Raw genomic sequence first — 71941 nt, forward strand, 5'->3', positions numbered from 1 at the left:
AACAACACAACTAGTCTGTTACAAGATCTTTTGATAAACATAGAAGAGTCGGTTGCACTATGCTTGAACCCAAACTGAATTAGTGCAGTGCTGAGTTTGCCGTACCAAGCTCTAGGAGATTGTTTAAGACCATAAATGGCCCTTTTTAAAAGACAGACTTTGTTATTTTGGGTGTGGTATCCTGGAGGCGGATCCATGTATACTTCTTCTTCAAGATCTCCTTGCAGAAAATGCATTTTTTACGTCCATTTGAAATAAAGGTCATTCATAATTAGCAGCAATAGATAGTATTACTTCAACAGTATTCATTTTCACTACCGGGGCAAAGGTTTCTTTGTAGTCAATCCCGTAGGTCTGGGTAAAACCTTTTGCAACTAATCTAGCGTTGTGTCTTTCTATTGACCCATCACTGTTATATTTGGTTTTATAAATCCATTTGCACCCTACCGTTTGTTTTCCTTTTGGTAAAGGAACTAACTGCCATGTTTGGTTACGATCAAGATCATCTATTTCTTCTTGCATAGCTTTGACCCAGATTTCATGCTTGCAAGCCTCTTCATATTTGGATGGTTCAGTTACTTTATCAATAGTAGATAAAAAATAGTGATATTTTGGTGCAACTATGTATAGGATGTCTAGTAGAATAGAAAGTTACAAAATCATTTAGGTATGCAGGAGTTCTGGTGACTCGAATTAATCTTTTAGGAAGCCTTTCTTCTCAACCAGTAGGCTCTGTCTGGTTTGGTTCGTCAGCTTCACTGGGTTGGTTTTCCTCACTGGGCCCATTGACTTCGCTAAGCTCCTCAGACCTATCAAGCTCACTCGAATTGTAGACTGGTATTTGGCATGCGTCTGGTACTTGACCCGTGTCACTGGAGATTGGGCCTTGGTCTGTTTGATCTGCAAGATTTTCTTCACTGTAGTTAGGGAATGATACAGCCCAATCACTATAGTAATCTTTCTCCCCCTGAAAACTATAAAACATCAGATTTTCGTTAAATACAACATCTCTTGAAATGTACAAACGTCAGGTGTTTGGATCGAAGCATTTATACCCTTTTTTGTGGTTGAGTACCCGATAAATATACATTTTCAAGCATGAGTGTCTAATTTTCCACTATTTTGTATATGCGCATAGCAGACACATCCAAATACATGTAGATGAGATAAACTGAATTTTCAACCATACAAAATTTCCATTGGGCTTTTATTATTCAAAATTATACAAGGTAAACGATTAATCAGATAGCAACTTGTGAGAATTGCATCGGCCCAAAAAATCTTTTGCAAATTGGCCGAAATAAGGAGAGCTCTAGTGACATCTAGTAAATGTCTGTTTTTTCGTTAATACACACCGTTTTGCTGAGGGGTACCGACACACGAAGTTTGGTGAGTAATGCCTAAATTATTTAGTAGCTCTTGGAAGTTGATTTGTATACTCTGTTCCATTGTCAGTTCGCAAAATTTTAACTGTGGTATTAAAGAGATTTTTCACCATATTACAAAAAATTCGAAAATAATCACAAACTTCTCATTTAGATTTTAAGAGATAGACCCAAGTAGCACGGGATTTATCTTCAATAAAAGTGACAAAATATTTAAAACCTTCTCTTGAATCAACTGGGGCATATCCCCACACATCGGAATGCACCAAATCAAATAAATTAACTGATTTATTAAAGTGTTCTGGAAAGGGAAGCCTATGTTGCTTAGCAAAATGACAAGTATCACAATTATTAGAGTTGTGAGTAAATGATAAATCTAAAGCTTGTAACACCCTATCAGATGGATGTCCCATGCATAAATACCACAGAGAAGCCAGTTTATTGGCAGCTGTAAGTGCAACCTTATTCAACTCTAGAGTATACAACCCGTCTCTCAATTTTCCTTCACCAATCATCTTCTTGGTGATCCTGTCCTGAAACATCACCTTATCAAGAGTAAAGATAATGTCACAATTTCATTCCTTCACACACTTACTCACATATAACAAATTGGTCTTTTAGTCAGGTACAACTAGAACATCGATTTTTTGGGGGAAAAAGGTTTACTGATCATGTTCCCATAGTTGGAATTTTAACTCTATTTGCTACTGTCACGGTTTGGCAATCAAGTCCAGGTTGAATGTCACTTAGTACTTGGGAAGAGCTACACATGTGGTCAGTAGCTCCCGAATCAACTATAATGCTGGAATTGGAAATGCTAGAGAGTGCTAGTACATTACCGAATTTCACCAAATTACCAATTTTCGTCATAGTTCCTCTGGTTTTTTGTTGTTCTGGCCCTGATCTCTGTGTCTCAAGCAGTTTATGTACTTGCTGTGTAAGTTGATTCAGCTGAGATTGGATGTCGGTGTGGCTGTCAGAAACTACAACATGAGCTTCGGTTGATCTGACCCTTGCTGGCCGAAGGTGTGGGTGAAGAATGTAGCACTGTTCTCTTGAATGCCCCTCCCTTTTGCAGTGGTCACAAAAGAGCTTTGATTTTTTTCATCTTCCCTTTGACCTAGCGATTATCTCCCGACTTGTTACCAGGAGCAGCATAGTGAGCACTATTTTCGACAGAGGTAGTGTTTCTGAAATTGGTATTCATGACATGCTTCCTCGTCTCTTCGCCTTCAATTATAGAGCATATCGCATTGAGAGAAGGCAACTCGGCTCTGAGTAATATGTCTCTCTTAGTTTCTTCGAATGCAGGAGATAGATTTGCCAGCAGCTGAAAAATTCGATCATGTTCTTCCCGTTGAAGGTATTCATCGACAATAGATGCGACAAGTCGTAACTGCCGTAATTCTTCCCATTGTCTTTTCATGACTCCAAAATATTCAGTGAAGGACTAGTTGGCTCTTTGCTTTGAATTGGTGATACTCTGTTGAAGTTCGAAGATACGAGAAGCATTATTGGCTTGTCCATACATCTGGGACAATGAATCCCAGAGTTCTTTTGCCGTATTGGCATAAGCAAAGAGCCCATAGATATGAGGTTCCATGCAATTCAGTATTCCAGAATAATAGTAAGGTTACTGTCACGCCATTTGTTGAATTCAGATGTCTTGGCTTCTGCTATAGGGTCATCGGTTATGTGAGTTAATTTTTATGTCCCTCCAAGTGTGATGGAAATAGCATGTGACCATGGAAGGTAATTATCTCCGTTGAGTAGGAGATTGATCAGTTTGTTGGTGTTTGAGTCAAAAGTCATGGTGGTAAGTTATGTAGACTGTTTGTGTGGGTAAGGTAGGAGAAGAAGGGAGGTACGGCAGGAAGAGGTTTTGGTAGGATAATGCTCTGATACCATGAAGAAATTAAGAATAATTAGAGAATTGACACAGCACTCCCGGAAAGCTCCCTCCCACCAATTATATTTTATATATTTTGTTGTTATATTTTACAAGAGAGATGATAGCCTAATTTATAGACATAGTGATAAGGTCCTTATTTCTAGCAACAGATATTCAGATATTGATATTCTAGCAACAAATATTCAGAGATTGATAATTAGGTAATACAAGGAAGAAAATAAATTAGGATGCATTTGGCTGTCATGTTTCTCATAATAGGTTACAGCTAATGCATATCAAATCTTCAAAATTGCATCTATCAAATCTTCAAATCTTCAACAATTTTCAATATTCCAACTATTAATTTGAACAGTATATAGAGGAGGGATCGGATGACACCATTTTTTGGTGACATCGGATAACATTGTGCATTTTCAAAGTTTTCAAAGTCCAAACAGTCGATTCAAACCGTTCAACATAATGGATAAGTTAAAATGTGCTTGCAGATCAAATTTTACATTTTTTTAGAATTTTGTTTACTATTTATTAAGTATTTAACAAAATCGCTATATTCAGAACGTTGAATTTTTGTACCCATCTTAATAATAGTAAAAAAATTCAGAAAAATATAAAATTTGATCTGCAAGCACATTTTAATATATGCATCAAGTTGAACGGTTTGGATCGACTGTTTAGACTTTGAAAATGCACGGTGTCATCCGATGTCACCAAAAAAGGGTATCATCCGAATATAATGAACTATTAACGAAAAAAAAAAGTATTCCCATTTTCTAAATAAGAAACATAAACTTTCCCATTTGTCCGTATCATCATATATTAAACATTTTAATTCAAACATGGAAGACATGGTTCTCATTGAAGCTTTAATAATTTAATGGACCACTTTGGTGTGATAGGTACATCAAACGCCTTAAACGCTTGGTTAAAGAAAGCGACACACACAATCTGTGGCTACACAAATTTTGGAAATTTCTAAATTCCCACGAGCAATAAAGAACAGGGGACACGTGGCCATGGCATCTCTGTCATTGCTCCTTGCTTGCTTTAATTTGCCACTTGGTTCGCTATAAACGGTTCATCACAAAAAAAAAAAAAAAAAGTGGTTTGCTTGAAAAGGACAAAAAAGAAAAGGTGGTGTCTTTTTATTTAGAATTTTGTATATATGCCCCCTGTAAAATTTAGTTATGGAGGGAGAAGGGGCTATAGTTATGATAGAAATTTAGAATGCGTTTCGAACTTTTGAATAATTAAAGAAATGGTATAATAATTTTATTTTCAATTAGTATGTGAGAACAAAATAAAAAGAGTATTAATTTTGTTTTTTAAATAATATAAATATTACTTTAATTGTATACTTCAGAAGTACTAATTAGTAATTTCTATCAAATACTGGGTTGTTGTTATAATGCCAGAGACGAATACAGTAGAAAGTTATGGGGTCAATTGACCTACATTTATTTTCAAAAAAATTATAATTATGCATAAATTTTTGTATATTTTTGGAGTAAAATGCGACAGAACTATAAAAATTGATCCTCATTTAAAGTACAAAAAATTATATAGTTGACCCCTATTCAAATTTGACTCCCATATCTTCAAAGTCTGGCTCTGTCCCTGAATTAACGTTGATTTAATACTATTACGAGGGGAGAAAAAGGTATTTCAATTACTTTCAAACATCAATATAGACATTATATTCACATTAGTATTATTCTCATACATTCAAATATTCTTAGTTTATGGTGTTTGAAATAATTCATCGAAAGCTTCAAGGTGATGATTTAGATAAGTACAATTAGCAAGAAATTTATTTATAATGTAAATGATATGTTTGAATATTAATATTTATAAAATAAACAAACAAAAACTACTTGTAAATATTTTTATTAATACAACATAAATGTGATAGTCCCAAGTATTTTATCATATATGATTTATATTTTTTTTATTTACGTGAGCTCTCTTAGTGTCTGAATAAATTTTATATTATTCAAGTATGAATTTGTTGAAATTGAAAGAGATAAAACAAATTTATAAACAATTGAGTCACAAAAGTACAACTAATTGATTTTATAAAAGTTGTTTTTTTTTATCATTCTATTGAATTGTCGAAGGACTGAAAGACCTATATACATTTTTTTTAAGCTTACAAATTGTTGGTAGAAATATTAGATTTGAAATTCCTCCAATATTTTCTGTTAAAAACAAAAGGTTGAAAAGTTCATGAGAGAGACATCATAGAGTAGTTGTGGTCGCTTAGGCTAAATATCTCTCTATTGTTATTCACGTGATATGAAAATAGTTTACTTTAGCAAAGAACAATTGATGATTAAAATTGTAATATTACAAAAATGAATTATTAGTGTATTAAATAATAGTTCACAAATAATCAAATTAGTTGCTTAATCATTTGTTTAACGTTGAAATTAAATAAATTGCGAAAAATTGTAAATTCTAGTAATATGCTTACAAATTAGATATAAAAGACACTATTCCATTTATATCTCCATCGCTAGTATTAGTTGAATTGTTTAAAAAATCCAAATAGCAATTGTTATTTTGATGACTTCTGTTTATGTTCTAAATTAATTACTTCATCATTTTAAGAAAATATATACAAGTTTTATGTTTACCTAAACAATCCTAACTTTAGTGCAGAATGCATCTACAGTCGTTAAAAGATCCTAACAGTTACTTCAGAAAGAAAAAAAAAAGTACAAACCTTCTAGAAAAGAATCAACTCGCAAATTGAAAGATCCAAGGTCTGTCCTGTAAATTGTAACAAACACTATCTTAAAATTACACAAAATTCATTGGGCATATCTGCAAAATCATTTTTGTATTATTTCAATTTTTCTTTCTCTTTTGGCCTCTTCGTAGTGGCCCTAGTGGGACCCCACTTCTACAAGATCTCATCCAACGCGTTAAATAGTCACTCAGCTACGTGGCATCCACCAACCAACTCAACCTAAAGTTACCCAACTTTTGAGTTTAGATGTTCACCGTTCAATCAGAATCCGGACCCTTTAATATGCGTGTTAGAGCAGATCGGATGGCCTGGATCTAAACTCAAAATTTGGGTTACTTTATGGGATCCGAAATCCCATCCAACGGTCAAAGCAAACCCATCGCACTTTCGTGCAAGTTTCGCATCTCGCCCCCCCCCCCCCCCCCCCCCCCCCCCCCTCCAAGAATTCTTCCTCTATAAATCCCCTTCGATTCGACCCAGTTTCTCCATCAAAACACTCGAAGCGCAAGTCTTTTCTTCTATCCTAGTCTATCCAATTTTAATTTCAAGGCAGAAGGTTCGAAGATTGCAATTCAGAGATGGCGAGAGGAAACGGATTCCAGTTTGAGATGGAGGTGGCGCCACCAAAGCTGATGGTAGTTGCGAGAGAGAAAGTGAAGAGGCAGCTGGACACGATCCCCGAGGAGGATGACGTGGAGCTTGTTCTCCAAGCTGCCACGCCGTTGGATTTGGATTTGGATGGCGATGAGAGATCGAAGAGATGGAGGCAATTAGATTTGGTCAGGGGTTGAGTATGGGATTAGAGATCTACTTGAGTCGGGCTCTTGATGCATTTTATGTAGATTTTTCCTTTTTATTTTTTTGAGGAAATCGAGCCGCTTGAGATGTTCGTTTGTTTGAATGGGAGAATCTGATTCTCTCTCTCTAGATCTCTTTTTGTTTTACTTGTTTGGTTCCTGAAGAAGTGTTTTGTAAAACAGGCAGCTAGTCACAGTCTTAATTAATGTAAATATGAGAGGTTACTTCTCTTTCGAATTTTAATTGCAAAATTAATGTTTGTTTATGTGAAGTGGCGAGAGACATGCTACAAGTCCTGAATTAACGCACAGAGGTTCAATACAAAAGAAAGATATACAGCAATCAAAGATATCAAACCGACCCCTGAATTAACTCAAATTTTGAGTTTGGATCCGGACCGTCTGGAATTCGTATCCTCTGCATTAACTCAAAAAAAAAAAAAAAGGAATTTTTGAGTAAAGAATCTTCACCAATTGCAAATTAAGCAACCTATCGATTTTGTATTGTAAATTAAGAATCAGGATTATTATAGTGTTAGAAATTATAATGTACGTACTTCAATTTTATCTGCCGAATATTTCTTGTTTGGATTCTCAATGAAAATATTTGTTCCAGAGGCGCCATCTTACATATTAGAAAAATCAAAAGAATTCCCCCTATTTTATCCGAATGCAATATTTTAGTTGTGACGAAATTAATATTATCAGGGATTAAAGTAAAAATAGTTTGGTTCCATCGGCAAATTGATCTCTTGTATACAACAATTCTGAGCATCATTCCTTCTAGATGATATATATATATATATATATATATATATATATATATATATATATATATATATATATATATAGAGGAGGGATCAACTTACAACACTTGAAAGTTACAACAAAGTTACAACATCTATTTTTTTCATTTTCAAAGTCCAAATCGTCGATCCAAACCGTTAGATATTCAATCTATATTAAAATGTGCTTGGAGACCAAATTTTACATTTTTTGAAATTTTTTTGCTATTTATTAAGATGGGTACAAAATCACTTTTTTTAATGGTGCAGAATTTTAATAAAAACAGCGATTTTGTACCCATCTTAATAAATAGCAAAAAAATTTCAAAAAATGTAAAATTTGGTCTCCAAGCACATTTTAATATAGATTGAATATCTAACGGTTTGGATCGACGATTTGGACTTTGAAAATGAAAAAAATAGATGTTGTAACTTTGTTGTAACTTGATCCCTCGTCATATATATATATATATATATATATATATAGAGTTAGGCTGGGGTGCTATGGATAGCATAGTGGCCTCTATGCTACGGCTCAATATTCGAGTTTTCAAAATCCAAACGGTCGATCCGAACCGTTCATCTTATTCTCCATATTAATATCTGCTTGGAGACCAAATTTTATAATTTTCTGAATTTTTTTACTATTTATTAAGCCACTTTGAAAATCGCTAATCCAACGGTTTTACTGTTTTGTGCAGCCACCGTTGGATCAACAATTTTGTAAAATACTTAATAAATAGTAAAAAAATTCAGAAAAATGTAAAATTTGGTCTCCAAGCATATATTAATATGGAGAATAAGATGAACGGTTCGGATCGACCGTTTGGATTTTGAAAACTAGAATATTGAGCCGTAGCATAGAGGCCACTATGCTATCCATAGCACCCCATCCTAACTCTATATATATATATATATATCAACATGCCTTCTGGACAAACAATGTACTACTATACCATGCCATGCATGTATTTGGTACTTCTAAAATGATGCTTCACATATATAATATAGGTTTTAATATAGGATAGACAGAGGTCCAACCAAACTTTCAAGTTAATTATGAAATCAATCATAAATGATGATCAATTATATTAAATTTTCTTATTATGAATGGAATTAATTTTACATTATTTATATTATTTGACTCTAAACTATATATAAAATAAGATACAAGTACAACATTTTTGAAAAAACAAATGAAGGTCAATTGATCAACCCTCTTAAGTGGCTCCGTAGAATAAAAGTTCAAAAAATCTAGATTGTCACTTGTCCGTTATATATGAATTTCAAAACTAACAAGTCTACATATAAAGCAATGACCGATCCACGTAATTAAAGTCAGAGAGAACACTTGCCTCTTCCTCACTAATTTTTTTTTTCAAAAACATGCTTCTATTTTTATATGTTTCTCAAAAAGAATTATAAAAATATATATTGTTTACTAGAAGATACAAGTACAACATTCTTTAATTTAATGTGATTGGAAATATTTGTTTACTAGAAGATACATGTTTCTATACCACAAACTATTGACTCCAAAAGTTATTTTTTGGCCAATATTGAAGCCATAGATTAATGATGGTGATATATTTTATTATAATAGAAATTTATAAATTAAATCATTATAGGATTATGATTACAACGTTAATTTGGAGAAGTATGCAAGTGAAGTGTGCGCCTGCATATTATATATTTTGTACAATAACAAATGATATTTTATATGTTATGTTCAGTAAAATCGATATCTAATTGAAAATAAATTACAATTATCATAAGAAGAATAATTATTCGTACTTTTTTATATAAGGGGCTATTTGAAAAGATTCGTCTCTTTTCTAATCGTATATATCTTCATAGGGAGGTCTATTAATTTTTCTTTCCTTATTTTATTATTATTGTTGTTTGCAAATTTAATTTATTTTGTTGATTGTTTGTTATTAGATCCGGTTGTGGTGAGCTGAACTTACGAGATTTGATTTAGTGTTGATAAAGTCGTTAATGTTTGTTGATATAAAATGATGGATACATTTTTTATTTTTATATTCAGATTTGACGGCAGCCGCTAGCTAAGGTTTTAGAAGAATAAAAAAAACAAGAATGAGCAATAATTGAAGGTGCAATGAACCAAGCAAGATATATATTCAAGTCAAATTAGACGTATTAAACAATTAATCTTTGAAGAAATTGTCTTGGATTTTCTTAAGCGCCGTTTGATGCTTAAATAATTAATTCAAAGCTATTTTAATTTTTAAATGCTGTGACGACATCACAAATGGGTTCATTAGAAAATGATTACTTAGCCATGAGGGATCCTAAAACCTAGCTTATATATTATGTCACATCACATAAGAAGCTTCCGTTGAATCATCTTCAAACAAATACTTTAATTATAAATTTTTGAAAAAAATAAATATTCTTGTATAAGAGCATCTAGAACAATTCTATTATTTTCCCCAACTGCCATATTTACATAATCATTATTAGCTTACTAAAATTCCAAGAAGAAGTATATTAAAAAGGATTGGGGACCCACTTATGAAGAGGCTATAACTTACTGAATAATTGGATATTTGAATGCAACAAAGAATAATTGTGTACTAGTAGAGCAATCAATATCACTTATCTTAGCTCAAAAAACTTCTTCAAAAAAAAAAAAGCTCAAAAAAATATAGACAAGAAAATTCTAGAAAGCAAGTTCTATGTATACAGTTTCTAGAAAGCAAGAAAATTGTAGAAAGCAAGCTTCTAAATAGCGTTTATAGCGGTGTAGCGGGGAGACAAAAAAAAAAAGCTTTAGCGAATAGCGGAGCTATAGCGAAAGCTATTATAAATAGCGCTTTTTTATTTCAAAAATTATATTTTATATTTCTACTACTAGTAAAAAGAGTGATGCTTCTATGGACATAAGGGCCTATTTGTAAAATGAATATATTTTTATTTTCAAAGTTCAAACTGCCGATCCGAACCGTTCATCTTGTTCTCCATATTAATATATCTTTGGAGACCAAATTTTACATTTTTCTGAATTTATTTACTATTTATTAAGATGGGTATAAAAAATATCAAATTCAGACCATTGAATTTTGTACCCATCTTAATAAATAGTAAAAAAAATCAGAAAAATGTAAAATTTGGTCTCCAAGCACATATTAATATGGAGAACAAGATGAACGGTTCGGATCGACTGTTTGAACTTTAAAAATAAAAATATGTTTATTTTACAAATAGGTCCTTATGTCCATAGAAGGCTTTGCCTAGTAAAAATGTCTCATCAAGAAAAAAAATATCAAATTAATTAAGAAGTTCTAATATTCATATTAAACCAATACAAAGTTCAAATTGTCATTCAAAATATCCCTAATTCAAAAACTATCGATATATTTTATATTCAAAATATACCACTACCATATATTAATGCATGATACAAAATTTAATTGATATAGCGGTATAGCCCGCACATGTTCCATTGTATTGATATAGCATTATAGCTTAATAAAGTAAAAAAAAAAAAAACCAATCTAGATATTAAGGCCCATTAAAATTGCAAAATCATAACCCATGTAGCATAGCGGACCGCTATTACCGCTATAGCGGTCGTAGCTTGATTAGCGCAGTTTTAGCCCGTAGCTTAGCTTTCTGGGTCCAAAACCGCTATAGCTAGCTATTTAGAAGCTTGGTAGAAAGTGATTGCAGCGGATTTAAAGGGGATGGCTCTTATATTTCAAAAAGTAAATTTTCTGTGTAATTTTTGTAACTTTTAATAAAATTTTATAATTTGCTATTCTTCTATTAATAAAACATTTTATTAATTAAAATAGTAAAAATGTCTTATTGTAAAATATACATTATTAAATATATTCCTGTTGTAGTAAATTTCTGATTCTCTCTTTGAAGAGCGAGTTATTAGGTAATAAAAATATCTTTGAAAATTTGAATAATATTTACATACAAGATTTTGGAAGATTCCTAAAATAATTATTGAAAAAATGTCATTTTTGCTACAGTGCCAACACGTGGTTTTCAGAATGTCCTTATTAAAATAGTAATTCCCATAAAAAAAAATATAAAAATGAAGACAAAAAAAGAGAAATTAATTTACCTTTCTTTTGGAAAAAAAAGGAAACTTAATTTGCGTTCATGAATGGCAAGTTGTATGTAATTTCTCATTGGACAGAATTTATTTTGTCTAGTAGCCACAGAAAGGGACCTCAAAGTAAATGGCAACATTTTTGGGACCATGCTAATTATTTTATTTAATCTACTCGTTTTTGCACTTGCGCCTCACGTCAAGTCAAGAAAACAAACAAACAAACTGCACAATGACAGGCAGCTTCCATTACAGTTCCTTCAAACTGCCACGTGTCAGTTCACCCAATCTCCTTTAATTTCCGTGTGTACTGTAACTAGCACCTGGGAACATGCATGTAGTCTTTTGCTTTTACCCGAACGGGTATGACCCGTTTTACCCGACCCGTACCCGTTACCCGAGGTACCCGTGCCCGGGTATAGGCGGGTAAACGGGTACACGGGTACGGGTTTGAGACGGACCGGACTCATTGATTCGGGAAAAAAATCCGCCTAACCCGTACCCGAAACCCGTCTACCCGCACCCGTTTTACCCGTACCCGCACCCGTTTACCCGACCAACTTTACCCTTTTACCCTTTACCCGTTTACCCGTTTACCCATTACCCTTTACCCATTACCCGTTTCATTTGAAATTCGAATTTTTTTGCCGCCGGTTCAGACAAACCAAAACAAAAAGGAAAAACAAAACAGAAAAAAAAAATTAAAATAAAAGAAAAAAAAAATAAAAAAAAATAAAAATACCCGTACCCTACCTGCCCTACCCGACTACCCGTACCCGAGGTACCCGTACCCGTTACCTGAGACGGACACGGGTTTGAAACGGGTAGGGTACACTCTTTTAAAAACCTACCCAAACTACCCGTACCCATCTACCCGACTACCCGTCCTACCCGTACCCGCCCTACCCGACTACCCGACCCGGGTATACCCGGGGTACCCGTACCCTACCCGTTAGCAAACCCCTACATGCATGCATTTGGTTACAATTACAAATTTACAATGCTGGTTCTTAGTTTGATTTATTTTATTTTTTAATAAAGAGAAATAGATATATATATTTTTTATTGAACTTGTACAACTTTAGGTCAGAATTCTATTTTTAATTGGAGGAAATCAATTATTAGCTGCAAATATATTTAAATCATCTATTTTATATTATAAAGTTAATTAAAATAATAATTAAATAATCTCTACTTGTTTAGATACAAAACTTACGAAACCTGCAATAAATAACTAGTATTTGTTTTTAGTTATTTTATTAACCAGTAAAAATTAAATAGAAGATCTAAAAATGTTTTTTTAAGTACACTTATAATTTTTTTTTCTTTTTAAGTAGAAACGTAGTAGTCATGCTCTTAGATTCCATTAATCAAAGATACAAGATATGTCAAAAGTCTATACATGATATCAAAATAAAGAGAATAAAATAAAAGAAAAATAAAACGAAAGATAAAAGAAATCACACAAATAGTAAGGTTCTATTTGTAAATGAAAAAATGGAGTCCAGCCTTGAAAGCAATAAGCTTAAGCACTTCTTCATTTGATCATTCTATTTCAGTTGCGTACCATAAACTATATTCTGTTAGTATTTTCCTTGCAATAAGCACCGTTCATTGTTAAGTTATAATTATTGTCTTTATTATTAAAAACCTAAAATCATAAAACCAAAAAAGTAAATTTAAGTCAATTTCCAACTAAATTTGACATTACAATTTATTATGTTCTAGAAGACTTGTGCTATTAGCTGAATCAGATACTAAAAACGACTATCTAGCTATTTTGAGAGCAATGACCACGACTTGAATAAATCCTAAAAAAAGAATACTTACACACAGTAGGCCACATAGTTAAGAAAAACAAAAGATCTGACCGATCCTTACCTTCCTGGCATCAACCTCCTCCACGCGACCACGCGTACTTGTCACCTTCTCACGTGTTATCTGTTATTTTACAGAGAAAATGGCATCTACGGTTGATTAAATTCTCTCGTGCGGCACTTCTGTTCTGTTCTGTTCTGTATGGAGCGGGCCCCACGATCCAACGGCCCGAGATCTCTCTTCCACAAAAAGCTCTTTTTTCTAAAAATAATGAGACTCGCACAAAAATATCTTTTTTTCTCCGTCTATATAAAGCTCTCCGCTCTGAGTTTGTTTCCCACAACAGATCAGGTCGAATTGGTTTCTTTACATATTTGCTCTCCATCTTCTCTTTATTTGATCAGAGTTAAACAAATGGCAAGAGATTTTGATCCCCGGTTCGAGATGGAGGTGGCGCCTCCTGAGATCGTACAAGTGGCGAGGCTTAAGGCGACTCCGATCCTGGACTCAATACCCGAGGAGGATGACGTGGACCTAATCCAAGACGTCCAAATGGAATCGTCCGACAGCCCTTCTTTGTCGTCTGATTGGTCGCACGGCGATCGGGAATTAATGAGGGCCTTTTTGCAAAAGATTTCCCAGGAAGAGGATATTTAATTTAATAGAGATGTAATACTAATAGGGTTTGCTTGTTTGTTTGTTTTATGATAAGGGAATTGTTTTGTTGTTACTTGTTAGGAGAAAATACAAGGGCCGAGGCGCAAAGTCTGGACTAAGCAATGTAATATAATGTTTTCTTTTATAATTTGGTAATGAACAGAGTGCTTTAATGAAATTATCATGTTTTGCTGGTACTGGTAGATCAGTTGTGTAAATTTCAAATTTTAGGTATAAATGACTAAATGAGGCTATTAAGTGCGCTTTGATCAAAATTTAGTTCTGACATCAGTACTGTAGTTGACTGGAACGGTACCAGAACTAAGGAGTTTGGTTCTCATTCGCGTTAAACGTTGTGGGGAATGATTTTATTCTTTTATGTAAAATTCTGTACCTGATTATTTATGAAGATGCTTAAAAAAATCAGCTTTATCTGTGCGCTTATGAAATAACGACTACTCTTAATATCGTTTCAGAAAAAATTAAATTAAAAATAAGTAATTTTAAGCTTTGCATTATTTACGCCCTTAACTGTACCACAATTGAACTGAAACTTCATGTGGTTAAAGGGAGAAAAAAAAAATGTAACAAAAAAGGCAGTGCCGAAGATACTGTTACTATAATCAAAATTTACACCAAAAGAGCACAGAAGCAGCTGCTATCACCAAATCAAGCCAAGTATGACAAAGGATCTACTGCTATATAATTAACAAACATTTGGTCAATAATTTAAGCCATTTGGCACAGTAGAACCCACACACAGCATACGCAAATAAAAAGCAAATACTGAAAGAGATGAAAATCAACTGTCATGTTAGCTCAGTAGAACCTCCCAGATTCTCATCAGGATGCAAGAATTCACACTTGGCTCTCTCCTTTGCTGGAGATTTCTCTCGATTGGTTTCACATTGAGTTTTGGCACCCACAGAATGCATTTGTGCTTCACTATTAGATCTGGCACAAAAAATATATATACGGTCATATTAACATTCTAGTTATAGCAAAATCTAAAATGCTCAAGAGAGTGCATCAGGATCTGCTAGGATTGTGACTTGCTTTTATCATTGTATTTCTCTTTGCCTTTTTCTATTTAATGAGTCCATTGCACGATTATATATTTCTTTCTAAATGAACAAAATGTGCTATACATACATCAAGATATTATATTAATTATTAAAAGTTTATATTTCTAAAGCTCACCAATTTCTGGTGTCCTTGTTGGTCAAGTAATTGACGGCATTGTTCAAGGCATGTAGAGCCATCTTTTTTACCTGAAAACAACAAACCAACCTCATTATTAGAAGCCACAAGAATCAAATGACTTGACAAAATTACAATTACCCAAAATAAAAGGTTTATTTATGGTAACCCCAGCAAAACCTTGTGTTCGTTCATTTCAAAAGGAAAATATCCAAATATAATACTTTTTACATTCAAATAAGGCCTAGATAATATGTATGTTTCGAGGGGTATAAAAAAGATATTTTCAGGATTTGAATGAATAGTAAAGTCTTCATGTAAGTACCTCAAGCTTATCTTCTTTTGCTTTGTGCCCGGATGGAAGCAGCCGGAACTCATCGGTCAACCTAATGCACTCTCTAACATTCTCAGGTGACACAAAATCAACTGCCACCTTAATGCATGACTGCTCAAAATATACATTATGTAATATTGCAATTTAATTGCACACAAAATCAACTTAATGCTTACCTCCCAAAATGTTAGTCCATTGGTTCTCAAAATTAGTTACTAGTCAAAAACTAGAACTTGTGCTTTCACAAAATGACATCTATAAACACTTCCAGCATGATCCAACAGTAAATTTGGACAAAGATATTTTTACCAATAGATACAAAACAAATTTGGAAACTTTATTTGAGCACAAGATCCTGTATAAAATTTTTATTATATAGATACATGTGGTGAATCAAACAAGGAAAGAGAAATCAAGGAGAGATTAACTTGTTAGTCGTAATGAGGAGATTTGAGGGAAGTAAATTTACATTCCAATGTCCAATGAAAACTAGCTATTTCATGAGATGTGTATGGTATATACCACAAACTATGTTACTGTTAACATTGTTCTTAAATCTTAATTATTTATAATACTGGCTGATTAAACCTATTGTTGATGACTATCAGTTCATATAAGTACAGTAGAGTTCAAATTTTGAATGAGGCTCGGGTATTTCAAAATGATGACATTGCCAAAATGCCTCAACCAGATCATAATTTAACCTAAATATTCCTCAACTAACAACTGTATTAAGTTTGGTTCAATTTACCTCTAGTAGTGCGAACTACATAGAAAAAAAAACCTAGTACATAGATTTGGTACAGTAATCCTTTGATCATTACCTTTAGGTTTCTGACCTGATGGGGGCAACCAGCAGGAATGAAAACTGCCTCACCAAGCTTTTGCTCAAAGGTCCATGGCTCAATTCCTATAAAATTGTACCAATTTAAGAAAAAAGAACAAGAGAAATTTTCAATGGAAAAGGAGAAGTTGCACCAACTAATAGTCCTGGTTGCAAATCAAGACTTTGTCAGGTTTATTTATGTGCATAACAGGAGGATATACAAGGTTTATGAAGGGTTTGCAAGGCAAATGTAGATTGAATTAACTAACCATAATCTTCCTTGAGCTTTCTCTTGTGTTCCACAGTCAAATAGAATGACTGGTCATGGACCGGGTGAAAAACCTGATGTATATATAAACTTTGTTCAGGAAAAGGAAAAGATAACTAAAATACAACAGGGCCCTTAGTCATTAGACCAGAGGCAGGGATGGATCTTAATGCAACCCAAAAGGTGCTCAACCACCCCTATGATTTAATTTTTTTTAATTATATATATTGAAATTTAACTTTGTGACTCCGATTGGGTTTCATTTCTAGCATACCCCAACTTGTTTGAGATTAAAGGCTTTGTTGTTGTTGTTGATTGAAGTTTTCATATAGTTCAGCCCGCTCATGAAATATCAAGTGTGTGCTTGTAGCCTAGTGGTTAGAATTCCACACTGTGGTTGTGGAGACTTGGGTTCAAATCCACCACCTACCATACATTAAATATTTTTGCATTTTATGTTTCAGCGCCCCCAATCTAAATTTTCTAGTTCCACCCCTGATCAGAGGATCTCTATACCATAATCATGATGGTCAAAATTACAGGTAATGATATTAGGGTTTTGAACAAATTGCTGCTTCTTCAACTGATGACAGTAAAAGTTGGCGGTACAGAAACCATTGGTCGTATCATAGGACACCTGTTTGACGGGGTTGCAATGGATGTGTCTAAACTCTCCCGAGTGCTTGGTCAGAAATTCTCTTAGCTTGGGCACATCTTCCCTTCTGAAAATGTCCCACAGTGCTCCCCCATATTCTAAGACTTCCTTTTCTTCATCTGACATCTCCAATTTGTGACAGGGTTCACCAGCTGTACTTTGGGACCCATTTTCTACGTAACTAGTCCCTTTCGTCTCTACCTTTCTATTTTCTGTGTCGGATGAGTCCTACAAATTTAATTGTATTTTATTAAAAAAAAAAGAAAGGAAAACAACAAATTATCTCCAAGTATTTCCAAGTCGGAAGTTTCAAATAAATGGACAATTCATTAGTGGCAGTGCATATAATATCTGGCAACAATTATGGTGCTCTTAAATCAGATATAATTTGGTTCAGAATTGAGAAGATATGTGATTCTTTAATTGATGTAGATCAATTTGCTTACAAATCACCGCAATAAACCAGCTAAAGGTGAGCAATAGATATAACTAGACATGATATCCAAAGCATCTGATCTAATAACATATAGGAACACATACATCATCAGACATGTCGTCATCCTTGTTTCCATAAACCTCCTCATTGTGCCCAGATGTGGTAGCTGCCCCACAACATGATAATTCAGCTAAGTCCTGCTCCCTCATTTTACTTTTTATCTTCTTTATTTCTGCTTTATTGTCCTCACCAGGGTATACCTCAGTAGTATGTGTCAATATGTTAACCTGATGAAAAAACAGAAAAACTGTCAAAAATGCAAAAAATATTGAGAGTAATTTACAGGACATAAGAAGATATAATGGAATAAAGGCAACACAATTAAAGAGAAAATGAAACATTTATGGAAGCCAAATGATGTAATGATAGCCTAAATAAAAAGTGAAGCAACAGCATCACTGCACCAGCACATACCATAAAGGTCTACTAAGTACCTTCAGATATTACTTATAAATTAACCTATTATCTGCAATTACAACACAAACACAAACTAGGTACTGAAATACTCCTTGGTTTTGTATCTATTTTTTTCTTCCAAAAAATGAATAAAAAAGGGAGTGCATATCTGTTTCCAAGTCGCCATTGCCAAATATATTAAGAACATACCGCGTCAGACATGTCGCAGTGAAGTTTTGTGACAGAATCACCCCTGCCGAGCTCTTCTCTAAACCCATAAGCAATGTATGTCTTTGGGCCAAGATCAGGCTTTGTGACATCTGTTGGGAGTATGGTAGCAAGGTTGAGTGGGCCATAGCGGGGGTCGGTGTACTCAGGGAAGGGCAAGGCCATAATAAACTCGGCGAAGTGACGTGGCAATCTCTCACTGAACCAGTTGCCTGGGGGCCAGTCCTTCAGCTTAAGCATCTCAGGCCAACCATTTGAGTGGCATCTGCCATTCTCATACCCTTTAAAGAACACATTGATGTTTATCTCCACCTGGACAAAAGAGAAATCAATAATACTTTCATTGTGGTTCATGTTTCACTCATTTTGAGGAAGTTGAGTAATGGCCCATTCATCATATACTATTCGTTGATTGCAAATATCAAAAGGACGGTGCTTGTAATAACAGTGGTAAGTGGTAACAATAAAACCTTAAAAGGAAGGAAATATGAAAGGAAATCCTAAAACTACAAATTCTGAAACTGTACAAACAAAACCACAAAACCTGACCTCCGTAAATCCTGAAATCCATAACCCCAGTATATATTATTAACCTTAGCCCCAGCGACATACCATGTCATATCCAGTATATCTCTTCAACTAACCTCACACCAATCAAGACAATCGACAGCTGTCACGGCTGGTTCGGATCTCTCCCTTAGGGCACGCCACATCACCATGGGCTCCCAGCTGAGCCCAGATGTTTCATCCAGAACATCCCGCACAATTACTGGTTCACCCTTCACCCAGTGCTTTTGAAAATGGTACAGCCCCTCCTGCCTGGCATCTGCACTTGTTGGACAGTATATATAATTATCCCCAGACCCCTCTCTATTTGCTGCTCTTCTCAAACTTTCACTTTTGGTATTTATGTTGCCAGAGCAACTACATGGGCTTGAAGAAAAAAGAAATCCCGGAAATTCTTTATGTTGCATGATTTTCTCAGCCTTGAACTGGAGCTCAGGAAGAAAGTTCTCGGGATGCATGCATTTCAGTTGTAGAATTGATCTGCCACAGCCACCTAGCCCCTTTGGTGCACATGGAATACTGCCGTCTTCATAAGCTTTCCAATCAAGACAAGCATTTTTTTCCTCCTTTTCATTACTGATTTTCGATGATGATTTTTTGGAAAAATCTTGCGATGCGCTAGTGCCTTTTTTGGAAGGTCTGTTATTGTGACTTTGACTGTTATGTTGCATTTGACCAAATATGTACTTCTTGCCATGGTCTTTACAGGGCTCGACCTTGACTTCTTTGCCACCAGGGACAAGACCAGCACGGAGTTCAATGCAGCACCTTAGGCAGAGATCATAGGAGCATTTGGGGCAGCTCCTATGAAAATCTATAATTGATGTCATGCAGTTGTTACTGTTAAGAAGAAAAAAGAGAGAAAAAGAAGCAGAGAATTAGTCTAACTGCTTTCATTGCAGATGTATCCTTGCAAAACTCAGCAATTAAATTCAAATTTTATTAGCCACAAATGTCAAAAAATATCACAACATCAGTTCATCTTAGTTTGGTAACGATTTGCTGTCTCAATTTCTTTAGAACCAAGTTTTTACATTGATCTTGAACATGTGCATTTTCATTTCAGTATCTACTTCTTCTTTTTTCTCTTCTTTTGTGGCATTAACATAAAATTATGAAATTTGACATACCAGTACACGCGGTCATCTTTGTCGAATTCAGCCATTTCAAGGTCTATCTCACTCCCAGCAACGCCTACAAGGAAAAGAGAAAAGGGTAATTTTGAATTAAAACATTTTCTGATATTTTCTGCTAAAAGTGGAATAGAGACAACATGGAAATCAAATTAGTACCTCGTATAGCAGCTTCTATTGCCTTCTCAGCATTCTGTTCTAGTTGGAACTCTTTAAGCCAAGGAAGTAAAGAGTCCAGTGCATAGCAAGAGTATCTGTACTTCTCTAGCTCCGAAATGTCCTTCTTGGATGGCTGCGTGGACCGATTAAAGAGATGATACTAAGCAATTAAATAAAATTTCCAAGTTAAAAGTACTTTGTCAAGTGATCCAGATTACAAGTAATGAAATTAAAGATTGCGCAGAGGCAAACTTATCTAAAAATGTGTAGAAGTTTGTGATGTTTCTGAAAAATGTATGCTGAACACAGCTAATATGCACATGTTCATGAAACATAGTATTATTATAATTAGCATAGAAAATTTAACTGAAACATACCTCTACAAGGCCTTTCATGCGCAGACATTGCTTGCAATTGCAGTTGTTTCGGCAAACTGGGCACTTAGTTGCGAGTCCCTTCTTTGATATTTGAGGATACCTACATACCAACAAATTATAGATAGCAAGAAAGTGTGGCGATGATAAGTTTCATGGGCTTCCTTTGAGCAGAAGGTTTTACTATCTACAACTTTTAAGTCTTAATAACTGTGTACTTTTTTCTGAAAATTTTCTATAATGTAATTGCACAAAAAGGGGAAGAATAACTTTGGCTTATTAATTTAAACTAACTAGATAGCAATCAAGCAGCTGCCTGATCATAAATTTGGGTTTAGTACCAAAGGCTTGATTGGGTTAAAAGGGTTAGAATACAACAGAAAATTAAATTCACAAAAAGGTAAATTGATAATATCAAATATTAAACAGACCAGCGAGCTACACATTGAATACAAAAGCGCCTCTTATGACAGAGCTTGCAACGGATGACTTTCCTTTTGTTTGCTTGACACTGATGACAGTGCAGTGCATATTTTCCTACCAGTGACTTCTTTCTCTTCTATATAAAACCCCAAGAAACACAAAATTATTCAAATATTCCCACATAAAGGCGAGTTAAGAAGAATGAAATGGAGAGAGCACAATTGATTACCACAGTTTTATCCTTCATGATATCAATTAGACCATCCCTTTTTACACTTTTTACCCGATTTTTCCTAAAATTTGAATCCCAAACCTCTTTTCCTGATTCCTTGTCTTCCTATTTAACAAAACAGATAAATACATAAATAAACATGTCTTTAATAGTTATAATACAAAAATTAGTAGTAAAACTCATACGATTTCTTGTAGGACTTGCAAAGTTATAAACTTTACTCTTTCAGATGCAAGTTACTGAAATTGCTATGTGATCAGCAAAACAAAAATCAAAAATCAAAATAGCATAGAAATATCAACAAAAAGAACCAAGAAATTGTAACTTTCTCCATACCGATTCTGTATCGCTTATTATATGCACAACGACTGCTTCCTTAGCTGCCTTTCTCTGTCTTCTCTCATGCATTTGTCGATCATCACTTGTCTTTCTCTTCTTTCCCTCTCTTTCCTTCAATGGCTTTCGACCCCTCTTCTGGCACGATCCTTCATCTCTCTTCCTCAAATCATCATTGCCATGAATTTTGTCTTTCTTCTTCGGCAACATCTTTCTCTTTCTCTTTCTCATCTCCAATTTGTTCGTATCACTTTTGTCACCCCTTTCCCTATCAATCCTATCTCTATCATCAGCACTGTCAGAAACACTTACCTCTCCTTTCTCCATTCCAGTTTTCCGTCTGATAACCGACGATCCTTCCCCGCTACTCTTAGGACCATTCTTCTCTTTTCTTCCTCTTTCGTCCCCATTGCCACGCGAGCCATTATGGTAAGGATCACGCGCCATTCTCTTCTCAGATGCACGCTCATACTTCTTCAAGTGAGTGTCGCAGTAGCTCCGACCTTCCACTTTCGGGTTCTTACAGCGCCCTTCGCCGGAGCTAAGGATGCACCGTTTTCCGTCCCGCGGTGTACGGTAGGCTTCCGCCATTGCCGGAGATGGGTAATGGGTTATGACTTTTAAGAGATGATTTTGGGTTTAACCTCTGGTTGGTCACTTGGTTGGTTGTTGTTGTTTCATGTCATGTCGACTCGTTTCGCAAGCTCTGCCTCTGAATAGTGGAGCAAGAGTCAGAGATGGACAAAGGTTTGGAAGGAAGCCGGACAGGAAAAGCAGAATCCATATCAACCCAGCTACCTGACTGAGTAGAATTGAATCGGACGGTCAGAAAATGGATTGGCACGCATCTCAAAGCACAAATAATCCTGCCCCTCTCTCATCCCGAATCCTAACCGGCTCATAGTAAATCTAAGCCGTCTGTTTCAATTGTGTTGAGTCAGGTACCTGGGAGGATACTGATCCCAGCTATCTGTGGTACAAGTGATAAATCCGGACCGTTCATTTATCGCAGGTATCTATATATAATTTCAATAGATGAAATTAATCGGAGCCGTTCGATTTTTAAATTGCACCTCAAGTACCTGAGGGCCATTGACCTTTTATTGTTTTTTTTAGGAGAGAGGGAAAAGCGAAAGGACAGTTATTTCAGGACAAAAATTTATTGAGGCCCTTTTGTCTAGAATGTATCTATTTAGAATTCTCTGCAATCTAAATTTTTCTGGTTGTGACTCGTAAGAAGTAAGAACTAAGAAATACTAATTTATATAGAATCTAGACAAATTTAAGAATACTCATTTTGATCAATTTATACAAATAAATAATAACTTGAAGGTTATTGTGTTGTGAGCTTGGAAATTCTTTGAGTAACATTCAGGTGAATTTTGTTTATGAAAATTAAATTTTTAATACATAAATAATAAGGTAATGTTTTTTTTGTCATAACAATTCCTAGATGAAAATAAGTTATCTTTCAATTACAATATAATTTTTTATTCCATCTTTTCATGGGGAATTGTATATTGAATAGATGTCTTATTATTTGTTTTCAGATTTTGCTATTTGTTATTTACTTTTGAAGAGAAGTTAGGTACATTAAAAGTATAATTCTTCATATTTATAAGATTGTTGATTTTTATATCAATCAGAATAAAGTATCACTTCTATCATGGTAATCATTGTAATAGTTATTGGCAAATATAATTTGTTGAGAATTTTTCTCTCTTGAGGTTAATTTTATGCTTAAGAATAAATGAATTTTATAAATAGTAATATAAATGTATCTAATTAAATGAGGTTAATTTTATGCTTCAGAATATATGAATTTTATAAATAGTAATATAAATGTATCTAATTAAATTTGGATTCCACAAATTCCAGATCATTCTAGAAGATAAAAAATTGTTATCCATTCTAGAGGAACAAAGATTTAGACCGCTGTAGGACAAGCTTTTGCATCAGTGTGGAGGTCACTAAACCCTCAGAATTCGTATCCTCTGCATTATCTCAAAAGGGAATCTTTTGAGTTAATATTTATGGACCGTCAGATCATCTTTAAGATTCATGCAGATTAAATCCGCACCAATATTAAGGACACCTACATTATAGGCCGGAGCAGATGGGCTCCATTTATAATCAGACGGCCCCAATACATTAACTCAAAAGATTCTCTTTTGTGTTAATGCAGACGATGTGGGCTCCTGGAGAAGCCCGGATTTTACTCAAAAAGTTAAAATTATAAGTAACAATTTTTTTTAGGAGAGAAGTTACTTAAAAAGTTAAAATTGCCAGTCTGTTTGGTGCTGGATAACCTGTGAAAGTTAAAAAGAAACATGTTTAAAAGTAGAATAAAGCGAAAAAATAAATAGAACAATTCCTATCACTTTATTCACTTTTAAATTTGCTCTTTGTTTGTCATGTTTATATAAAACTTGGGTTTATTTGGTAAGAGATAACTTAAGATAGAATGTAACTTCTGGCTATGTTTGTAAGTGGAATGTAATGCAGAGATGAGTTATAATCTTATTCACTTTTAGGTTAAATTTTTGAAGAGAGGTTATGGTATTACTATTATGCATATTCCATATTAGTCTTTACTAATAAATTGATACTTTTATTTTCAAAGTTAAATATGAATGTTCTTTGTATGAAAATAAAATTACTAACTAAAATTTACAATTTTAAATTATCTTTACTATTTTTTAGATTAATATAAAATCAATACTTTAAATAGTTTAAAATATTTAGATCACATGATTTTTTTATTGGTCTAAGTATATTTATATTGAATGATGATCAAATGTCTATCTAAACTTGATAAAATAAAATATTAATGTGTAACACAAACTGATATTATAAATAATAAAAGTTCGATGGCATGTCACTATAATAGAGTGGTAAATGAGATGAGTTTGAGCGAGTTATCTCCAACTCTCAGCTCATTTAGTAAATAAACGAGTCAATTCGAGTTGGGATGTTAATAACGAACTGTAAAGCCAATTCAAGTTTAGCTCATTACCAACTCGAGTTGGTTCACAACTTGTTTATAACTTGTTTGACTAGTTAATTTTTTTAGTTATAATTATATACTAATAATAATTTATCTAAATAAAAACAATTCAAAGGATTTATTTAGAGTTTATCTAAACACAAACAATTCAAACATAATTAATAAGACAAGTAACAAAATAAAAGATTCAAACAATAACTTAGGAGTTATTTAGAAGGGTATGGAATTTACTGTGACGAATTTTCTGTAACTCGAGTTGTTAATGAGCGAGTTGGAGTATATTCAAACTCAGCTTATTTATTAAATGAGTCAGCAAATTCAAGTTGGAATTGCTTCGAATTGTAAATAAATGAGTTAAAACGAACAATTAGCGACCGAGTTACGAATTTGAGCAATTATGTACAATGTATAAAATATAATAGTCTCACTCTAAATTTTTGTAGATAAATGGATCTCTTATGGTGTTTTCTAAGTTTGTTCCTTGAAACTAGACGGTCAAGTGGGACAGCTAGACAGATTCCAGTTGCAAATAGCGATTCGAAACCTGGCTCGAATCAAAGAAGTCTGGTTTGAACTTCTAAGTCCGATTCAGGAGAGGAGAGCTGAAGCAGAGCTTGAGATCGTCTGAGGCGGTGGCTTAGCTGTAGATGGTGTGGCACTTCCCTCCAAAGCAGCTCGCGACGAGCGGTTGCCTCTTTCTCATCGGTGCCACGCTGATAGTGACGGGGGCCCACATGTCATACGAAAACATGGATCGACAGAAAGCTCGTGTGGCCGCACGCCGGGAGTTCGTCAAGGAATACTTCCGAAAGAAATTCGATTTGCCATAAATCAGAGTTTGGGGAATGTCTCTCTCTCTCATTTGTATCATCTTTTACGAGCAAAGCTTGTGTCTTTTGTTGAGGAAAGTTTCTTGATTGAATTTTGGGTATTTACATAATTACAGTTGCTGCTACTTGTTTCTTTCTCCTGGATTTTGTTCAAATAGAATTTTTGTTTTCTCAGCCTCTCAGGTGCCCAACATGCATACTGATACCAGTTTGTGATGCTTTGCATTGGGAAGTTATAATGCTACCTTTGAAGAGCATTCATACCAGTATCAGTATAAGTACACATACCAGTATTATACTGTTAGAACAAGTTTGGTTGATATTTCTAGCTCTGAATAAAATGTAATTGTTATGCAGTCTATGCAAATGTCATTTATCCTTCTAATATGAAATTATCAACACATGACATAATGGGATGAAATTAATTGATGGATTTGAAGTTAAAATCTGAAACCTTTTATCAGTCAATCATAAGGTTAAATCGTACCATAAACATCACCCTAATTTATTATTTCAATCTCGTAATCAGTTCGTGTTAATTTCAAAATTGTACCTTTAAAATTTTGAAGACTTAAACATTGTCATCAGCATGTTCACTGGATGGCTTCCAAAGCAGTGGAGCTTCATTTTCTACAATCTTTGTATTTGACGGTGAACATATCTCAAGATGAGGCTGTGGTTACCTAAAGGTCAAGAGTTCGAGCTCCGCTTACGACTTCGTAGCCTCTGCGAAGATTTATAAAAAAGACAGCAAACATATCTCCTTAGCAAAAGAACAGCAATTGGTCGCAGTATTAACTGGTATACTGAAATGTTCTTACAGTAACCGAATTTGATTGCATAGAGCTTCCAAATTATGAGATGAGAGGTAACTGTTTAGTAAAAATGTATTGGGTTAAAGGAATAATTTTACCTGTACCATTTATTTAATGCATGGATACAACTTAAAGATGCTTGTAGGAAGAAAACTACATATACTAGCTAAATAGAGTAAGGCTACGGTATTTTGTAAAGTGCGGATCAATTGATGCTATTGATCTGAACAATTCAAGATGATATCCATGTAAAAATGTACTTGGAGACCAAATTTATATTTTTCATACTTTTTAGATAGGTATAAAATCACATGATCTAAAGATTTTTGAACCATACAAAAATAATAATTTTTTTTTATCTTTTTAAAATATAGTAAAAAAATTTCGAACAAAAATGTAAAATTGAGTCTCCAGTTCAACTACTACATATGGAGATCAAGTTGAGCTGTTTTATAACAAATATTTGGTCCATAAAAACAGAAATATGAATTAAATTCCAAGCTTTAGTTTGGCCCGCTAAAATGTTGGATCTTAGATGGGCTGATCGAACCTATATTACTTAAGGAACTCTATTTTCTGGATAAACATGTCTGCAGCCCAATTGAAATTTCAATCAAGTCAGATGATACAAAACAAGTAAATTATTGGAAGGATGTTTTATTTTGTAGTAGGGTTGGGTTGTATTGCATCAAAATTTTATACGACAAGTACTTTTCTAGCCAGGATTTTTTTTTTTCGGAACTTCATCTTGAAAATACAAATTCGTATTGATAAAAAAATAAATTAATCTTTATGGATTTTTTTTTATATTTCTATATTTCTATAGATTTAATCTTAAAAAAATAAATATTATAGGAGTGATCGTAAAATTTATTAAAATAGGACTTGATTTGATTGTAAAGACGGGAGGAAAATTTTGAAAATATGCTTAACTTGATTTAAAACTTGAAAGTGAGGATATATATATTCAAAATATTAGAATCATATTATATTACAATTTTTTACATGATCAATATGCAAATGCATTGAATAAATTATAACAATCAAGAGCTTTGCTTTCCGTACAGAATCAAACGACATAATGAAATAGTAGGGAAGAAATGTTGAAAAAGCTTAATTTTCAACTACGTACTTTTATGAAGTATAGATTTATAACTGCAATTATAGAAGGGCTTTGTACTGTACAACCAAATTAAATACATGAAATAATTACAAATAAGTTATTTGTAATTATTTGAAATAACCCTTTTCTTTAAGTTATTTCTAATTATTTGACGATTTTGTATAAAAAAAATTAACTAAAATGAATTAACACGAATGAATCATTTTGAAATACCATGGGCTTTTGCCAAGCAATATTAAAATGGTTTAATCTATAAAACCATGATGCATGAACCAAGTACTATAATTTTCTTTTTTCCAAAAGAAAGATGCAATATGGTGGTTTTTTCTATGATATTATGAATTCTCAAAAATCAAAATGAAGTACTCTTTTAATTGGGAATTATTTGTAATGCCACGGGCATTGTAACAAGTAAATTCTGGTGTTCTTTTTTTTTTTTAATGTAAAATCATGATTTATGAACCACATACAACAATAACTTTTGTTTTCCAAAAGAAAGAGCGCAATAAATTGTGATGAATATTGGTGGTTTTATAAACCATAAAGTAGAAACCATCAACACAACACAAGCGGATCATTTTGTAATACCATGGGCTTTTAATAACTAAAGATATTGCCTACAGGCTTGTTTACCAAAAAAAAAAAAATGTAAAATAAAATAAAATAAAGATACAGCGAGTTTACAATAAACCATGAAAATCTTAAAAGATATCATTCTAGTTTGGTAGTAAACACCCGTTATTATTTTTTTGGCAGTAAACCACTGTATTTAATTAAATACAGTGATTTGGAAAAAATAATCCACTATTTTCTTTTTGGTAGTAAATTTTATGTTAAGTTTTTTTTTGTTTCTTGCTCCTCTATATATCCTTAATATTCTATGATATATATTTTTGTTGATCCGTAAATTGAACGTTTAATACCGATAAAAATAAAATTTATAATAAAATCATAATTTTCCAAAGCGACATGACGCTTATCGGCTTATGGCCTTTTGCATACCTGAAAATTGCTGATTTTTAGTGAAATTGTTTGGTGGTGGTTTCTAGAAGTGTTTCAAATGGTCATATTCAAATTACCAGATGTAGTATTATCCTTGCTAGTTTCAGCAAAATCATCCCATTAGAAATAATGACAAAATAATGATATAGTTAGAAAGGAATCATCCAAAATTTATTAATTCCGTGGAAATGGGAATCTTAAAAAGAAAGAAACATATCGAGCATTAACGTGTTGGGCCTGATGGGCTTTTTAGTATCATAATGAGTTCATACCCGGTGGGCTTTTAAAGAAATCGGAACCCGACATTTCCTCCTCTTTCTTTCGATTAATCTTTTGTTTGTTTATTGCTTCATTTCATTCCTTTTCTTTTCTTTTCTTTTCTTTTCTGGCGATTCGGATAAATAATTTCTCCCTTTGATCTCGCCTCGTCGGATTCACTGACGACTCTCGATTGCCACCGTCGGAGACCAACGGCTTCGCGGTGTAGCGCTTCCTTCTCTTTTCTTCTTCGAAAGGTGGTTGTGGTCCTCTGGATTAACATTTCAAGGTGTCTTTTCGTTTTCTTTTCTTTATTTATAGTCCTTCTTAGGGGATTTGAGAGATGGAGAAGGTTTAGGGTTTTTGCACGCCCTTTTGAAGGGAATCAAAGTGCCATAGGGTTTTTAAAAAGAGGTAGGTATTTATGTAATTGAAGGGATTTTAGGGACATTTTTGCTCAAGTTGTTGTTGATCATTAATCAATTAAGTGAGATGGTCATTCTCTGTCGAAAATGCCACTTTAAGATTTTTCACCGACATTTTGGACAGAACTTGTATCAAGATTGAACTTGAGGGTACCAATTAAGGTATTGAATTAGGTATTGAAATTGGTTACATCCTTTGTGGGATATGTACCAATTGGGGTCTATGCAAATTACTTGTGCCAGAGACAAAATTGATGTAAAATCTAATCAGGTATGAATGGCATAATATTGTAAAGTAACCTCTCTTTTGCTGACCCTGGTACTATGCTACCATTATTTGACATTTGCATGCAGAAATTTTATTAAGGGGCATATTTGTTCTTCATTCTAGGTTAATAAATGGACACTCACATAAAGGCACTTCTTATATGCACTACTAAAACTGTTATAAGAACTTGTATAATCATATTGCAATTTTTCTTTCTAGATTTGAAAAATGGAGACTCAAATAAAAGACATCTCGCAACTGCTAAACTTGAAGTTTGACACCCGCAACGAACTGCTATATGCAGTGCGGCGATTTTATGCGGCAAAGGGCTATGTGCTCTCCATACGTGGCTCCCGTCCTGACAAGTATGTGAACCTACGCTGCGAGAGAAGTGGGTGTTACAGGGACACTCGGCAGGTACCGGCCGAGCAGAGAAAGCGAAAGCGAACAAGTCGTCTTATTGGATGCCCATTTGAGATCCGAGGGAAGAAGCAAGAGGAGGGGTTTTGGATGGTTGAGATTAGAGAACCAAAGCACAATCATGGTATTGATGTTGAAGTGGAGGGAGAAGGAATGGAGGTAATGTTGCTTTGGTTGAGGCTTTTAGTACCATATGGTGTTATTTTGGTGGGTATACTGACGGCAATACCCGTACCATAAATTTGGTGTTTTTGGTTCACTGTGTCGGGAACTTAAAATTATACACATATCTTTACTGTACCGTGCTGGTTCCAATACAATGCAATACATGTACTGCTAGAGCTAAAGTAGATATATTTTGTTGAGTTGCAAGCTTGGTAATGTCTCTGTGTTTTGTTGAGGACTACCATTCTGGTCTCAGTGCAATACTACTGTACTGTACTGCACTGTACCTGCATACAAGTTCGTGTTATACCTTACCGTACTGTACCTTTTACCAGAAAATTGTGTCAGGTCTGTTTAGTGTGTATAATTGTTCTATGGTATAATTACAACACCTTACTGGTACCATGACAAAATTTTAAAAAGTCCTGCATGGATTTATGGTTTGCTGGCTAAAGTTCCAATGTTTGTAACCTAAATAGTTAAATGCTACAATTTTGTATTTTTAACTTATCTTGTAGGTTGAACATGCCGAAACTCAGCTAAACACAAATTCAGAAAATTTCGTCATAGATGAAAATATTGCATTAGAAGAAAATGTTGTAGAAGAAGAAAATGTTTTAGAAGAAGAAAATGAAGCAGAGGAACAACAAGAACAAAAACAGGAGCCCACAAGCACCGATCTGGTACCAGTGCATGAAGAGAATGCTTATTACCAACTTTTAAATTCAGAATTCAGAACACGCACAGAGTTGATGCAAGCAGTTCGAGGATTTTATCAGGCAAGGGGCTACATGTTATCTACACGTGGTTCACGGGTTGACAAGTATGTGGTCTTGGGATGTGACAGAGGTGGGTCCTACCGAAATACACATAAAGTTCCAAATGTTGAGCGACAGAGATCAAAGAAATCCAGGCTAATTGGTTGCCCGTTCAAAATGCGGGGGAAAAAACAAAAAAATGGCTTTTGGGTGGTGGAAGAAAAAAATCCCACACACAATCATGAACCGGCCAATGATATTTCTGAGCTCTCCTTGTCTCGGCGATTAACAAGAGATGACATGGCAAATATAGAGGAAATGACAAAATCAGGTCTGACACCACGTCAGATTTTGAGGGCGCTTAAAAAGAGGAACCCAGATCTCAAAGCTATCACTAAAACCATTTACAATGCAAAGGCAAAGATTATGAAGGATAAATTGGCTGGCAGGAGTACAATCCAAGCATTATTTGATGAGCTAGTCAAAGCCGGTTTTAACTGTAATTTCTTACAGAATCAGGAGGGGCACCTCACGCATCTTTTCGCAGCACATCCTCTATCAGTAGTGTTAACAAAGTGTTTTTCGAATGTTTTTGTGATTGATTCTACACAAAAAACCAATGGGTATAAGATGCCGATGCTGTCTATTGCTGGTCTTTCGAGTTTTAATACTGCATTTTATTCGTGCTTTGTGTTTCTCGAAAGGGAAGATGGGGAGAGCTATGTCTGGGCTTTAAAATCATTTAGTAATATTCTCGGACGGGATAAAGAGAATCAGCCTATTGTATTTGTATCAGACCGGGAGTCTGCATTGACACATGCCATAAATGTTGTTTTTCCAACAGCCACTAATATTTTTGGCTTATGGCATGTTGAGAAAAGTGTGAGAGATAATTGCAAAAGATGTTTTGAAACAAGAGAGGAATGGGATGCATTTTTGTCTAATTGGAAGAAGGTCGTCTCCTCCCCAACTGAAGCTGATTTTTTCCAATCTTGGAATGAGTTTGAGTATTTTCACTCTGAGAAGGCATATGCCATAGAATTTCTAAAACAGGAATGGTTGCCATGGAAAGAAAAATTTATCAATGCATGGTCTGACAAGTGCTTGCATTTTGGCAACTATGCTTCTTCACGTGCAGAGGAGGCACTTGAGAAGTTGAGGAAGGATCTGCATGTGCCAGCCGGTGACCTCCGAGAGGTGAAGAATAAGTTCTGTTCAACTGTTGAAAAGCAGTATAAAGAGATGATAACTCAGCTTGAGAGTGAGAAAATTAGGGTTCTTTATCATTGTTCCAAGGTTTCTCTTTTCGAGAATATTTTGTGCCGTGTGTCAGAGCATGCGTTGGTGGAGTTGTACAAGCAGTACGAGAAGGTTAAGAAAAGCACAGTAGATCCTGTTTGCACTGGAAGGTTTACGGCTACTATGGGTCTCCCATGTGCCCACACAATGGTCAATTCTGAGGCATTGAATCTGGATCTGGTGCATCAACAATGGAGGATTGACACAAGATTGTTACCGAGGCGAAACCCTTTGATAGGATTGAAGGCAAGAAAGGATTTATGCCCTTTCGCTGATCTTAATGGCCCCCCGGCTAACCAGTTGCTCATTACATGAAGTTATTAAGTACCATCTTTTGCAACCCATGTTATATAGATAATATTTGTGTTTATTTTCTGTTGTTTATTTATGGATGCTGTTGGTTTCCTCTTTTCAGATTGTTAGATTAAAATGATAGATGAGCATGTTGCATGAATATGCAGAACAATTTGTTTTATCCAGGAGTTACTTGTTAGTAGGGTTTTGGTATACCGAGTAGTACTAGATCTTGATGCTGTTTGATGTACTTTCGATGCTTCAAGTCAAGTATCCTGAAATTGTATCATCATATAAAATATCATCGTCTGGAATGTTTTTATTAAATCAGGTAAAGAGAAAGTGAAAGGAATTCCCTTCTTTAAATATTAGACAGAAGTTGCAACTCCAATAGCTTGTGTCATTTCTGTGATTGTAGAGATGTGAGAATGTACTGAGCGTCCTCTCTCTCTCTCTCTCTCTCTCTCTGTTTCTATTTTAAAGCTTTGCAGGGAACGACGAGAACGTTGTAAAGACAAAAAAATAACATTAATCGATCACGCATTAATCAAAATTAAAAGAAAATACATAACCACTCTGATCACATATCATTCAAAATTAGAAAAAAATTACATAACCACTCTAATCGAACTGATATGAGCAGAAATCATTACAGCTATGGGGGTCAAATCATATAAACATTTCATGCCGAGTATGGGATGTCAATTTTATTATTCATACTATTTTACTTACTTTAAACTATATATATATATATATATATATATATATTAAAAAATTATGTATAATAAGCATAGAAATTTTGAAAATAAATGGGGTTAATCCATTCACTCCATGTAAATCTGCGCCAACACCCCCTTGACACCAACCCACAGTAGAGCTAGCAGTATTTGCGCCAACACCCCCTTGAAACTCTCAGAACCTCTTAACCTGATTAGGAGGCATCAGTTCACCTGCAACTGCAAAAATGTGTCCATTTCGTAGCATCCACAGCATCAAGCAGGTGCAACTGAAAGTAGAAATCATGGTTCAGGTCCTAAACTTTGCTGGCTCCGGAGATCTGATCCTGTCCTATGATTTGGTTGATACCAGTTGAACTGAGACAATTGGTACGAGGAAAGTTACCAACTGAAAGGCCCTTAAATTTCTGTGAATTTTCAATTTTATTTTAAAAAAACTTAAGATTCTTCTTATTTAACACCAATAGATGAAAATTTTGGCTCCACCACTGGTGACAAGGGGTACCCTAAAAATGGTCAAGGAGAAAACAAAGGCATTGTAGACACAGGAAAATAAAATATATTCAGCTACAAGTAAACTGTAAAACGTAAGCTAAGTTGCAAATAACAGAAATATGAATTCAAAATTATAACTAACACACAGGTAATATTTCAAAACCAGAACTTGTTTCGCAAATCTCAATAAAATCAATAAGGACCCAATCCTTATTTTTCCTCAAAATAAAAAAATTCTAACAAACATAATAAACTAATAACAAAAGTGGTGTATGTATATAAGTTGTAATGGGATATTACCACCATTTTATATCAGTATGGTACTATTATCATGCCTCAGCAACAAATACAGTATATGAAACCCTTATGTATATTACAATGCTACATTGTACCACATATCAGTAAATCTATGGTCGTGTGCCTTGTGATTAACTAAGCCAACGTGATTTTTTTCTCAAAACCGGGGGTAAATTTAATATTGATAAACACATGCATTTTTCATGATGCGGTGAGAGTCAAGTGAATTGAATGTTCAAGATAAAATTTTATATTGATGAGAAAACACCAAATATAACATTAACTTTCAAAGCAATGTTCATCATTAGATATGCTCGTAACATTATAATGCAATTTTTTTTCTTTTCACTGAATCTGAGTATATCGAAGTTGGGAGAAAAACGACAAATAAGGATTCACAAATCTACCTTTAATGATAAAATAAAAAACTATACAAGTTTAATTTCAGTTAGGTATATGTGTGAACAAATCAATGATATAGTCGTTTTTAAAGTACTGCAAATGTAGTATATCTTGTGCGTTAAATACGATCGATGGTTCTATAAATAACCGCGTCTGACGGTAGGAGTCACATAACAAACTCTATTATTTCAATACATACCAAGTTTACCAAGTACTCTGATAGTTCTTATTTCTTCCTGGTATTCCCTACTTCTATTTCTATTTCTGTGTACTTTGTTATACTTTTGTATTCTTCATTCAAAACAATTTGTTTTCTTTTGCATAGATATTACTGGTATATACACATACATTTCTCATGTTGTCTTTTTTAAGGATTCATGGCCTTAAAAACTGATCCATTCTTTGGAATTTAAGTTTGCTGAATATTACATTCCCAAAGCAACCATTAAAAAATAAAGCAGAATTATTTAAGATATTTGTTTAATTAGCAGCTGTTTTTCTCCTTAATTTTTCTTTATTTGTTCTGAAACATCCATCACAAGTTTTGAGATCACTATATCAACACAAAAAGTTCAATGCATTGTCCCTTATACTATAAACTGAATTAGTAGTAATCTTATATATTCATAATTAGTTTATTGCATTTCACAACAATATTTTTTTCCCATAAGAAAATTTAGAAAATTACTTTTGCTTATTTTCTTTTCATACAGTTGAAATAAATTTATAACCACACTAATTAAATATTCAGACCTGATGGCAACTGCTCAAGTTGTGAAAGTATTGATTGTCGATGATGATTCTGTGATTCGAGGGGTGCACAAGATGTTACTTGCCCGCTTTGCAGGTTTTCAAATTACCGAAGCAGAAAACGGGAAAGTTGCTGTGGATCATTTCAATGATGGAAATGAATTTGATTTGGTGTTAATGGATAAGGAAATGCCTGAGATGGATGGTGTGAAGGTAGTTATTTTAGTATTCGTAATGTTCAATCATATTATGGTACCAATAAATTGTTTTAAACAATTATAGAAATTTTTAGATCAATATGATACTTTTTTCATATGCATGTACCGATAACTAGAAATTAACTTCTCAAAGATTAAGTTTAATTCCATAAGAATCTCTACAAACTCTACTTTTAAAGATGTTAAATGTTTATGTTAGATATTAATCTTGATTTTGCTTTTGGTAGGCAACTAGGACCTTAAAGGAAAAGGGAGTCCACACAAAAGTTGTGGCGATTACCGGTGATGAAAGTGCTAGTGGAGCGTTTCTCGAGGCTGGGGCCGATGCTTTTCTCGTAAAGCCTACCAAGCTGTCTGAACTCGTCAACTTACTGAAGAATTTCAACCTCCTCAATTGAAGTATTGTGCTTGTGTGCTTCTTGTTGGGTGTTTGCAGTGTTTTTATGTGAGACTTGCTTATTTAATATTATATAAAATAAAGGACATGGCCTTCTCATGCCTATCATACTTCGTGTGTGAGAATGATAGATTGTCTTGCGTGCTTATTTGAGTTGAGTGTGTTTAGTATATGGTGTGTGCTTAATAAAATTATTTTAGATTGAAATAATGAGTTTGCCTTTATGTGTATTTTTTTTTTAAATCATTGACAGTGGTTGTCAAAGTTCAAGAGAAAATAAAAATCTGTTACAGTTCAGCCCATCATCTTAGCAAAAATTATACCACAACCATCTTTCCTGCAAGATCTACCTCTGCTCTCAACTGCTTCCCATTGAACACCATATCATTTCTTTGACGCCAAAGCCACCAGCACACACATATCATCATGTTGAGCCACTCATCCTTCCCCAATGATGTTTGCTGCTTAACCTCTAGCCATGAATTCTCCCAAATAGCCAGTACCGACTGGTCCTGTACCAGTGATCGTACCAGTATGCGTTTTCTTCTGATTACAATAAACTTGCCACAGAAAATATTAACAAATTAAGGCCTTGAAATTAAGAAAAGGGTGTCAACGCAAAAATTGTGGTAATTGCTGGATTAGCAAAACGCTCCATTAGCACTTTCATGATCAGTAATTGCCACAAATTTTGCGTGAACTCCCTTTCCCTGTTCTTTTTTATTCTTCAGCTGAGCAGGGTTACAGTTTAAATAGCCTTCAATTAGGGTTTAGGAGGTTGCCAACAGCTGGCATTAATTATCTCCTTTCTTAATCACATCAAACGGTTCAATTTGATTAAAATTTCAAAGAGGCCACTGCCACATAGTTTTTTTTGGCATGTTCTTCAATTTTAATCTTAGTGCTACATGTGTGTGAGCAATCTGCAAGAATTAATTTCTTCATGGTGCCATCATCGTTAAATCTTCTTCTGTGCAGTCCTTTCGTGCTTTAATTTAATTGGTATAAATTTCCGCTCTCATTCTTCACCTTTCCCCACACCAACTTAATTATCCTAGCTCGACCCATAGCCAGAATTTGCTGACATGGAACTCTTTATTTTCGCTTGAGCTTCCTCTTATATTTTGGTATTGTAATATTTATCAATTTTTCAATATATTATACCTATGGGCTATGGGTTTCACATAAAAAAAAAATGACGTTTCAGTTAAAGCTGGAGTGACGAGGGATATTGCACTTAAAGCTCCTACTGAGGTTGGAAATTCCCCGATCCTATATATATATTGAAGGCAAAGGATGAAGTTTATGTACAACTTAAGGAATTATTTAAATCTTTTTTTTGTCTCTTCCGACTTTTTAAAAGGATGGCATAATATATCTAATTTCAAAATTTTAACAGTATTATGTTTAAAACGAAATATATATTGCTGTATTTTTCAGTTGTGCATTTATAGTTAATTTGGAGAATTTTTTTCATGCGCTTAGGTCAGTTTCTTTCATTTAATATTAAGTTTTCTTTTTTGTTTCTTATTTTGAATGCATATATATGTTGTCGAGATAGACTATCATGTTTTGGGAAGTAAAGATAGTGTTTAATTATTTTTCGTTTATATTTTCATTTTTAAGTTCAAACAATTGATCTCAACTTCTCAACATTATCTTCATATTCATATGTGTTTGAAGACCAAATTATACTTTTTTGGGAATTTAATTTTTAATATTTTTTTAGAATTTTTGAAAATCACAGCTTTTCATTAAATAAAAAAAAATAATAAAAATTCAGAAAAAACACTAATTTTTAAAAATTCTACAAAAATAGCAAATATTTTCCAAAAAAAGTAAAATTTGGTCTCCAAGCACACTACATTATAAAGATCATATTGAGAAGTTCAGATCGACTATTTGAACTTTGAAAATAAATATATGAGCGGAAAGTAAAACACCCTCCTTACTTCCCAAAGCATCGTAGCATCACTCATGTGTTGTCAAATACGTTCATAAATTACAAATTGTGTTGTCAAAATTATTATTATTATTATTTTTAATGAAACCTAATTACTTTTCAAAGCATCGTAGCATCACTCATGTTTACATGGTTGATATATTTTTCTTTTCTAGCCACTAACCGACCAACACAAAGCTGTACGGTACCATATCACTTTTGGAAGATGGTAAAATTAGGGGTGATTAATTGTTTTCCTGAATTGGCATACTTTCAATTTTCTTTGAGAGGAATTAATTAATTAATTAAAGGTGAACTAATTTTATATCCAGGAGGTATCTTCCTAAGAAAAATAATTTAAATTCTCAAATTGTAAGTATTTGTCATCAATGTGCCTACAATATATGTATTCGTGCTGGAATTTTTTTTATTTTGCTCCTCCTGTTTGTTTAGAAACAAGCTTAATTTTACAAAAAATACATTTAATGACATTTAACTGTGGGTCATTTAACGGTTTAATTAGTTCAATTACTATTTTCCATCATTTAAGAATTTTAGAGAATTTTAACCGTAGGGGACTAGGAGGTACAAGAATGGGAGAGTATCCGCGAGGATAAAATTGACTATCAACGAGGGTATACCGACAAAAATGTGATTTTTTTTATTAACGACGATAGTATTCACGAGGGTATACTAATAGTATCGGTCGCGGATTCTCCAAGATTAAACGTTGGATCAACACAAGTTTAATCGTATTTTTTAAAAATTTAGAAATGAAGACAAATTGTAGCACATCTAGCTAGCTTGGTTAATTTATGACAATAACAATCCTTGAGCTCTAATCTTGTCTCATTATATTATGAATTGAATATCATGGATTTCGCTTATCCTTTCAGGACTGGAGATGAAAATACGGTTGCTGTACCACATCATTTTTGTTGTTTTCACGAAGTAGTACAAGTTGGGCTATAATTAATTTGATGATGAATTATATTTTATGCATCTTTGTTTAAATCGATGACGAGATCGATGTATTAATTATTTATACCTTTTAGTGTATCAAGTTATATATAATTTAAGAATGGTTATGTAAATTCATGACAGAGATTGATCCAAATAAACAACACACTACTCAAGATGGGTTGCTAACGAGCAAATTTACTTTATGGTGTATTTTTTTTTAGTTCGTTCAAAAGGAGCACATTTTTACTTGAAGAAGAAATATGAAAATAGAGAGCATATAATACATATTAACATATCTAGCTTTCCAAAGTATATATGCTTGGCATATATGTATAATGCTGAAACATTAACATGACACGTTAACACATATACTAGTAAATAAACTAGTCAGAGGCAATTGTACAGAAGAAATTTGCCTCTACGATTCTATCACAAATATATATAATATTTGAAATGTCTTTTCAAAATGTTAAAGAAAGGTGAAGTTTTCAGCAACAGATATAAGCTAGATGACATGATAAATTAATATAACCACATTTGGATCCCAGGTATGTACTTGTAAACAATTTGATGAAAAAGGGAAAGCAAGAGGTACTGTGGAACATTAATTTCTAATGTTTTATCTGGCACTGGGCTGGCACTGGGCAAACAACTTAGAGCTGGCTATGCGAGAATTTGCAAGGGCTTTTTCAAAGTGCATTGGACAAGGCCAAGGAAGTTACCTTTGGTTTTCAGACCAGTCTCAACAACTCCTGTGTATACTAAAATATATTATACTTTGTATTGCATATTAGTAAATCTGTGGTCATCCGCTCGCTCGTTAATTAACACCGAGGATTTTTGTCAATACCAGGGTAAATTTTATGTTGACAGAGGCATGCAATTTTGTAGATGCAGTGAGAGTTAAGTGAATCAAGTGTTGAAGATACAATATCTATAATAAATGGGACAAACACCACATACAAAATTAAAATAAATTAATCTGGAATTTGCACTGTGGTTCTTTAGATATGCTCATAAACGATATAATGCAATTCTTTCTTTTTCTTTATATTGAACTATATCAAAATTGACAGAAACCGACAAAAACCACCAAATCTATGATATAGATTGCTTTTTCTAGTACAACTACATATTTAACAGGTAGTATATCTAGTGCGTTAAATGCAATCAGTATTTCTTCTATAAAACATATCTATAATAAATGAAAAAACACCAAATACGACATTAAATAAACCAATCCTATTATATATATGGCCTGGATAATTCAATGTACTCCTAAATGATATAGTGAAATTTTCTTAATTCTTTTTTCTGAATCTAACTGTATCGAACTTGAGAGAAACCAACAAGACTATGGACAAGTGTTGAAAATGTAAGACGTAGTATATCTAGCGCGTTAAACGTGATCGGTAGTTCTATAAATAACTTCCTCTGATACTAGTAGTTGCTTCATATCAAAATTTGCCAAGGGTTTCCAATCAATCCTATTCTTTCCGGTACTACATATCTATGTTTGTTTTAGTTTGTTTATTTTTGCTTTCTATAGATTTCAATATTGTAATCTGTTGTTTTTTGCTTGTTTATTTTTGGTGCATGACATACAAGAATTTCTTGTGCTATAGTATATAAGGATTCATGGTCATGAGATTCATCGATTTTTTGGAAGTTAGGTTTCAAGAATATATAGGAAGAATGCATCTATTCCACAAACTAATTATATTCCAAAAATAGTCATATCAAAAAGAAATAAGCACAAGTTAGACTTTTGGTTCATTATTAGTAGATTTTTTTGCTTATCTATTCTTCATTTGTTTGAACCATTAATTGCAAGTTTTTGATCTCTATATCTACATCAAGTAAAATTAGTTTTTGAAATTAAATAGATATTTAATGCATTGTCTTCCCAATTTCACATTGATGTGAAAAACAAAATAGAGAGAATTTAGTTTTATAGGTTATATAATCTTGCAAAGGAACTTCCAAATTAAGTAGCAACTCAGTGGTACACATCAATTAGAAAATGACGAGTTCAAACTTTTATAATACAAAAATTAATGGTCAATTAATCACTACGGTATTCGTTATCTTATATAGGCATATTTTTTCAGTGCATGTCACAAAAACCTTTATCCATATGAACATTTATAAAATTCCATTTTACTGATTATTCTTTGTAAATAGAAATGTGTCATTAATATATCATACTATTTTTTTTTACAGACTAGACTGGAATATGGCAAGCAGTCAAGTTGTGAAAGTACTTGTCGTCGATGACGAATCATGGATTCGGGGGTTATATAAAAGGTTGCTTTCTCCCTTTGGTTTTGAGATCACTGAAGCAGAAGATGGAGCAGCTGCAGTGAACCATTTCCTTAATGGAAATGAATATGATCTGATATTGATGGACAAGCAAATGCCTAAGATGAATGGTGTGGAGGTAACAATTTTAGTACTCATAATGTTCAATTAATCCTAATATTGTACTCAATTAGTTTCAAAAATCAAAGAAAAATTTAGTCCCCTAACTGAAATCGGTCCAGAAAAGAACTTGTTGGAGATTAATCAGCTCAATACTTGAATTTTGAGGCCTAATATTCTGAGCTTAATGTGTTTTTTGATAGGCAACTAGGGCCCTGAAGAGTATGGGGGCCACAGGAAAGATTGTGGCAATAACTGCAGACGAGAGCTCCATGGAAGCGTTCATGGATGCAGGTGCTGATAAATTTATGACCAAGCCTATTGGGCGTTCTGAGCTTGGTGACATACTGAAGACTTTCAACCTCCTCAATTGAAGTGGTGCTTCTATGTTTCCAACTGGGTGTTGTACTTAGCAGTATTGTTATGTTTGTGTTTAAGTAATATTTAGTAAGAAAATAAAACGACATGTCCTTCTCAAGCCAAATCAGGCATTGTGTGTCAGAATGATAGATCTGTCTTGTTTGCTTATTTGAGTATATATGGTTGTGATGTTGTGTGCTGGTAATAATAAATTTCTTTGAATTGAAGTATTAAGTTGTCTTGGTGCATCAAGTATTAATGTATCGTTCTTATGTGATTATTTCGCTGGGTTACATCAGGTTAGAGTATGTAACCTTTTGGTGTTCTGGTACAGGTATGGCCATGGAGCGAGATGTGGATTAAGCTATTAGAGTAATTATGAGTGTATATAAGTAGAATTACAAGAGTATTTCTAGTAAAATAGTAGATCTAGAAATTTAGAGGGTGATTAAGGGTGGTTAGAATAATTTTGAGTAATTTAGAGAATTTCGTGAGAATAAAGAAGTAGATCTAGGAATTAGAGTCATTTGACTCATTGTAAATATGTTTTTTTATTAATAAAATCGTTGTAGATACGAGAGTTGGCCTTTTATATGTGACAAGCTTACAAGAAAAATTAATGAAGAATCTATTATATTCAACTCAATTATATCACAATGTGACACATCAGCGCTACGTAAGCTATTCTAAGCTGAGATGGACAAACGATCTTCAACAATCTGTTCTTGTTACTCTCCATTTGCTTGCAAACTGAACTCTCAAGTTCTGCAGATTGCGGCCCACTGATCAAAGGTTCCTGAGTGTAACTGATATGGTCAGCTTTTAATTCACTAGGTCCCTGTGTCAGCTTTTAATATTCTGCCCATTTCACTGCATTTGTTGCCCTTTTCTTTTCCTTCCTGATCACCGAGCCCTTTGACTAAGTCAAAATTCATTTCTTTTTCGTCCAATTTAATCTGTGCTCGCGACACAAGGTAATTTGATGGCAGTTCTTTGTTGTTTGGAAGTCATGGATGCTTCTTCTTTCCCATAGAATCTCCATTAAAACCACACCAAAGCTAAATACATCAACCTTGTTAATTATCATTGCAGTAAAAAATGCACAAATTGAAAGAAAATAAAGACACATCCAGACTTTGATAATGGAGTTCTGAGAAGATATTTAGGATGGCCATCTAGTTAAAATTAAGTTTGTGATCGTGACACAAATATCTGCGTATATGTCCTTAGAAATTTGCATCTTAGTGTGCGCTTTTCACTATTTCAAGAAGAAATGATCTTATAACTTCAAATTGATGCCCATTATACAAAGTAAATAACTAAATATGTTATAATCAACATTAAGAAAGATACATCTCATAACTGAAGTATAAAAGATATTAATTCTCAAACAATTACTCAGTTCACGGCTAATCAACTTGCAGGTATATATGAATATGATGAATTTGAATCTCAATTTCGTACCTTGATTTTGCAAAGAAAAGTTCAGGGCCTTTTCACAAAGAGAGATGCTCAAGGGAGTGTATTTTGATTAATTAGTTGTCTAGTATTTATAGAACAAAAAAGAGCAAAATCTGCCAAAACAGCATATTATAAATTGAACTTATTATTGATTTTACAAAAATTCAACAATCACAATCCATTCTTAATCAGCTAGAAATCCAATTCAACTAACATCAAACAACTACAACCTAGTTCCAAAACCAAAGCAGTCCTATACTGACAGAATTAAATTGATCAATAAGATTAGACCATGAAGTCACCAATTTAATTATTAAACCTGTACCAGAACAGCAAAAATAACTTCAAACCTGATGTAACTCAGCAAAATAATCACATAAAAACAATACATTAATTGATTCACCAAGACAACTTAATACTTCAATTCAAGAGAAACTTATTATTACCACCACACAACATCACAAGTTCACAACCACATTAACCATCTTAATTATACTCAAATAAGCGAATAAGACAAATCTATCATTCTCACACACAATGCCTGATTTGGCATGAGAAGGCCATGTCCTTTTATTTTTTAAACTAAATTAATATTACTTAAAAACAAGCAAGTCACACATAACAATACTGCAAACACCCAGGAGAAAACATAGCAATACTGGCTCAATTGAGGAGGTTGAAAGTCCTCAGTATGTCACCAATTTCAAGACGCCCGACAGGCTTGGTCATGAATGCATCAACACCTGCATCCATAAATGCCATCATGGAGCTCTCATCAGCCGTTATTGCCACAATTTTTGATGTGCACCCCATATTTCTTAGGGCCCTAGTTGCCTATTAAAAAGCATATCAGGGTTAATATCTACACAAATATATGAATTTTTTAAACAAATAGAGTATGAAAAATGTTTGTATGGAAGAAGATCAGGCCTCAGAATCCCAAGTATATATTGAACTGAAGTAGGTGACTAAACTTTTCTATAGATTATGAAAGCAATTGAATACCATAGACGATTGAACATTGTGAGTATTAAAAAAATTACCACCACACCATTCATCTTAGGCATTTTCTTGTCCATCAATATCAGATCATATTCATTTCCATTAAGGAAATAGTTCACCGCAGCTTCTCCATCTTCTGCTTCAGTGATCTCAAAACCAAAGGCAGAAAGCATCCTTATATAAAACCCTCGAATCCATGATTCGTCATCAGCGACAAGTACTTTCACAACTTGAGGGCTCGCCATATTACAGTCTAGTCTGATAAAAAAAAATGTATGATTAAAGATACATATCTCTTTACAAAGAATAATCAGGAAGCAGTAATTTTATAAATGTTCATATGGATAAAGAGTTTTTTTGACATCCAATGAAAAAATTATGCATATATAAATTAAAAAACTGCAGTGATTAGCCATTCATTTTCGTAAAATAAAAGTTTGAACTCGTTGCTTTTTGATTGATATGGATAACAACTTAGATGCTACTTCATTAATTTGGAAGTTTCTTTGCAAGGTTATAGGTAGAACTTATTAATTTCTCTCCATATCGCTTTCACTTCAATGTAAAACTGAGGGGACAATATGCACTAAATATCTTTCTAATTTTGAAAAACTAAATTTCCATGGTGTACGTGGATATAATAATAAAAAAAAACTGGCAATTTATGGTTCAAACAAATAAAGAATAATCAAGAAAAAAGAAACTACTAATGAAATAAAACTCCAACTTGTGCTGATTTCTTTTTGGTATGTCTATTATAGGAACATAATTGGTTTGCAAAATACATATCTTCTTCCCATATATTCTTCAAACCTAACTTACAAACAATCGATGAAATCTCATGACCTTGAATCCTTACATACTATAGGACAAGAAATATATGCATATTATAGACCAGTAATAAACAAGCAAAACAACAGATTACAGTTTGAAGACTATAGAAAGCATAAACAAACTAAAACAAACATAGAAATGTAAAAAGAGAGTACCGGTAAGAACAGGGTTGATTGGGATTCCTTGGCAAATTTTGTAGATAATCAAATATAGTTTGATGTGGCACAAATGGTATCATACGCAGTTATTTATATAACTACCGATTGCATTTTAACGCACTAGATATACTACGTCACACATTTTCAACAGTTGTCCAAAGTTTTGTCGGTATATCTCAATTTTCGATATAGTTAGATTCGGAAAAAAAAAAATCACTATATCATTTTAGAGTACATCGAATTATCGAGGCCATGGTAGGATTATTTTATTTAATGTCGTATTTGGTGTTTTTTCAATTGATTAAGATATTTTTATAGAAGAAATACTGATCGCATTTAACACACTAGATATACTACCTGTTAAATTTGCTCTACTAGAAAAGCTCGCACTCCATATCATTGATTTGGTGGTTTCTATCAATTTCGATATAGTTCGATGTGAAGAAAAAGAAAAAATAATTGCATTATATTGTTTGTTAGCATATATATCTAAAGATCCACCGTGCAAATGGCAGACTAATTTATTTTAATATTGTATATGGTGTTTGTCCCATTTATTATAGATATTTTTATCTTCAACACTCGATTCACTTAACCCTCACTGCATCTGCCAAATTGCATCCTCCGTCAACATTAAATTTACCCTGGTTTTGACAAAAATCCTTTAACTGTCTTAATTAACCAACAAGCGGAAAACCCAGATTTACTAATATACAATACAAAGTAAAATATATTATAGTATACATAGCAGTTGCTGTAACGTATCGTTGTTGAGACTGGTACAGTATTACACTGAATTCATTACCCTTTTGGTCTTTTTGCAATTAATGCCTATTCATAAATTAATGGGTGATTTTCAATTCAGCTTAAAATTAAGTAATTTTCCTTGATATCTTCCCTTGTGTCTACAATGTCTTAATTCCCGTTTTAACTAAATTGTTTGATAGTTTCTCAGGTCACACTCACACTAGCAACTTATCAGTGCATAGGAGTAACTTTGAGGTCATTCTCTGTTCCTTCTGGCAGGAAACTGAAGCTCCTAACAAACCTTTACAGGCACCAATTAGGCCCCAATTAAGCATTCATTCCATTATAATATTAATATAGCCAGCAGAACAAACAAAAATATAATATCAGTCACAAAAATTCAGACTGGGGTAGACCAACAGTAGATATTAGATAAAAAAAAATATGGCAAGTGAAAATTTAAGATCTTTTGTCTCATCACCAAATGTGCATGACCTATTAAAGCAGCACCCTCACGCCTCACGCCTCACCCTGTAATATTATATAACAGGTGATGAGCTATTAATTGTCGGAAAAGGGTGTATGTAATGTAACTAACTGGGTTGAAATGTAGGCAAAAAATAAAAAATAAATAAAAACAATTCGGCCCAATTCCAGACTTTATTTTATTTGGGGTTTATGGAATTATTTTAGGCTGTAAGCCCAATTTGGCATATCAATGGCAAGTATCTTTGCTCTCGATAAGACCTTTATACCTTTAATGTGGTGACCCGTGCGCTATCCCGAATAGACACCGGACACGTAGGTCACGCAAATTATGAGATATCTCAGAGGATACGCACTCGGAGAAAATCACATCTCCTCACATTTCTAGTAAGAGGAATTCAGATCCTCCCAGTCCCAGGTACTGGAAATTGGAATAGGCACCGGACACGTGTGCACATGACATGATTGGCGGGCGCGACCCTTTCAATTGTTCGCACGAATCTTAATTTCGATCGGACGGCTTCGACCGAACATGGATTTCCCCGGCTCCCCGCTATTGAAATCTGATTCCTGCATCCCTTGCTTGTTCGGGTTCAGCCTCAGCCAGAAAAGCTCTTTCGCACTAGCAACAAAATGGTGAAGAAAACCAAAAACTCAACCCAGCCACACGACCCAGAGGCGGACCAAAAGAAGCGCCTCCGATCTCTCGCACTATCAAAGAGGCTTCTTCGGCGGGGCGCTCCGGCGGAAACGGAAGCGCCGCTCCGTCCGGCGAAGTCGGTGGTCAAGCTTGACGGACGGGATGTGGTCAAGCGTGGCCAGAGGAAGAGCCGCTTCCTCTTCTCCTTTCCCGGCCTCCTAGCGCCTCTCTCCGGTGGCCGCATTGGGGAGCTGGCGTGTCTCGCCTCAAAGAATCCAATTCTCTACCTGGAATTTCCCCAGGTTGGTTTTTTCTTTCCTGACATACTCTACTACTATGGTTGTTGGAGGTTTTTTTAAAGGGTTTTCTAAGGTTTATGAAACGACCTGTCTGAAATGGGGCATATAGATATAGGCAGCATTTTCCCTTCTTAGAAACCCCATTTTATGTCTTTACTGTGAAATGAGAACTAACCTACCTGGTTTCAGTGCTGTTTAATTGTACTCTACCAATGGTAATTGTTTGGTTAGAACTGCTTCATCCCATTGTACTGAGTTTGGCTCTCTTGGTTAAAAATTGCATGCATGAAGGAAAATTGGGATAGATTGGGGGTCAATTGCGGGATTGTTTCTTTGTTATAGAGGCAAAGTCGTGCCTTGGTGAAGCTTAACCAGGCTTAATTAGCTTATATAGAATTGCAGATGCCTTGTGCAGTTACATGCGTGCAAGTTACATTAACCAAAGATTTTTTCATTGGGATAGGTTATATTAGAGACAACTTTGTTTGACAACCTTGACTACCAACTCAATAGTTATCATAATAAAAGAAATACTAAAATTGTATCTATGTTCTCTGTAATTTAGATAGGTAATGTGTCACTGTAAACTTTGTTTCAATTTGAAACTATTAATCATTCATCGAGTGATTTCAAAACTAAGCGATTTTGTTTTGTTGACATTTGATCAGTGGTCAAATGATTCTTGAATTGTGCCAAGTTTGATACACAGGCTATCTAATCATACAGAACTTACAAAAAAAATTATTCTGATAAACGGTGAGTCAAATGGGTTAGATAAAGCTTCTGTTCATATATCCCTTCCCTCTTTTATCATTCAGTTCTAAGTATCATCCCTTTGTGTAACCAGGGACGAATGAAGCTGTTTGGAACACATGTTTACCCAAAGAACAAATATTTGACACTACAGCTGACACGATCATCAAAAGGTGTCATGTGCGAAGATATTTTTGAAAGTTTGGTTAGTCTTGTGAACTTCATTTCTATATCAATTTTTTGTCCTTGTTTATATGGTTATGTTGGCCCCTTTTGCCAAAATTTAGTTATGTTTAGCAGTGATCGCTTAACAGGGGATTCTGGTTATGTGATACTTTACTTATACTGCACCAATCCGGTCAAAGTACCACATTTATGCACAGCTACTGGTCCACTACCATCTATTAGTTGCCTATATCTGACCTAACTAGTTCCCGACTGCAATGCTGAGTGGTAACTCTTCGGTTTAAACTTAGATATGAGCTCATTTAAAAAAAAATACTGAAACTAGAAAATGAGAACAATTTATTCCTGGCAGATAGTGTTTTCTGAGGCTTGGTGGATTGGTACAAAAGAAGAGAATCCAGACGAGCTCCGACTTGAGTTCCCCCAAAACCTACAAGATGTAATTCTTATATATATTTTTTTTCTTGTAGACATAAGCATACCTGTCTTTTAGAGCTTTCTACAATTTCCATTTTGACCAATCATTTGATACTTGGATTAATGCTTTTTATCATAAATATAAACTTTTTAAGGCTTAATATGCACCAAATATGGTTCACACATTGGAATATCTTACTGTTGACCATACTCTAGAGAGGATATAATATATAGAAAGAAACACGAAAGAAAAAGATATGGTTAAAGAAAGCTTTCATATAAGAAGGGGGGATCACTTGACAATCTTTAAAATTAAAGCTTCAATTTAAAAATCCAACATTATAGACATGATCTATATTATCCACATTTTGTGCGTATAAGATGTGATGAAATTTCATGTATGTTTCACGATACATCAAGTAACGTGAAATTTCAACGTTCCGAAATGAATGGTCCTTGATGCATTAACAAAAAATATTTAAATTCCATGAAATTAATTGTTAACTACCTATATTTCCAATAACACACCTATACATTTACTTTTGTTTTTAATTTTATTTGAATTATTTATAAAATTCATTGTCAAGTGATCCCTGTTCTTTATAAATACCTTTTACCCCATAGTAAGCTTTTCAGTGTGTTATGCACTATTTTATGCCATTGTTTGTATGTAAGGTGTAGAGAATCAAATGAAGGGTATAGATCATTACTGTTAAGATTCAACTATGGACCAAAACAAGAATCTCATGAAACTTGAGGGATAATATGTTATCTGTTTTTGATGTTTTTAAGGGAAAACAAGAAATTGAGTGCGATTTTAAAGGAGGGGCAGGTGCCAGTGAAGAAGCTACCAACGATAACAAGCTTGGAAAAGATCATGTTGAACCTATTTCCCCTGACCTGGACATAGACAAAGACAATAATGATATTGCCGAGGGTACAGAACGTAAAATTGAGACAGACAGGAAGAGTGCTACAACAGAGACTCCAGTTCGACAATCTTCTAGAGTTTCTAGGAAAAGCTTGATGTAAGAAATTTGCAATACTTGCATTATACTTTTAATTTTCTTACAATTTTAGGTTGAAACTTACATCCCTATGCAACCAAGCCTCATCTTTGCAATTAGGCCTTAACTGAGCTCTCTTAATGATCAAGTTGATCAGATACCGCCTCAATTAAACTTTCACTTTGCAATTAGATACCGCATATGGCCAACTTATCATCAAATCTAGCATCGAAATGATAATTCACATAATTGTACATTCATCATCCAGTTATGCAGAGTCATCTCCTAGTGATGCTTCGGCTGATACTGATGATGAGGATAAACAGACACTTGCCGAGGTTTTGGGATCCAAAAATGTAAATGCACCTTCCAGCTCCAACCTAAGAAATATCCTTCTTCAGTATATTTTTCTGTTTATGGAACACATTTTCATTCATTTACGTCAGCAGCATAATTGTCATTTAACCCAACTTTGTCTAAATTTAATTTGACTGTACAATTAAGCCAGAAGTTTGTTAGTTTGGTCTCAATGAACTTCCATGCAAGGAGAAAAATAAAATAAAATAAAAACAGAGGCCAACAAAGTAGTTCAACCAAAGATGACCTTCATCCTTTTTGTTACAAGGACAGTTCTGGTGCCAGAAGTTACCACAGCAGTGGTCTTGTTTTTCATGAAATGTGTAGATTTTTGCAATGCAAAATCTTGCGAGATCAATTCTTCTCTTATGTGCCCTATTTTTTTCTAAAGCAGTCTGTGGCAACTTGTCCATAACAGTCCGTTATATGTGAGCATTGTACCTAGTATGAATAAGTAAATATTTTCTGTTGTTATCCTTAACTATTCGATTTATTTCACATATTGAAAGTGTGGAACAAAAATCTCCAATTCTTAATGCTACAGAGAGTTCACATGTGAAGGAAAAATCAAAAACAAGGAAAACTTCAGAAGAAAATCCTTCAAGTAAAAAACCACGGGTTCAGTCTACTATCTCGAGCCTTTTCCAGAAAGCAGCAGAAAAAAAGGTGAAATTATAATTGAGGTTTTTAAATGTTTAGTACCATCTTCAATGATTGTTTTGTTCACATATCTTCTTATGTTAATGCAAATTTTAGGAGGGATCAAGTAAATCTGAGCAGTCAGAAAGCACAAGAAAAAGTGGTTAGTTCATTATTGAAATTTAAAAAGTTCATTTCATGCCTGGCAAAGTATATATGATCAAAAGATTGTTATCCTGAATGCAGAGAGATCAACTCCAATAAAAAACAAGTCTAAGGTACTCACTCGAAAATTACTTGTTCTTTTTCAAAGAGACATCATCTGTTGGATATTTATTGGGTTTTTATTCTGATTTGTCAGTCATAGCTATAGAATTTCTTTTGTTGTTTTTAATGTTAATATGCTTCATGGTTATACCACATATGTTTGCATTGTATATTAAATGATCCAACTCTATAAAAAAAAATTCACTTCTGCAGGTAATAGAAATTGAAGAGATCTCAAGCGAATCTGAGGTCAGCTATTGTATAATTACAATCAAGTTTGAACACTGTATAGCAATTATTGAAAAGTGATACGTGTTTCTTTTAGTTTCTTATAATGAGATTTTGTGATTTTTTTTTAATAGGAACTAAAAGATGAAAGTGATGAAGATTGGGCAGTGTGATGTATGTAGTCTGTTGTCGGATCCAAGGTGCCTAAACTCTTTCATTTATGAAAATTTTTTTACAACAATTTGTTCAATATTATTGAACTGCAAGTTGTATCATCCTTGTGTATATTACCACGTGGTTAACTTTTGTTGTTCTCTGTTCTATGACAACTTTCTGAGTGCCTTTAAATTGAGAAACCTGGTTATATTAAACCCTGATTCGATACCTGGCAATGTGCTTGAGCAGTCTAGCTGGCTTGTGACAACATTCTTTTTTTTTAATCACTTAGAAGTGCCAAAGCAACATATATCTGAGAGAGTTTTGAAATATTTCAATTTTTGCAGTGCCAGTGTCTCTTCTCTATATCTCAGAACTTCTATAGGGGATGGAAATTAACATTGCTGAAGTTCATACACCAGATATGCAAGTTTTCATTGCAAGGTTAATCTTCCGTGATTGTATTCTTTGTCTAATTTTACATTGATTGGGGTTTGAAGTTTTTTCAAATAGAGGTAGAGTATGTTGTACACTTGTATGTCATGATCCAAACCGTTATTTAGTTGTTTTGAAACTTGTCTTGTAGGGAAAAAAATTCTTAAGAATTAAATGGCATAAAATCATTGGGCCAGAGCTTTGTTACTCTTTTCCTTTTCTTTCGATTTGGGCTTTTTTACTCTCTAGTTGTTGAATGGAAAGAAAGTGTGAATGAGAAAATTGAGAGCATAGATAGGTCAAAATCAATAGAGTGAGTCTATGGTACTATGCATATCACGGGTTGTTACCGTGCTACGGCTCTATATTCGAGTTTTCAAATCCTAACGGTCGATCCGAACCGTTCATCTTGTTCTCCATATTAATATGTGTTTGGAGACCAAATTTTTCATTTTTTTCATTTTTTTACTAGATTTATTGAAAATCACTGTTTTTGGATGGTCCAGAATTTTCAGATCAAGTGATTTTCTAAATATCTAAAAAAATAGTAAAATTTTTTCAAAAAATGTAAAATTTGGTCTCCAAACACATATTAATATGGAGAACAAGATGAACGGTTCGGATCGACCGTTAGGATTTGAAAACTCGAATATAGAGCCGTAGCACGGTAACAACCCGTGATATGCATAGTACCATAGACTCACTCAAATCGATATATGTATTTCTTATCTTCGAGTAAAAAGGGGATATCAATGCCGAGAAATGAGCAAACAAATATTTCTTCCTTTTATCTCTTCTTCTACCGTTGTAACAGATATTGAATCCTTTTATCAATATTACTGGCTTGTTAACCCCAAAATTAGTACTCACTCAATAACTTCACTCCAGATCATAACATTGTAGTGTACAATTGTCAATTGACTGTTTGGTAGGCTTAGCTCCCATTAATAAAATAACCGTGCCAGCAGGGGCAAGCATGCGATGTAGAAATTTCGTGTAGCTTCTAGCTAGAACATGCCAAATGCCAATGGTTGATTGAAATTGTCAATTGGTAGTACCTTAAAAAACATCACGATCAGGTCACTATTCCACTACAATAATTGCATCTAATTAATAGAAAAATAGACGCACTCCTGTAATTTAAAATAGAAGATCTAAAGAAAATATCTAGATTGACTTAAATTAATATTGAACCTCCCATTCGCGTGATATCGTTTAACTTACCTTAATTTATTCCATTAAAAAAAGCAAGTGTATATTTGAAGACCAAATTATTTTTGTTTATTATAATTGCGGTGAGAACACCCCAATTAGCATTTTCCTTAATTTCTTCATTATGCGTATCAAACCGATGTATTTTTGTTTATTTCTAACTTTTGGAGATGATTAAGGGGTTTTCTGAGTAGACAAACATGAGGGCTCTATACTAAATGAATAAATCAGCCAGATAATGGCCAAATGGCAATTGCCTTTCTATTTGATAAATTCAATTGGATAATTGGTCGATGTCATACCTAATTTATATATGTTGAGAATTGAAACCGTGCAAAGGTGGAATGTTGGCTAATTTATTTACATCATCAAAGCAAAATGGCACTTTGCAAAGGTTGAATTCTTTTTTTTGGAAAACTGATAGATGATCTCACTAATAGCATCTATCAGTTTTTCAAAAAAAAAGAATGATTTGTTCAGGTGTTTAATTTCTTTCCAAGTGTTTTATTGTGCTACGTTTCTTGTCATCTTTTCCTTTTCTATCATTTTTATCCTTTTAATAATCTGAACATATATAATTTTGCAATTGTAGTTTTTGTTTTTGTTTGTTTGAGAAGTCCTTCCTTTGATTTCTGCTAGTGAGGCATTCTGAAAAGTCAGCTCATGAAAAAGAAGCAAAGAAATAACTTGAATCATGCCAATACTTGATGTCACAGCTGATGATATATATATAGTACATGACTACATGCTAATATTTGATTTACCACGCCCTTTGACAGTTGATAAAAGGTTGGATCTTAAGGCAGCATAACTAAAAGATTACTTTCCTCTAAATTCTACTTCTTTTCTTTTCAAATTAAGGTATGTGGCACGTACAGTACATTTTTCATACAAGTACGTGTTGGCTGCATGTGTTTTGTTTACCACTGAAAATACCAGATCAGTATAATTCGCTTATTAGTACAATTTTACCCCCCCCAATAATTGAAATAATTAAACTAAACATGACTTGCGCTCTTAATTTGATAAATTGAACTCAACGTTGCATCAATTCCACGTCAGTTGTGCAATGCAATCTAACCACGCTCATTCCTAATGAAGAGTGCAATTATTGAAGAATAACTATAGAAATTAAATTAAGAGAAATAGATTATAATAAATGACAACACAAATCTCTACCAAAAGTAGTAATGTACTAATAACGAACTGTACCAGCTGATTCAAAATTAAATTTGTAATGGAGGCCTAGCTAGCTAGCTACTAATTGGGACATAGCAAAAGCTCTCTCCAAATTTGATAAAGATTCAATAGTTATATAGAACGATTAGATTAGATTAGATTAGTCATTTCACATTTATTTATGATTGCAAGAATTGAACAAATGTTTGTGACTTTGTTCAATTGACATCAATGACAGATCTCACACTAGACACTACACTCATTAGATAATTAAATGCCAAACAAAAAGAAGCAATAAGTTCCATTAAAACTTTCTCGGACATCTCATTAATTATTAGCACATATGAAAATAACTTGCGCTCAATTCAACCAAAAATTAAACTCTTCTTCACATGTTCACCAAAATTAACTTTGATAATATAACAATAATTACACCAAAAGATTTTGGGTTTTGACAGTAAAGTTTGGCACCTTTATTTAGTCATTCCCTCAAACATGTACAAAAAAAAAAAAAAAAAAAAAAAAAGAAAAAAAAAAAGGAAGGATTCTGTGCTCTCTTATATATTGAGGCTGCACAATACAGTCTTACCAAAAAATAAAAGGCTAGCTGCATGTCAACCAAATCCGCAAGGATTTCTCAACTCATACAAATGCCAAACACCAAATCATCACCATATCCCATAAAAGGCCTCATATTCACATAAACAAAGAAACAAGATGAGCTAATTATTCTCGGGACACTCCAAATTTCCCCAAATCACACCATCAATTTGGACCCTCCACAGCTCACAATCCATGGATGCTCTGCACACAAAAAATAAATCAACAAATAAGTAAATTCCAAAATTCACCTATCTCAGTCAGATTTATATAGAAAAATAAGATTATAAGGAGAATTAAAGACTAAATTCATGGAACTTACTTAGAGCTTGCTCAGCAGAGAACCTCCTGGTGACATCTCGCGAAAGCATCCGACGAAGCAAATCCTTCGCCGTTGGCGAAACCCACCCGAATTTCCTTGTTGGAAACCTAAGGTTAGCACGCAACACAGCTTCAAAAATGTCCCCTGCCGACTCCCCATCAAAAGGCGCCATACCGGACAACATCATATATATCACCACACCGGCACTCCACACATCCACTTTCTCGCTATACTGCCTTCCGGCAATCACCTCCGGAGCAACATAGTATGGCGTACCCACAACCCCTTCCATCTTTTCCTCTCCGTCCAATCCACCAAACCACGCAGCCGAGCCAAAATCAGTCAATTTCAACTTCCCGTCCATGTCGAACATAACATTGTCGGGCTTCACATCCCGATGCGCAACCCCTCGACGGTGACATGATGCGATCGCTTCCAACAATTCAGCAGCTAGAGCTGCCGCCTCAGGTTCAGGCAGCGGCGCGTCAGAGGAGATGCGGTCAAGGAGATCGTTACCAGAGCAGAGGTCGAGTACTAGATAAATCGACGACTCATCTTCAAACGAATCATGTAAGGAAACAACATGCGGGTTTCCAGCCGAGGCGATGCGATGCAATTTCGATTCGTGCTCAACGCACTCACGATCGTAGGAATCCGCAAGAAGCGACTTGTCGATGAATTTGACAGCAAGAGATTCACCGGTGCGGCGCGAGAAGCAGCGAGAGACTGTGCCAAAGCGGCCCCTGCCGATCTCTTGTCCGACCTCGTAGTGTTTGTTGAATTGCTCGGTCATGAGATGTTGTTTCTTTTGTTGTTCTTGGGTTGTTGGTAGTTTGAGGTAATTAAGAATGAGGGGTATATATAAATGAACGCAGAGCAGAGCAGAGCTGCGGAGGAATTTTAGATTCTAGAGGAATATTCGATTTCCAATTTCTTGGAAGGTCGGTTTGATCGGACGGCTAGGATGATTCATGAGTTTGATGAGACGCCAGCTATGAGTCTATTAGACTATTACTATGGGAGGGACCCTTGATTAGGAATTCTAGGGGGAGGAAAGAGGAATATTATATATATAGTTTGCTTGTTTTCCAAGGCAATTGAAAAGGCATGAATTGTGAGTTTGTTATAAATAATATATAAGTACTATACGCGCGTACAGAATAAAAATAATGTTGCCAATATTATTACTCTAGTCTACTGGTGATGACGGTTTACAAACAAATTAATACATTCAATTATATTATATATATATAAAAACGAAATTCAAAGATGTATTTATTGTATGTATATTCAAGGATTCGCTGTTTTGAATTTCAGAGATAACTTGTAATTACATGCCAGTGCCAGTGCCAGTGCCAGTATGCCATGACCATCGATCGTAGGATTCGAATATCATATCCGATACAATTAATTTTGAAATGGTAATTTTTTTTTAAAAATTTAAAAGATATTACGATTTGTCATTTTATATATAATTATTTGATCTTTTAGTTGTTAGAATGATGTACTATTTTAAAAATTAAACACAACTTAATTTCTTATTTTAACAGATAATAATACATAATTAGATGAAAAAAATAAAAAAATACATGCATGCATTGTAGGATGAGTTGAAGACAATTAGCGGGTCTAGCCCGTTTTGCATTTACCATCGATCGGCAAGATAATCAAACCGTTGGCTTTGATGGTTTTTATCATCAATCAAGAATTAACCGATGTTGTTATATATGCTGTTATATATACATGGTTTCAATTAAATTAAAGCTGCTGCTTTGTATTCTTAATTATATATATCGGTCGGGTCAAGAAGGTTTCAACCGATGGTGATTTGGCTGCTTTCATTTTAATTAATCAAAGTTACGTTGCAGCCGTAACTTTTCTAATTTGAGCCCATTTCGTGAATCACACAATTGAAGCCGCCGAGTACTTCTGTCATCTCTGATTTCCGAAATTTTTTTTTTACATAAAATTTTGTGTCATCTCTAATTTTTTGTGCTTGCTTGCTTGTTGCCTTGGTTTATCTTGTGATTCATTTATTTGCTTACCTCTATTTTTGTTACCCAACAAGTGACATCAGAGCATTTTAACTCTCAACATGCATATGCCATATCCAATATTTTACTTTGTAAAAAATATAAATAAATAAAAAAAATGAAAGAATCAGTTAAAAATACAAATATTTATTATTTACATTATCGACCGAATTTGTATACCAAACTATTTAAGATGTACACATATATCTCGGAATAATAAAGGTTCTTAAGGCTAAAAAAAATAAATAGTATTTTTAAGCATTACCACATATGTTGTATCAAATTTGATTGATGCAATTAACTTCTATTAACTTGGTTGTTTTCCGGATTTCATCTCGAAAAAATATATCATAAATGAAAAGTTAATTTTGTGAATAAAATAATTTCAATTGATAATTAATTTTTATCCTAAAAAATTTGAGCACAAATAATATTTTTTGAAACATTAAAATCATATACACAAAATAATGTATTTTGATAACAATGTTATTGATCATGCAGTAATTCAACATAGGAACACAAAAAAAAAATTACATTATTTTAATAATTATATGTTATGCATATTTTTTAAATTTTAAGATTGAAATATTATATAAAAGTCATTTGATTAAAATATATAAAAAAAGAAGAAGAATGAAACGAATAAAAAATCTCTGACTTGACTATAATTAATATTGAAAGTCATGACTAAATGGAATATGAATTTGGAGGTATTTAGATTTGTGAGACGCGGTGTAAGATGCTTTTGATCGATCGATAAGGACGTGTGGTTGATTTGATGGTCTCCTTTTGAATTTGATTTTGTTGATTGTGAGTTGTGAGTTGTGAGTTGTGAGTTGTAACCCGTAGACTGGTCAAATTAATTAATGTTTAGAACCTTAATTTGGTGTTGCATGTTGCATGTTGCATGCCAGTATGCCACTGTTAATCTCCTCTGAATCTGATAGATAGATAGATTAGTTTGTGGAGGCGGGCAGGCGATGTGTTCCGATCCGGGCCCACCATCCGACCAACTTGTATAACTTGTATATTTTCTTCAAAAAGTACCGCTCTGAGTAACGGTGTCTCATAGCCGTTGGAAATTGTAACGGAAGCAGCCAAATTAAGGGTATCTCGTTCGCTCGCCTACCAAATTGTAACGGAAGCATCAAATCTTACCTTATTTTATTATTAGAAAAGAAACAAATATTTTAAAAGAATTGAAAGATGATAATTGGACTGGATGGCATTCGCATTCGTTAAAATTTACCCAATATGTGATGGAATTTAAGGTACCTCACTCTCACTCTCACTCTCACTCTTTGAGTTTGAATTAATCCAGTCCGTTCGCACGAATCTTAAAAGAATCATGCATGTAAATTACTTGCTTTGACGTACTGTACTGTAAAGTCAAATGATGAAATAATTAATGCAGAGAATCTTTACATACTTGTAACTTTACGATAAGAAACTACGTAAAAATGATGAAATAATTAAGCAGCACATTTAATTTAATGCGGCTCCTTCCATATCATATCATATCATAGTCATAGAAAAAAATTCATCATCCTTAATTCTAAGTTGTAATTAATTCATTAAAATATTATTTTAAAAATTAAAAATAAACTGAAATCTTAGTTGCATTATTTTGCACGTTTTCATTGGGCCAGCGCCCGGGAATGGAAATTAATGTTTAATGTGGGGTTGATTTGACTCGATTAATTAATATTAATGCATGTGTTGTTTTCAACTTTCAACTACTTAATTGTCTCGATTCTGGAACAGGAGCACAAGGAGAATTGATAACAATCTCTTCTCTTCTCTCCTCTCCTCTTAGTACTCACTACTGACATGCATGTTTGGGATTTAGCTAGCTAGGCATCGATACATTAATTGACAGAGCGCAGATACATTAATTGATTGACAAATGAGTTAAGAACAAGCAATCCTGGACAAATTAAATTAACTATTGATCTATTTTATAACATTCGATTTAATTTGAAATCATATCATTGGTACTGTTGGTTCCAAATGAAAAACTAAAAGTATCTCTTTTATTTGAGATGTTTCAATCTAAGATTTGAAACTGAGAGTTGATATATATATATATATATATATACATAAAAGTACTTGATGATAATTATAATAAAATCATAATCAGTGACTCTATAATATTCATTGCATGTTTTCTCTTCAAAAAAATTCCGAATTATTTATGTTGATGTTCCACCAGCTATTTGGTAGATATTAATATTTTTTTTCCAACAAACAAACAGTTTCTTTTGTAAAGATTTATTTTCTTTCACGTAGCATAGAAAATTGTTTGATTTGTAGGTAATTTCAACACTTAACGTGGGTGCACAAGTTTGAAATCTGTATATTTCATATATATTTAAGTAATCCAACATTGGCACTTATCAGATCTGCGCAATTTCCTTATCATTCATTCTACCACGTGCCTATCATCAAATATATATATATTCTCTTGTGGATTCGTAGTTCAAAGTTTGACCATGGAATATATAAAGCCTTTCAAGTCCAATATTGTGGCATTTAGAAATATATCAGACATCGCATATTGACTCCAAGAAACCATTCAACTACATACTAAACACTAGAGATCTTAGTGGCAGTTTGGTAGATTATTGCCAAGAGGAAAAAAAAAAAAGACACATGAATTATTATAATATAAAACAATACTTTAAGGTTTATATTGTTGGTTTTTGGGAGTCATCAACTTATCTGTTTGACTAGATTTGCAAAACATACATAATTGTATTTTACAGTTTTCTTCTTTAGTATCTGTGCAGGTTCATGACAAGTGAATGACTAGTAATTACATATCAAGAATGAATTAATACACTGCAATATAACATCATGGATGTAGTCATGAAGGCACAAGACACTGGATAGTAAAATCATTAACTCAAGATTAAGAATAACATATATGTAAGATTGGTAAAATAAGCTTGAGATTGACCTAAGTGAGGCCTATCGTTGTAACAGTCCAGTGACCGTTACAATGGAATAAATAAATCCGGTACAAATTCTGCGATGCATAAAATAGGTTTTAGCGTCACCGAACGCTAATCCTTTCAGAGGATTTCTGTGGTAGGAACCATTGTAACGGTCATCTACCGTTATCAACAGTGACCACCGTTACACTCCAAACCATTCCGATTGACCTACCGTTGTGACTGTTAGTTAGTAATAATCTAGAAGTCAATAATGCGATAAATTATCATATAAAGCTTTGTTCATGAATTGGATGTTTAATTATATATCATTTTGTTGCCTTGAGTATTATTGTATTATGGATCATTTCGAGTTCATGACTGGAATTGTGAAACTCCATAATTAAGATGATATATACTCTTAAAAAGTCACTGACTAAGGTAATTAGAAGGAACACTAATTAACCGTTACTAGGTTAGTATGTGGATTAAAAGATGGTTAAGTATTACAAACCATTGACACGAGATGTCATTTTAATCACATAGATACAAGTTCTAGGTGTAGGGTTTCGAGGAACGGTTCAAACCCATTTATTTAGCTTAAGCTGCGGAAAGAGTAAAACAAAAATTTTTACATCTAACTTAAGCTACGGATTAAATGAATCAAGAAGATTCGTTTAATCCTATTTACAGATCTACTCCATAATTGATTTCCTAAAGCATTAAATCTATTTACAAATTAAATAGATTAATATAACAATCTATACCTTGATTCCAAATCTCAGTTGGAATGCAGACCGAGCGAGTAGAGCCTCACCAGGGATGGAATCGACTCGCAGTATCACACGTGTGATACCTCTATTGGTTATCCACCAGGACTAACCGGAGAGCGATTTATTTCTTCTGCCAGAAATACCGTAAACCGCGGAATTCTGCAGAAACACTATTCACCAAAAAAGGGACAATTTAAATATATTTAAGAATGCAAGTTATTCCGTTTTACTAATAAAGCAAAACATGAAATACCGCAGAATCTAAAAATATATTTTTCCGAATCTCGTAATAACCGAAATCAGGGAAGAGAGGAAAAACCGATTAACGAAGTAATCAGATTAACATGTGAATTAGCAAATTTTCTCTCTACCCTCACCCCTCTATTTATAGTGTTTTGAGGAGGTTCGCAAAAGACCAAAATACCCCTCAAAACAAATCTATTTACCAAAAGCCCTTGACACCTCATCCTTTAATATGTGAAAAGACCAAAATACCCCTTCCACACCCTTCCACACTCTTCTCCATGCTTCTACACCCTAAGGTGTCATGCAAGGTGGCATAGGTGTGAAATGACCATTTTGCCCTTGGCCCATTAAGGCATGAATAGTAAAAGGCTTTGATTTTGGGCTTTGACTTTGGGTCTTTAATTTTAATTAAGGCTTTGATTATTTTGGGCTTTTAAACCCATAATTCAAATCCATAATTAACAATTAAAATTCCAAATCATATATATATAATTGTCATGTACAATTATATTTCTTTTCGGTTATTGTTCGGTAACTTTTATACAACGTAATGTGTACGTTTATAAATTAACCGTTGTTTCTACTTGTCATTCTAAATTACATTTATAATTTAATTATATCACGTATAATTAATTATAACCATCTTAATATTAATTATAATCAATTTATAATTAATCAGTAAGATTCTCCGAGTAGCTCCTATATGGTGTGACCCAATAGGATCTGTGTTATGTTGGTAAACAGAGTTAAAACTGTTTTAACTTCTGTTAGTCATGGGTGGCATCTGGCAACACATCATGACCATCCAATTACACAGATGATGCTGTACTGTACAATATCACGATCCAGTAAACAATTTACTTGTGTTAGTTCTTCTGCCTCATAGCTATCAGATCAGTTTCAAGGTAGCTGTGTGTCATCCTTGGTAACTGTATCTTTTCTTGATCTTGAGTAGATTATCAAATATAATTACTCTTGTAATTATACCGCATGCAGATAATCTAACTCTATCAAGGGGCCCAGTGATGCTATAGCTCGTATAGAGATACGAGGGACAAGTAGTATTCTTGGTAGACTATCACTTCCTCAGTTAAGTTATACATATGGGAATGCTATCGTTATGGCTGCTTTTTACGGACAGCGTTAGATAACACTCACTCATATATATTTCTTAGTGGGAACGATAAATACCTCATACTGTAGAACTTTGACACTGAATGAAAACATAAATGACACGAACACAATTCTATTTAATGTTTCATTCGGGGTCTGTCAAATACCATGTTCCTAGAACATGTATCTATGTGATTAAAATGACATCTCGTGTCAGGTGGTTTGTAAAACTTAACCATCTTTTAATCCACATACTAACCTTATAGCGGTAATTAGTGTTCCTGCTAATTACCTTGGTCAGTGACCTTTTAAGAGTATATATTATCTATATTATGGAGTTTCACAATTTCAGTCATGAACTCGAAATGATCCACAAATGCAATAATACTCAAGGCAACAAAATGATATATAAATAAACATTCAATTCATGAACAAAGCTTTATGATTAACTTATCGTATTATTGACTTCTACATTATTACAAACTAACAATCTCTCACTTAAGCTAGGAGCCAATCATCGTAGGCCCTAGTTACACAAATCTCTAGTATTCTAAAAATCTCGTAGATCTAAAGAAAAAACTCATAGCCAGTCTCCTATGTGTCTCAGACCCATAGAGGCAATATGCATCTGGTGCTTGGCTTGAGGAAGAGGTTTCATGAGTGGATCAGCTGTGTTGCTGACTGTGTCAACTCTACATATCTTTACATCACCTCTATTTACGATCTCATAGAGGCAATATGCATAGAGGCAATATGCATCTGGTGCTTAGCCATACCCTTACCCGCTTAGCTAACGAAAAAAAATTCTTACCCATACCCATACTCATACCCAATAAGCTAACGAAAAAAAATATTACCCATATCTGTCTTATCAAATATGGTACAGGTCGGATAAACGGCTAAAAAGGTATCATTGACACCCCTACCAACATATACTTGAAATGGAAACTTGGATTATTTATAGAGAGAATTCTTTTGAGCTAATTAAAGTAACTAGGATTTTTGTTTTTGTTTTTGGAGCTTGTTCCGAAGAAAGAAAATTTTACTAAATAAAATGTAAGTTATTACAATAAAATAATAGGTATAGAAATTTAGAAATGTTGTACACTAATAATTATTTTTTTCGAATAATTGAAGACATGCAATGATAAACAACACAATTGTTTTAAGAGTTACATTTCGGAGAGAAACGTTATATAAAAGTCATCAGATTAAAGTATGTCTTTTTTTTTAAAAAAAAAAAAATCTTAGCAGAAGCTATGAAATTTGTGAGCGGAGCTCGAACTTTGAACTTTTTTATAAATACTATTTCAGAATTTTTTTTCTCCAAATTAAATGTACTACCGCCTCCATCCGATCGATTAAAATATGTCAAGAGAAAAATTGAATCATATAGACAAAAATGTTGATGATGTGGCATAATTAAAAAGCTTAAAAGCTCAAAACACTTCATAAATATCAATTAGAGTACGTACTTCTTCCTCTGTATATATCTGAAGATTTCAGTTTTATCTAAAGCGGGTTATATTTAATGAGTAGGGTCAAAATGTTTCATTGGTTTTGTGTTTCATTATGTCCTAATATTATTATCTCTATTTTTAAAGTTTATAAAGTCGATCTGAACCGCTAAATATGCTCTTCATATTAAAATGTGTTTGGATACAAAATTTTATATTTTATTATTATTTTTTTATTTGTTAAGACAAGTACAAAAATACAGTTTTTCTGGACCAATAAAAAATAGTGATTTTGTATCGCTCTAAACAATTAGTAAAAAATTATAAAAATTATAAAAAAATTATCCAAGAACATTTTAGTATGAAGATCATGTTCAATGGTTCGGATCAAGCTTCTAAATAGCTAGCTATAGCGAAGCTATAGCGCCGCTATAGCGGTTTTGGACCCAGAAAGCTAAGCTACGGGCAAAAACTGCGCTAATCAAGCTACGACCGCTATAGCGGTAATAGCGGTCCGCTATAGCGCGTAGCGCGTAGCGGCAATAGCGGTAATAGCGGTCCGCTATGCTACATGGGTTATGATTTTGCAATTTTTTTTTCTGAAAACATGATTTTGCAATTTTAATGGGCCTTAATATCTAGATTGGTTTTTTTTTTTTACTTTATTAAGCTATATCAATACAATGGAACATGTGCGGGCTATACCGCTATATCAATTAAATTTTGTATCATGCATTAATATATGGTAGTGGTATATTTTGAATATAAAATATATTGATAGTTTTTGAATTAGGGATATTTTGAATGACAATTTGAACTTTGTATTGGTTTAATATGAATAATATTAGAATTTCTTAATTAATTTGATTTTTTTTTTCTTGATGAGACATTTTTACTAGGCAAAGCCTTCTATGGACATAAGGACCTATTTGTAAAATGAACATATTTTTATTTTTAAAGTTCAAACAGTCGATCCGAACCGTTCATCTGTTCTCCATATTAATATGTGCTTGGAGACCAAATTTTACATTTTTCTGATTTTTTTTACTATTTATTAAGATGGGTACAAAATTCAATGGTCTGAATTTGATAATTTTTATACCCATCTTAATAAATAGTAAATAAATTCAGAAAAATGTAAAATTTGGTCTCCAAAGATATATTAATATGGAGAACAAGATGAACGGTTCGGATCGGCTGTTTGAACTTTGAAAATAAAAATATATTCATTTTACAAATAGGACCTTATGTCCATAGAAGCATCACTCTTTTTACTATTAGTAGAAATATAAAATATAATTTTTAAAATAAAAAAAACGCTATTTATAATAGCTTTCGCTATAGCTCCGCTATTCGCTAAAGCTTTTTTTTTTGGTCTCCCCGCTACACCGCTATAAACGCTATTTAGAAGCTTGGTTCGGATCGATTATTTATACTTTGAAAATAGAGATAATAATGTTTGAAGCATGATGGAGCACAAAATCAATGGGATATTTTAACCCGACTCATACTTTGAAAATAGAGATAATAATGTTTGGAGGCAAAAAGAATTAAGAAGTTTTTGAAATCTCGTCGAATCATTAATTAGCTATATTTGATGGAAACGGCCTTGTTTACTACAGTAACCTCGGCACACATGGCCGAGATGCCTCCACGCTGGCAGGTGACGAGCACGTGGACTCGCGTGGGTTTCACACTGATTGCATTGCAATATGTTATATGCACACCCTCATTAGTCATTAACTCATTACTCATCAGTAACTTTTGGTACTCTGCGGCCGTTGCAAACTGGTCTTCTGTGTGGCTTAGTTGTGGTTTGCTGGATTCTCATTTTTTTTTTTTTAAAGCTTGGTAGTGACAACTTTCTTTTTTTTCAACCGTGTATATTATATATATATATATATATATATATATCATTTCACATTTTTTGTTATGCACTTATCATTTGGACCCATTGATCCCCTAAATAACTCCTTATGACATATATATTCACATCTAAATATCTCATGATATTTATTTATTTTCTGTCTTTCCCTTTCTTTCTTTCTGTTATTAATTAATTGCTGTTATTACCCCCTCAATGAATTGAAGAAACAAGAAGGAACCCAAGAGTCGGTTTAAATTAGGAATTTGGATTCATTCCCTAATTAACTAAGTAACTCAAATTTTGAGCTTAGATCCAGACCATTAATTCAATCTGCTCTGGCACGAATATTAAAAGGACCTTGGTTCTAATCTAATATTAATGGGACGGTCTCAGATACAAACTCAAAATTTGAGTTACTTTAGGAGATTCGGACTCAGACTGGAGCATAGTGATAAGTAACCTTTCAAAGAATGAAACATTACACAACTTATCTCCACAGAAACACAAAAAAAAAAAAAATAATAATAATAATTAAGAAATACCAAGGGAAATTTGTCCTCGCGGTTTCATTTGTTGACAGGATCGGAACAGATATATATTATAGGAGTGAGGGGGGTGTCCGATGGGCATCGGACCAAATAGGGTTCGATGAGGGGTTTAAACCGTCGGATCTGCTTTAAGATTCGCACTCGCAATTTCGCGTCTGCTTTAAAATCCGTACACACGAATCCTAAAGCAGATCCGACGGTTTAAACCCCTCATCGAACCCTATTTGTGTCCGATGCCCATCGGACACCCCCCTCTCCCATATTATAGGGTCATATTTAATTTAAAGCATCCATCGAAATATCCAATAGCAAGATGCCAAGAAAGAAAGTGATCGAGTATCATAATGTGGTACATTTGCGGGCATTCATAAAATGTACGGTACCTAATTCACAATCAGCAAGACAGCAACAGGTACAGTACAGTACAGACAATGTGGTGATTTTCAAGTCGGCATTACTATTTAGTATTTACTAAAAGTAAAAGGTCTCAACAGTACATACTGTCACACAGTGGTATCATGCATGCATTGCGGTTTGCGGATAAGTATTCTGGGGCCTACAATTTTACGGTCCAGATTAATTTATTTAATTCGGTGTAGTATGGGGGCCACATTAATTAATTATCAAAATATATATATATTATTAACTCTGATTTCCATCTTTAATTGATTTCCTCTAGCAAACTTAATTAAGTTTCAAAACTTTTCATCAACATTCTCATCCATTCATATTGTGATTAGTGGCCTGCATGGTTCATATATAACTTCATATTCTTTCATTTCATGGCATGCTCTCGATCTCTCTCTTCTTATATATATATATATATGTAATTATAAGTACTGTTCAGAGTTGTGGACAAAAAAATTACTAGACTGTAAGAATATTATTTTATAAAAATTAAATTTATTTGAAAATTAATATGCACATATATATTTATGTAAATGTGAAATTAAAGTACGTCGCATGAATTTACTTGGAAATATGAACTAATTAAGGTGATCAGTCTCATCAATTGTTAATTTGTTTCCGTTGGAGGTGAAAATAATCTGAACCAGCCAAAATTAATTTTGTGTCCGACCAACGAAATGGTATTACCGTACGACCGACCGTATATATATATATATATATATATATATATAGTAGCAGACTAGCAGACACCATTTCGTTTTGTCATTTATATTAATTGTACGACGTGTCGCCATGCAACAAGCTGGTCCAAAGAGAAAGCCCAGTGCTGAGCAGCTGAGATGAATAAATAAATGAATGGATGATGATTGATGAGGATGAGGAAGAGGAAGAGGAAGAGGAAGAGACCAGCTCCCTCTCTCTTATATAATTAAGGAGTTGCTTAATTGGTTGACTACACTTAATTAAGCTTAACACATGTTGGCTCCTTCTGACGGTTCTTTTTGTAGAACACACATGATCGATGCTTCCTTACAACCAATCCCTTGATGACACATCGACATCGATCGTACGTGTCATTACTATACTATTAGCCATGCCATCTTTCTAACTTTCTCTCTTCCCCATTTTGTCACCAGAGGATCGAGTAAATAAAATTTAGAACAACTAGATATACATTTCCATTTTTTTTAAATATTAATTCATAATAACTTAATTGGCTCTTTCCTATTGTTCGTACGTATTTTTATTCTCAAAAGTTCAAAAAGTCTATTCTCAAACTATACATTTTTTACAATTTATTTACTTTTCTTTCAATAGCTAGAAAATCTATATTTTTTAATGGTACGTAAACTTCCAGATTCATGAATTTTTACTTATCGAAAAAATAGTAAAATAATTCTAAACAATAAAAATTTGATCTCTAATTACATTTTCATATGAAGATCACGTTGAATTATTTGGGTCGCTTGTTTGAATTTGAAAAATATTTTCTACCTTACTTCATAAATTACCATAGCCCAACTCTATATAATTTGAATAGAACTTTCAAACAAATTTTTTTTTGAATATATTAAGCTCACTAAGCTCAAATGACTAATGAGCTTAACTCTAAATATATCGGAATTACTTCAAACGATTGATCCAAACAGTTGAAACCAATCTACTTTAATGAGTAATGTGTTTACATACAAATTTTTTAAATTTTTGAATCAATTTGTGTAAAGTTAAATGGTCAACAAAGAAGGTTTATAAATTAATTTAGTACATTTATTTTTCATTATTTTTTTACCCCTTCGACTTTTGCTAAATTAATTTGAAAATTTATAAATTTTGAATTTAAAGGTATAACTCGCTAATTAGATAAAGTTTAAAAGGTTTAAATGTTAGTTTGTAATAATCTAGAAGTCAATAATACGATAATTTATCATAAAGTTTTGTTCATGAATTGAATGTTTATTTATATATCATTTTGTTGCCTTCAGTATTATTGAATTTATGGATCATTTCGAGTTCATGACTGAAATTGTGAAACTCCATAATATAGATGATCTCTTAAAAAGTCACTGACCAAGGTAATTAGCAGGAACACTAATTACCACGATAAGGTTAGTATGTGGATTAAAAGATGGTTAAGTTTTACAAACCACCTGACACGAGATGTCATTTTAATCACATAGATACATGTTCTAGGAACATGGTATTTGACAGACCCCGAATGAAACATTAAATAGAATTGTGTTTGTGTCATTTATGTTTTCATTCAGTGTCACGTTCTACAGTATGAGGTATTTATCGTTCTCACTGAGAAATATGTATGTGTGATTGTTATCTATCGCTGTCCGTAAAAAGCAGTCATAACGGTAGCATTCCCATATGTATATCTTAGCTGAGGAAGTGATAGTTTACCAAAAATACTATTGTCCCTCGTATCTCTATACGAGCTATAGCATCACTGGGCCCCTTGATAGAGTAAGATTATCTGCATGCGGTATAATTACAAGAGTAATTATATTTGATAATCTACTCAAGATCAAGAAAAGATACAGTTACCAAGGATGACACACAGCTACCTTGAAACTGATCTGATAGCTATGAGGCAGAAGAACTAACACAAGTAAATTGTTTACTGGATCGTGATATTGTACAGTACAGCATCATCTGTGTAATTGGATGGTCATGATGTGTTGCCAGATGCCACCCATGACTAACAGAAGTTAAAACAGTTTTAACTCTGTTTACCAACATAACATAGATCCTATTAGGTCACACCATATAGGAGCTACTCGGAGAATCTTACTGATTAATTATAAATTGATTATAATTAATATTAAGATGGTTATAATTAATTATACGTGATATAATTAAATTATAAATGTCATTTAGAATGACAAGTAGAAACAACGATTAATTTATAAACGTACACATTACGTTGTATAAAAGTTACCGAACAAGAACCGAAAAGAAATATAATTGTACATGACAATTATATATATATGATTTGGAATTTTAATTGTTAATTATGGATTTGAATTATGGGTTTAAAAGCCCAAAATAATCAAAGCCTTAATTAAAATTAAAGGCCCAAAGTCAAAGCCCAAAATCAAAGCCTTTTACTATTCATGCCTTAATGGGCCAAGGGCAAAATGGTCATTTCACACCTATGCCACCTTGCATGACACCTTAGGGTGTAGAAGCATGGAGAAGAGTGTGGAAGGGTGTGGAAGGGTGTGGAAGGGGTATTTTGGTCTTTTCACATATTAAAGGATGAGGTGTCAAGGGTTTTTGGTAAATAGATTTGTTTTGAGGGGTATTTCGGTCTTTTGCGAACCTCCTCAAAACACTATAAATAGAGGGGTGAGGGTAGAGAGAAAACTTACTAATTCACATGTTAATCTGATTACTTCGTTAATCGGAATTTCTCTCTTCCCCGGTTTCGGTTATTACAAGATTCGGAAAAATATATTTTTGCAAACTCTGCGGTATTTCTTGTTTTGCTTTTAAGTGAAACGAAATAACTTGGAGTCTTAAATATATTTAATCTGTCCCTATTTCGGTGAATAGTGTTTCTGCAGAATTCCGCAATTTATAGTATTTATGGCAGAATAAATAAACCACTCTCCGGTTAATCTTGGTGGATAACTAATAGAGGTATCACATGTGTGATACTCCAAGTCGATTCCTTCCCTGGTGAGGCTCTACTCGCTCGGTCTGCATTCCAACTGTGATTTGGAAACAAGGTATAAATATGTTATATTAATATATTTAATTGGTAAGTAGATTAAAGTTTTAGAAATCAATCATGGAGTAGATCTGTAAAAGGATTAAATTGGGTTTTGATGCCAAAGGAATACTGAAGGTGGACCGCCTTGGAAAATTTCCTGACATACCCCGTTTAATCCTGAGCTTAAGTTGCCCTTAGAAATTTTTGTTCTACGGTCATTCCGCAGCTTAAACCTAAACGAGTTTTGGTTACCCCGAAACCCAACATTAAATTTATCATTTGAAGTTAATCTAGTTAATTTTGGAGCTAAGATCATTAAATGGCTTCATAAGCTTAAGAAAACCTAGTTCGACTCATATAATTTGACTATTTTATTAAGCAATTAATATCGATTGTCACACGTACAGTTTTCAAATAAATATGATTGTAAATAATTTCCTTCCTTAATTTTAATTAATATATAGTTAGTCATTTAATTGAAAATCTAAACCCCGAAAATAAAGGTAAAAATAAAACAACGTAGGTAAATGCCATTGATGATCCGCCATACTGTTTGGTTGGTATTTGACTGGCACTGAAGATCCGAACAGTAAACGGGTTCGTCTGTGTCCCCGGTTTCATTTCTTTGCACACTATTCGGATCATAAGAAATCCAACCAATTGCAAGAAGCCAACGAGAAAGTGATCGAATGCCAATTTGTGGTGCATAGTTTTATTTTATTTTAATTATTTCTTTCCTTCTTGTTTTGGTAGACTAGCTGCTGCTAGTCACAGTTTCATTGGAGATGATAGAAGCAGTTGCTTATAATATGAACGTTCATATTAATTTAAATACAGCTAGCGCTAGCTGTTTTCCACAAGCGATCGATCGATAAGAATTTCAATATTTTGGTATTTCTTAGTCAACACAAAAATTGTGTCCAACTCTAATTGCTACTTAAATAAGGAAATTAAGTGTCTGCAATTATTGGTTTGAGGTTGTCCTTAAATAGTATAGTTTGTCATCCCATCAGTATTCAATAATAATTTATAAATTACTCGTAATTATTCGTAAATTCATAAAATTATATATGCTTAGAAGGGCGTCATGAGTGAACAAAAAGTTAAAACCACTAATTATAAATTTAATCTAATGTCGGTATGAAGACAAGCGTCAATAATTTTTTGTGAATAATTGAATAAAATAGTTGATAATTAATGACTAATGAGAAGCACATCTAATTAAGCATGCAATAGGTTTGCGTTCTTAATTTCATCTGGCATATATATCTAGACTTCTAGACCTATATATGACTATGCATCAATAATATTATGCTTAATTATACCCAATAATGTTATTATTCAATTTAATTATTATTATTTATATTATTGAAACCGATAATATATATGTATATATATATATATATATATATATATATAGAGGTGGACTACGGTGAGTTGCGAAGTAAAACGCGTTTCTACTTCACGCTGTATTTTTATTTTCTAAAATGCTTAATAAATAGTAAACAAATTCCAAAAAATGTAAAATTTGGTCTCCAAGCACATTTCAATATGGATTAAACATCTAATGGTTCGGATCAGTCGTTTTGGGACCAAATTTTATATTTTTTGAAATTTTTTTACTATTTCTTTAGATTTATTGAAAATCGCTGTTTTTTTATGGTCCAGATTTGCTGAAAACAGCGATTTTCAATAAATCTAAAGAAATAGTAAAAAAATTCCAAAAAATGTAAAATTTGGTCTCCAAACACATATTAATATGGAGAACAAGATAAACGGTTCGGATCGACCGTTAGGATTTTGAAAAGTCGAAATCCAAAGTGTTGCATGGAGAGGCTCTATGCTATGCATAGCATGATAGCATATTCCATATATATATATATATATATATATATAGAGTTAGGCTGGGTGCTATGGATAGCATAGAGGCCTCTATGCTACGGCTCAATATTCGAGTTTTCAAAATCCAAACGGTCGATCCGAACCGTTCATCT

General features: G+C 33.6%; 7 protein-coding genes and 1 long non-coding RNA gene across 10 annotated transcripts; 4 read left to right on the plus strand and 4 right to left on the minus strand.

Annotated features, from left to right (window-relative positions):
- Window positions 1–6573: 6573 nt before the first annotated feature.
- LOC144557344 (uncharacterized) lies at window positions 6574–7179 on the minus strand. The gene is made up of 2 exons (XR_013512617.1): window positions 7025–7179; window positions 6574–6990 (listed from the first exon to the last, which is right to left on the minus strand). It is a non-coding gene; the product is annotated as an uncharacterized LOC144557344 (long non-coding RNA).
- Window positions 7180–14750: 7571 nt separating this feature from the next.
- LOC144557562 (lysine-specific demethylase JMJ26-like) lies at window positions 14751–22520 on the minus strand. Of its 2 annotated transcripts, none has more exons than XM_078306150.1 (15): window positions 21818–22520; window positions 21479–21586; window positions 21258–21385; window positions 20830–20929; window positions 20453–20585; window positions 20291–20354; window positions 19238–20000; window positions 18576–18905; window positions 18014–18196; window positions 17456–17701; window positions 16820–16892; window positions 16549–16634; window positions 15716–15835; window positions 15391–15461; window positions 14751–15144 (listed from the first exon to the last, which is right to left on the minus strand). In XM_078306150.1, coding segments are annotated over exons 1-15 (2997 nt in total). In that variant the 5' UTR covers window positions 22409–22520; the 3' UTR covers window positions 14751–15143. The 2 variants fall into 2 exon arrangements, with proteins under 2 accessions (XP_078162276.1, XP_078162275.1); XM_078306149.1 differs by having other exon boundaries at window positions 14789–15135.
- A 6403-nt stretch (window positions 22521–28923) lies between these two features.
- On the plus strand, window positions 28924–32692 carry LOC144556661 (PKS-NRPS hybrid synthetase cheA-like). Its single transcript, XM_078305049.1, has 3 exons — window positions 28924–29141; window positions 29765–30124; window positions 30649–32692. The coding sequence occupies exons 2-3, from the start codon at window positions 29774–29776 to the stop codon at window positions 32500–32502; spliced, it is 2205 nt and encodes a 734-aa protein (XP_078161175.1). The 5' UTR covers window positions 28924–29141; window positions 29765–29773; the 3' UTR covers window positions 32503–32692.
- A 2476-nt stretch (window positions 32693–35168) lies between these two features.
- LOC144557193 (two-component response regulator 24-like) lies at window positions 35169–35940 on the plus strand. Its single transcript, XM_078305724.1, has 2 exons — window positions 35169–35375; window positions 35608–35940. Exons 1-2 carry the CDS (start codon window positions 35169–35171, stop codon window positions 35776–35778), a joined length of 378 nt encoding a protein of 125 aa, XP_078161850.1. The 3' UTR covers window positions 35779–35940.
- Window positions 35941–40889: 4949 nt separating this feature from the next.
- On the plus strand, window positions 40890–41674 carry LOC144556662 (two-component response regulator ORR41-like). The gene is made up of 2 exons (XM_078305050.1): window positions 40890–41122; window positions 41307–41674. Exons 1-2 carry the CDS (start codon window positions 40919–40921, stop codon window positions 41475–41477), a joined length of 375 nt encoding a protein of 124 aa, XP_078161176.1. The 5' UTR covers window positions 40890–40918; the 3' UTR covers window positions 41478–41674.
- A 1913-nt stretch (window positions 41675–43587) lies between these two features.
- LOC144557194 (two-component response regulator ORR41-like) lies at window positions 43588–44171 on the minus strand. The gene is made up of 2 exons (XM_078305725.1): window positions 43968–44171; window positions 43588–43758 (listed from the first exon to the last, which is right to left on the minus strand). The coding sequence occupies exons 1-2, from the start codon at window positions 44169–44171 to the stop codon at window positions 43588–43590; spliced, it is 375 nt and encodes a 124-aa protein (XP_078161851.1).
- Window positions 44172–46735: 2564 nt separating this feature from the next.
- On the plus strand, window positions 46736–51762 carry RHL1 (root hair initiation protein root hairless 1 (RHL1)). 2 transcript variants are annotated; one of them, XM_078305894.1, is made up of 11 exons: window positions 46736–47093; window positions 47938–48048; window positions 48382–48468; window positions 49239–49474; window positions 49722–49840; window positions 50310–50476; window positions 50567–50612; window positions 50696–50727; window positions 50930–50965; window positions 51079–51144; window positions 51448–51762. In XM_078305894.1, the coding sequence occupies exons 1-10, from the start codon at window positions 46785–46787 to the stop codon at window positions 51115–51117; spliced, it is 1182 nt and encodes a 393-aa protein (XP_078162020.1). In that variant the 5' UTR covers window positions 46736–46784; the 3' UTR covers window positions 51118–51144; window positions 51448–51762. The 2 variants fall into 2 exon arrangements, 1 of the variants encoding a protein (XP_078162020.1); XR_013512611.1 differs by lacking the exon at window positions 50696–50727 and having other exon boundaries at window positions 51448–51522.
- Window positions 51763–54496: 2734 nt separating this feature from the next.
- LOC144557404 (phosphoenolpyruvate carboxylase kinase 2-like) lies at window positions 54497–55681 on the minus strand. The gene is made up of 2 exons (XM_078305971.1): window positions 54849–55681; window positions 54497–54730 (listed from the first exon to the last, which is right to left on the minus strand). Exons 1-2 carry the CDS (start codon window positions 55639–55641, stop codon window positions 54684–54686), a joined length of 840 nt encoding a protein of 279 aa, XP_078162097.1. The 5' UTR covers window positions 55642–55681; the 3' UTR covers window positions 54497–54683.
- Window positions 55682–71941: the final 16260 nt, after the last annotated feature.

Source organism: Carex rostrata, chromosome 7 (assembly GCF_964058835.1).
Source record: "Carex rostrata chromosome 7, lpCarRost1.2, whole genome shotgun sequence".
Classification (NCBI taxonomy): domain Eukaryota; kingdom Viridiplantae; phylum Streptophyta; class Magnoliopsida; order Poales; family Cyperaceae; genus Carex; species Carex rostrata.

Bases quoted from the DNA above. Each gene is read 5' to 3' on its own strand.
- LOC144556661 (XM_078305049.1), top strand. From the start codon at position 29,774: ATGGAGACTCAAATAAAAGACATCTCGCAACTGCTAAACTTGAAGTTT. The intron at 30,125-30,648 runs GTAATGTTGCTT...CTTATCTTGTAG, and splicing joins TGGAGGGAGAAGGAATGGAG to GTTGAACATGCCGAAACTCA.
- LOC144556662 (XM_078305050.1), top strand. From the start codon at position 40,919: ATGGCAAGCAGTCAAGTTGTGAAAGTACTTGTCGTCGATGACGAATCA. The intron at 41,123-41,306 runs GTAACAATTTTA...GTTTTTTGATAG, and splicing joins CTAAGATGAATGGTGTGGAG to GCAACTAGGGCCCTGAAGAG.
- LOC144557194 (XM_078305725.1), bottom strand. From the start codon at position 44,171: ATGGCGAGCCCTCAAGTTGTGAAAGTACTTGTCGCTGATGACGAATCA. The intron at 43,759-43,967 runs GTAATTTTTTTA...GCTTTTTAATAG, and splicing joins CTAAGATGAATGGTGTGGTG to GCAACTAGGGCCCTAAGAAA.
- LOC144557193 (XM_078305724.1), top strand. From the start codon at position 35,169: ATGGCAACTGCTCAAGTTGTGAAAGTATTGATTGTCGATGATGATTCT. The intron at 35,376-35,607 runs GTAGTTATTTTA...TGCTTTTGGTAG, and splicing joins CTGAGATGGATGGTGTGAAG to GCAACTAGGACCTTAAAGGA.
- LOC144557562 (XM_078306149.1), bottom strand. From the start codon at position 22,408: ATGGCGGAAGCCTACCGTACACCGCGGGACGGAAAACGGTGCATCCTT. The intron at 21,587-21,817 runs GTATGGAGAAAG...TTTGTTAAATAG, and splicing joins TAATAAGCGATACAGAATCG to GAAGACAAGGAATCAGGAAA. The intron at 15,136-15,390 runs GTGAGCTTTAGA...CAGATCTAATAG, and splicing joins AACAAGGACACCAGAAATTG to TGAAGCACAAATGCATTCTG.
- LOC144557404 (XM_078305971.1), bottom strand. From the start codon at position 55,641: ATGACCGAGCAATTCAACAAACACTACGAGGTCGGACAAGAGATCGGC. The intron at 54,731-54,848 runs GTAAGTTCCATG...TTTTGTGTGCAG, and splicing joins CTCTGCTGAGCAAGCTCTAA to AGCATCCATGGATTGTGAGC.
- RHL1 (XM_078305894.1), top strand. From the start codon at position 46,785: ATGGTGAAGAAAACCAAAAACTCAACCCAGCCACACGACCCAGAGGCG. The intron at 48,469-49,238 runs GTAATTCTTATA...GATGTTTTTAAG, and splicing joins TCCCCCAAAACCTACAAGAT to GGAAAACAAGAAATTGAGTG. The intron at 49,475-49,721 runs GTAAGAAATTTG...TTCATCATCCAG, and splicing joins GTTTCTAGGAAAAGCTTGAT to TTATGCAGAGTCATCTCCTA.